Genomic DNA, 72,089 nt, shown 5'->3' with positions numbered 1-72,089 from the left:
CATCCACCAACACTTCTTGGATAATTGTGTTGTTGATGTCCATCGACATAACTAAAACATCTTGATGGCAACCTTTGCGGGAAAATCTTCATTAGTGAACACAATGGACTCTATTTGATTTTTTATTTTTATTTTTATCTTGGTTTGAGTTACCCACAGACCTCACGTACACACATTTTTATCCACTTTCTCTATGGGGTACTACCAACAAAAATTTACATGGATCAATAGTTTTTTGTTCTTGTCAATCGAGCCATGGGCTTGTTCGTCATTCCCTTTCCTTCGCTACGGAGATTGGGTAAATGTTCTTCTTCACTCCTCCTCCAAACATTTCTCTCTGTTACTTAGTCTCAATCTATAAAATCTTTTAGCCCTCTTGACTGCACAAGGAGCTCAATTTCACTTTTCAATGCTTGAAACTCATCATATTGTGTCGATAACGCTGATGATATTGGTAGTAATTTGACTTGCCAAAATCTAAGGGTTGTCCAACTAGTGAGAGAAGTAACATTACCATACTACACTCTTCATCATATCATAGGTTTAGACCTCACTTGGTTGTGTTGTTAAAAGTGTTAACGTTATTTGCAAATATTTCTAACAGTTATCTAAGTTGTTGGAATGCTTCTATGACTAAACTATCTTTGGGTTATTTCAATGAGTGGAAGTGAGTTGTTGGAATGCTTCTATGACTAAACTATCTTTGGGTTATTTCAATGAGTGGAAGTGACAGACGTGTCAACTCCAAGCTCTTACATGTTAGAGGTAGTGCTTAAGTTAAGTTATAAACAAGTCATGGAATATAGTTAGCATTATGCTAACATTAAGAGATCTCTACTTAAGGCATGCTTTTAAGGATCTTAGAGATCATACAGTGTACTCTTTTGTACAATTTGGATGATTTTCTCTTTTAAGTTGTGCACATATATTTTATTTTGAGAAACATCCCTTTAGGTACCAAGGATAAACGTTGGGTTTGTTCATAAAGGACTTAAGTTGGGGAATTAAAAATACATGTGATGCATAGAAGATATTACTCTTTCAAATAGATGACATATCACTATGATTCATGTGTTTTGTTCTTTGATGAGAGTTGTGCTCGTACTTGTACCAAGTTGGAGACTGTAAGACTTTCCCATATAATATATTATATATTATGGGCCATAATTATGTGGTACAAGTAGACTAGGCCGATTAAATAGCTTGGTTGGATTGCACATGCATCTAGGTTTAGTTTGTATTCCACTATTATGCCTATATAAAGTCTATATTGATGGGATACATGACATTCAATATATAGCACCTAAAGTTATGGTACTCATATATGGGTCTTAATTATGTGGTGGAAGTGTACTAGACCAATTAAGTAGCTTTATTGTACTGGACATCTAGGTTTAGTCTTTAATACAACTCTTATAACATAAATTAAATTGTATAATACAACTCTTATAACATAATGCATAAAAAAAAAATTAAAAAATTAGACATAAATTAAGAATATAACTTAGAATGAGATTTATTATGTTTTTAGATTTTAAATGAAAACTCTATTTACGGCACTAGTAATGTGTTCGGCAAAGCATTTTTGTAAGTATACGTCTACATAACATTGAAACGCTGGTATACAGAGGCAGTGACATGGGAATTCCCAATGATTGATTTCAAGAAAGCTCAGTCATTAGCAGTACTAAAACATGTTTCAAAAAAACCTTGGAGATCTTGAAGACTCTTAACTTTAAAAAAAAATGTTCAATTTCTTGTCAGTAATGTCGGTGGTCCGTCCTTTTTTTTTCCTCTTTCTTAGAACTTCATACCTCGATGAAAAGCATATAAAGGAAATATGGGCACATGACATGTCTGCAAGCGAGATGGACTTTTTCCAAACTCCGTTTGTATATTCTTTCCAGGACTTTATTTCACACAAATTCACTTTTAATTTTTAATTTTAATTTAGTTTATTTATAATATTTTTTATAAAAAATTATTTTAATTTTAAATATGTAAAATATCATTGGCCGAGGAAAACGGTACCGTTATTCCAAACGCGCATTTTGAACTTGGGTCCACATTGCAAGGTGGACCAGAGTCCATGGCATAACAATTGCTTGGTCTTCGTTTGGACTTGGACTTTCAATTAAATTTCACCATCTTTGCAGATCTCCAATAAAGAGTTGTCTTAGGTGATTGGACATGGATCTTGTTATGAACACAATTGACACTCGTAGTTGATCCATAGATCTAATGTGTATAGTTATCATTCTTTAAAAGGATTCGACCATAGATCAACAAAATCATACGGCACTGCTGGAAATTATGGAATTTACAACCACTTGAAAGTGATCTTAAATCAAATTGAAAACAAAAAGTGGTCGGAAATAGCAATAAAGATTTTTCCAGATGTCAAAAGTGGTCGGAATAAAATTTTTTACTTAATTTAAGATCACTTTCAGTTGATCGGGAATTTTCAGTAATGCGGTCAGCACCATTAAAAGTAGAAAAAATATTGTATTTTCCATGCTCGCTATCTCGAAGAACCGCGAAATCCGTGAACTCGAGGAACCGGAGAGAGATACAGTGCAATACAATTGAGAATATAATGATGAAACTCAGAGTAAAAAAATAATGTCAAAATCACCCAAAATAATATCCAATGATAATAAGATCAAAAACCCTACCAGCCTTTTTCTACCCCAACCTTATAACAATATTTTTTGTTTTTTCAATTTTTCCTTTTTGAGGACACGCTGTTTAGTTTTTCTTTTTTAATTTGTTCCTCTCTTTTGGCACTTTTATTTATTGGGCTCTTCGGTCTTTTTTAAACATCCAAACACAAGTTAGGTATTGGTAATTAGCAGCAATTATACTATGGACCGCTGTCCAAAAACGGAGCTGTTTCTTTAAGTAAAGAAACGGTGCATTATTACAGTTAATTGTGCGCATGTTTAGTGTATTAATTATCAATTGAAATTATAGTATATCTAAATTGACACTGCCTCACGTATTATTTTTATATTATCAAATGAAACTGCAATTGAATTTAATTGAAATGAAACTGTAGTTGTGTTGAAATGAAATTGCAGTGTATATAAAATGAAACTGAATAATATTTCACATATTTGACTATATATTGTGCAATGAAACTGTAGTTATATCTAATATCGAAATGATAATGTAGTTGTGTTTTAATGAAACTATAATGTATATAAAATAAAATTAAATAACATTTTCACATATTTGAGTGTAAAAATATCGAATGAAACTGTAGTTATATCGAAATGAAACTGTAGTTGTGTTGAAATGAAACTGCAGTGTATACAAAATGAAACTGAATAACAGAGTTACTTTTTGCGGAACGGTGCAAAATTGCGCGAAATATGTGTCGTTTCTTTTCATTAAACAAACGACGTCGTTTAGAAGTTCGGTACATAATGGATTATGAACCGCGTGTGGACGATATAATTTGCCGGTAATTAGGCTTACTCAGACTTCAGCCCCCAATACTTAAGCAAAACGAAAAACCCAAATGTTTTCCAATAAAACTGCCGCAACTTCCAGAGGGTATTATCTATTTATCTCAATCTAAGAAGAATTACTCAATGAGTAATATGCCAAAAAAAGTACTAGAAGTTTAGTTTCAAAATCAATTGGTCCAAACTTCAAATTCCAAACGCAAATTTGTGATAAACCATAGATGTAAGAGAGTAAAAACACCTATATGATACGTATTAATACTCAACCATATAGCTAGGGGTGGAATCAATTGTTATGCCGTGGAACCGTGTCCATCTTGCAAGATGAACACAGTTCTATGTTCATAATTACTAAATTCTATGTTCATAATTATAAAATTCTATCTTCATAATTTTTGAATTTCATATTTACAATTATTAAATTCTATATTCACAATTACAGAACTGTATGTTCATAATTACTGAACTCTATGTTCATAATTGTAAGTGTACAAATTGGTACACGTTAAAACCCTACTAAGTTGACTAATTTATTTGACAAAATAATTAATTTATTTTTAGTATGACACTTGGACCAACTTTGTAAAGGCATTATTCTCTTCAGTCAAAGAAAACAACTCAATTCGTGGGTTTCATAGTGAGGATCTGATTTATTAAAGCATGGATTAATAAGTAGTGGACGGGATTTGTTCAAAAGGATCGGTTGATTGCAGGCGTGGGTTTAGCTCCAGATTGGGAAAGGTGGTTAAAGAAATATAAGTATAAAAGGAAAGCTCTCTCTCTCACTCAAGTTACACGGATTACAATATTTTATTATTTAAAGAACAAAGTGCTCACATATTAAAACTTCATACACAATTGTCATATTCTGAATTGTAGTCTCGCTGGAACAGTTGAACTGCATCAGGTTCAGCAACAGCAACAGCATCTGAAGTTATAGATGGCATGCACGCACCAATTCTGAGTGTGATGTTGGGAAGGTTGTAATTGGTTGTAGTGGTTGATAGCCTTGTGTACAAACCCCTTGTAAAACCTTAGTGAACATCTAGTGGATTGGGCAGACATAGGAGAAGTGCTCCGAACTGCGTGATCAATTCTTGTGTACTTGATTTTATTTCTTGTCTTTATTTTGGCTATTTATTTATGCTAAATGGCTTAATTAATCGGTACGGTAATTCCTAATCTAAAATAAAGTATGTAGAAGTTTAAGTAATATCTTACATTCAAGATTCACGCCACAATTTTAATTGGTTGATATTACACCGTGTATCTTGAATGCAAGTTATTTCTTAACGTTCTACTTGGTTTTAGATTAGAAATTATCATACCAATTAATTAAGTCATTTAGTGAAAATAAATAACGAAATAAATGAAACAAATAAAATCAAGTATACTAGAATTAATCACGCAGTTCGGAACATTTCTCTTACGTTTGCGGGGCAACTCACGTTTGCCTAATCCACTAGGGTGTTGGAAGAATGAAGTAAAACACTTTTATACGAAGTGATATGGATGCATATATGTATAGTGGCAAGTGACAGCTGGAGTAGATTGGGAGTGGGCAGTGGGCATGGTTAAAAAAGTGATAGTAGAGAGCTAAGGTCCCAGTGCAGGCACCAGCCAGAAAAGAAGAAATTGTGAAAGTTTTGGGATGATGTGTTATTTTATAACTGTATTGTGTTATGAAAAAAATGGAATAGTATGGAAAATAATTTTCTTCAATTCTCGTCTGCATACAGCTGTGAAGGCTACAGGTACTCCCAACTTTACTCCCAAAAAAATACTCCCTGACGTGTCATTACTGTTTATTAAAAAAAAAAAAAAAAATTTATGTGACTCAAATTACTCCATTTCTTCTACTCCCTCTCAGTCCTATTTTTTCTCTCTCTTCTTTATATCTTCGCCTCTCAGCTTGTTTCTTCTCTGTCTCTTCCTCTCCCTCTCCTCCATTTTTTTTTCTCATTTCTTCTCTGTATGTTCCCCTCTCTCTCTCTCTTTCTCTCCGTCATTTTTCTCTTGTTTCAATTACAGGTCATGATACATACTTGTATTGTCCCTTGCAATGCACGGCTACGTATTATAACTATTGTTTTAATATTATAGTAAATAAATCATTAGACAATTAAATTGTAGTTGTTTAGGACAAAAGACATTTTTTTTGAAGGGGACAAAAGATATTTAAGTACCTTAACTAATTACATGATTTCACTAAATATTGGAATGAACTTAATTTTGTATAGAATATGACTTATAAAATAGAATGTTATACATTATTGAACATTTCATGGTACACTACGTTAGTAGTTGAAGTACTAACATTGTTAAGGTCATTACATATTAATATTTTTAACCCATTTGGATTGCTCACTCTGGAAGCAGCAACATACAATTGGCCATAAACAAATACTGGTTTCTTTAAAAGTAACCCAACATGTGTAAGTGTTTGACATTGACTCTTGTTAATTGTCATTGCATATGACAACATTAAAGGGAATTGTCTTCTTTGGAATTTGAACGGCTACCTCGGATTTGATGGTGTCATAGTCATCCTAGGGACCAATACTTTAGTTCCTGTATTGCTACCAAACATGATTTGTCCTTCAATCACGTGGTCTGCCAATCTGGTAATTATCAGTCTAGTTCCATTGCATAACCCAAGGGAATGGTCTATGTTTCTCAATAACATTACCGGAGACCCAATTTTTAAGGTTAATGAATGGTTGGGGACACCTGACGCCCTTATACCATTTAAGAACTCCGGTGTGTGCACATCATCGAGCAGGCTGCTCTTTGACTCTGATCTACATACCGAGTCACAACTGTAGTATGTTCTGCTAACCCCTGTATGCAAATCACTCATGTATTCATTGATGGAATTAACCACGTCAAGCGCTGGGGCTTGAATTGCTCGACCTTCAAGAAGGCTAGAATTTGCATTCCCACTCATGAACATAGGGAACGTACTTTCAACTATAGTGGTGATCGGGTCTCCATCGGACGGCAGTAACCTATCATGTGGTATCACTATCTTAGCGTTACCATCACTATGACCGTCGACAATTCCATCACCTATACTTGCGATCCAATTTGCAAATTCCTCAAGTTGTTTGATGTCTACACCAGGATCAACTCTTTTTAAACGAAGGTTTTTTGTTAATCGTAACACTTTACAACTGTCCCACAAGTACGATAAATTGATGGTTGCAGATATGATATCTTGTCTTGTACCTTTTGGGATAACTGGCAATATTTGACGAAAGTCGCCTCCAAGCACAACTGTTTTCCCACCAAATGTCTGAATAGCACTATTGGGATTTTCAAATCTAAGAAGATCTCTCATAGTCCTGTCTAATGCTTCAAAACAGTGTTTGTGCATCATAGGTGCTTCGTCCCATATTATCAATTTGCTTCGAATGATCAACTCAGCTAAATGGTTGCCTTGTTTGATGTTACATGTTGAGTCTTCATTTACTACAATAGGTATTGCAAATCTTGAATGAGTCGTCCTACCTCCCGGTAGCAATAACAACGCTATGTCACTCGATGCCACATTGATAACTATATCGCATTTCGCTCGCAATGCAGCAGATAACGTCTACCACAAAAAAGTTTTACCAGTACCACCATACCCATAAACAAAGAACAACCCACCTTTGTTGTTCATCGCGTCCTGAATAATAGTCTCAAAAATTTCCCTTTGTTCATCCGTTAGAGTTTTTGACATTTCTTCGCTCTCAAGCTTAAGTGTCGTGCGATCATAGTTCAATTCTTCAAAAAACAAAATTTTTTTCACAAATCTTGAGCCATCCAGGTTAGGTGTTGGCATCAATGGAAAGTCTATAAGAGACTTGTTATGTACCATTAGCAATTTTTCCAGCTCCATTAGCCCAAAATTTTCCTTATCATCTTCTGTTAGAACCAAATCTGTGCATAGTGAATATGAAAAATATTGTACCTATACACGACATGTGTACATACATATACACAGATTTTAAATAAATAAATAAATATATATATATATATATATATATATATATATATATATATATATATATATATATATATATATATATATATATATAATCATTTTAATACCTGGATTCGTGAGTCGTTTCCTTTGTTGGAATTCAGCGTCTTCAGACAGGTAACACCAAACTTCAGTCCATACATATTCTGGTCTGGATATGAAATTTGACATCAACAATACAATAAATAACTTTCTCATTGCATGATCAGTGACTTGCTTCCTCAAATGCATCAATATACTCCCTATCATCATCTAATAACCCCTGTGCGTAGCATGCATCCCTGAAGGATATGTATTCCACTCCATTAAAGGTCATAATATCTTTAAAACTTGTCGATCCACGCACAATATTTAGAAGACACCTGAGATAGTATATTTCACCACTACCAGGTGGGACAAAGAATATGCGGCCAATAGAAAAAAACCTTTTTTTCTTGGATGCCACTCACGGACATCTTTTTACCAAACAAACTTATTGGGCATTTCAATGTATGTTAGCTTACGTGCATCTTCATATTTCTTGTTTGCTTCAAACCATCCATTAAACATACTCAGGACCACCGTTTCTCGACCCAGTACATTGTCAATGTTGTCATCATCAGCGAATATAACAGACTGACAATTTGGGAGGTGGAAGCTTAATCTCTCAAAGCCAGGAGTTCTGTACTGAACATCAAAACTAAGCAACCTCCAGGCAGGTTCGCAAGCGGAAACATACCTGCAATCGTAGTACATGTTTATCTCATCCACGATCTCTTCACCGTTTTCATCCGTAGTACTCTTGTAGAATTCAGCTGTGACGCGGTCGTTCCCCTTATTAACGTACTTGAATAGGTACTTTATTGATCTAGATTGGTTGCAACATTCCACGTTGATGTGGGCTTTGTATCTCAGAAGTAGGTACCTATTATGAGGTACCACAAACCTGTTGTCTAAATCTATACCGTTATTCTTAACGGTTTTTCCATCATCCCGCCGTCTATATACGGGGTATCCCTCGTGGTCAAACTGCGATTCATCCGCGAATTTTTTGGAGAAGTGTTTAGAACACGTTCCATTAACCATGTATGGGGAATTCTTTCTTGCCAATCCACATGGTCCGTGAACCATGAATTCCTCAACTGCACTGTAATAATCCATATCTAATGCTCTATCTGGGATCTCAGCCTTTATAATGGAATCTATGTATGTCGGACTGGACATAGCACATTTATTCTTTAGGAAGATCAGGATATGTGCATGTGGTAACCCACGCTTTTAAAATTCAATTGTGTAAATAACTGCAATGACATATCAATTATAATTATTTTTTGTCTTGATATTAATATTAAAAAATGTACGGGATAAATTATAATTTTACAATATTGGATCATTACCTGATTTCACTGGGCCAAATAGCTCACCATGTTTGACTTCCTTGATTAAACAATCCAACTTCATCTTGAATACACAACAAACAATGTCAAGTCGATCTTCAGCATGTAAGTTTCTCATTGTAATGTATCGTTGTATTCCAGCCATTTCGGGTTACATGTGAATGTAACGAATAGGTTTGGACAACCAATATGTTGACAGATGGTCATTGCATCCTGATAATTCTGAATCATGTACCTCGCACCACCAGTAAAGCTTGAGGGCAATAGTACTCTTTTTCCTTGAGTGCTGGCTTCGGTCTCTCCTCTAGTCAAGGCATCTGTCAAACCTCTTAATGCTTCGCACCTCAATGATTTTTTGTGAGTCCTTATGTATATCAACCTCGAAGATTCTACCATTGTGTATGCATCCCTAATAAATTGTTGAAATAATCGCCTAGCATACAAAATAGTAGATAATTCGTTCAATCTCTCATGGATACGGAATGCGAAAAACTCCCTTTGAGATATACGCTTCCTAGAATTCGTGCTAGTAGACGTTCTTGTTGCAAACTATATATCCTCTCTAAACCCATATTCACCATACGGAAATAAAATCGGGTATTGCAATGGTATGTACGATGGATTTAATTCATTTATTCGTTGCAAACCACCATATTTACACTCAACCAAAATATCTCTATGACCCATAGATGGATCCAGATCACCAACAATTAGTGCTGCGACCTCTGACGATGTTGGCAAGTTATAAGTCCTTGCATCTGTATTTCTTTTACCAATCAATCTCATCTTGATCTCGACCCTTGGATTTCTATCAATTTCTGACATAGCCATACGAAATGATTTCACCAATACATTATTTTCATCTAAAACGTCTCTAATGTCCTCCACCACTTCAACATGCAACTCTTGTCGAGATGTGTTTTCCTTGTATTAAAAAATTTATAACCCAAATTAAACAAAATACTTGTAAACGAATCTATACAATTGAACACTAAATTGATCTACACCATACCTGATAGAAGCAATGCGATTCTGAATTTCATTTTGTGTATTGTGAATGTATAATTGTGCAAACTTCGGTTAACTACCATCGGGTGGTAACAAGCTACCAATACAATGAAAATTCTGTCCATGTATCTTGAAAATGATGGGAGGAGCTGAACTATTGTTCACCCTTTTGTCTATTTTCCTACCCATTGATGTAAAGCAAAACATGCTATTATATGATCGTATGTTTTGTAAGAAACGATTTCGTTTCTCACTTGGTGTAAAAAATATATCATATAATTTGTTTGGAGGAATTGACATCTTAGGTAGTTTGATTTTCCCAATTCCCACAACATCCTGAATACTTAGTGGCATATGTCGTTTTAGTCTTGTTGGTTCTTTCATGGTACCAATAAAAACAGTTGCAGTGCTCACATGTATCATTTGGATCTCCAAAATCTATGTATTGAACTGAAGCTTAAAATAATTTGTTACAATTTTGGCTACAATAATTTCATTAGAAATTATATTAAAAAAATGTAAACTAAAAAAGTTGTTGGATGAAAAACGCCAATGAGAAAAATTTTTGGTAAATTAAAAAAATTGTTTTCCCACTCATGAGAAATAGATGAAAACGTGTGGTTGAGTATTTTTGGACTATTTTTTAGCCATTCTTATTGCTGAGTGGTTGAGTATTTTTTTACTTTTTCCTATTAAATATCAATGTAACGTGTGGTTTTCATATAACCATTCCCAATGTTTTGACTTTTGAGTCATTGTTTTTCTATTAGAGTTGGCGTGAACCTTTGGTAATCATCTACACAGCATCATGTTTTACAATTTACAAACACATAGACCTTTGCTTATATATAGAAAAGGGTTACAAGGAAACAAAAAACTAGTGTTGAGGTTGTTCAACCATAAAGCCAACAATTGAAGCTTGATGTCTAGCCACTTTGTTCTTGGGTATCAAATCCATCTTGATCAACACACATCTGAGTTGTCTGAATCCAAAAAAACAAAAAAAAAAAAAACAAAAAAAAAAAAAACAAAAGCATGGAATGCTTATTTCATGATGCAGAGGTAAGTACATAAATTTTGTATTTCGCTTTCAACAATATACTGGGAGAGTCAAATCCAATGCGGGAGAAAATTTTATAGTCTGTGCATCGTATGGGCTAGGAGAAAGATTTAGTTGGTCTATCATTGGTATTTAAAATTGCTGCTAGAAAGGAACAATTTGACAATCTACTCAATGTCTTTCCTGTTCTAAAAATTTGAGAAAGACAATGCATTACTTGCAATTCACTATCCAGAATTGCCTGATTTCCAAAGCAGGGATCTAAGCTCAAAGATCCTCCAGCCAGAAGATGAACAGGACACTGATGAGGTAAGGTTATTAACTTAATATAATTCTAAACTGTAATCATTTGTGAGTTTCTTAACTGGAAAATAATCTCTAAGTTTGAACATTATTGCAGGGATTCTTCAATGAGGATGATGACGAGGCTGAAAGTCATGTTACTGCTTTGAAGCCAGTGAAGGAATTGAATGGTGATGGAAGTGATTCAGTCAAAAGGTGCCTCCTGGATGAATTATCATCCACACAAAACTCAAAAAAGAATAAACAAGTGACTGTGAATCTGGAAAAAGTAACATGTGACCTAGAGTAGTTTGGTTTTTGAAAAAATGTTTTGGTTCTGTTGGGATGTGAAAAAATGTTCAGAACTGTCTTCTGCCCTGTTTGACATCTGAATCATTATTTTGGATTGTGGTTTTTGGCCTAAGTGCCAATTATGTCTAAGTTTGAACTATTGGTTTCTATGGGACAGTTTTATATTATCTATCTTGCAGTTTTCTTGATTTTTTTTCTTCAGGTACAGTCTCAAGAAGGATGGTGAGGTAATGGAATAAACAAAGATTCAAGAAACATGCTGAAAAGACATAATGTGTACAAATTCTACATAGGATTACTATGTAGAGACAATGTGTAACTACTGCTAATTAATTGCTCTTGACAATCTAGATAAAGAAATTATTCAAATAGTATTATATTAAAGGAAAATTCTACAACATGCGAATGGTATACTCCCAAAGTAAACTCCCTGAGCTGGCTGTGTCACATCAACTCTTTTTTTTTTTTTTTTTTTTTGGTTTCTTCCTTGAGAAGTGCTATTTGGCAGCAAACAGAGCTATTTCATTGTTTATTTCTTTTCTCCCTTTCATTGTTTATTGATTTTCTCTATTTCATTATTTCATAAAATAGAGAGGGAAGAGCCATTAACATCAAATAGAGCTTGAGAGTCATTGCTGCATGGAGACCCAGACGAATCACAAGTAAGAATTGTGGAGGAAGAATAGAAAGAGACCCAGATTGGAAGAGGAGAAGTGATAAATGAATGACCTAAATGGCCAGATAAAAAGAGATAGACCTGAGGAAAAGAATGAAATAAGAGAAAAATGATTGAGAGAAAGAGAGAGAGGGAAACATACGGAGAAGAAATGAGAAAAAAAATGGAGGAGAGGGAAAGTGAAAGAGAGAGAGAGGGGAACATACGGAGGAGGAATGAGAAAAAAAAATGGAGGAGAGGGAGAGGAAGAGACGGAGAAGAAACAACGCTGAGAGGCGAAGAGATAAAGAAGAGAGAGAAAAAATAGGGCTGAGAGGGAGTAGAAGAAATGGAGCAATTTGAGCCACATAAATCATATTTTTTTTAATAAACAGTAATGACACGTCAGGGAGTATTTTTTTTGGGAGTAAAGTTGGGAGTAGTAAAGTTGGGAGTACATGTAGCCTTCACAGCTGTATGCAGACGAGAATTGAAGAAAATTATTTTCCATACTATTTCATTTTTTTCATAATACAATACAGTTATAAAATAACACATCATCCCAGAACTTTCACAATTTCTTCTTTTCTGGCTGGTGCCTGCACTGTCTCTACTATCACTTTTTTAACCATACCCACTGCCCACTCCCAATCAACTCCAGCTGTCACTTGTCACTAAACATATATGCATCCATATCACTTCGTATAAAAGTGTTTTACTTCATTCTTCCAACAACTTTTTTAGTTTAACTAGGTGGTTAAAGATATATAAGTATAAAATGAAAGCTCTCTCTCACTCAAGTTACACGGATTACAATACTTTATTAATTAAAGAAGAAAGTGCTCACATATTAAAACTTCATATACATTTATCATATTCTGAATTGTACTCTCGCTAGAACAGTCGAACTGCATCAGGTTCAGCAGCCGCAACAACATATGAAGTCATAGATGGCATGCACGCACCAATCCTGAGTGTGATGTTGGGAAGCTTGTAATTGGTTGTAGTGGCTGATAGCCTTGTGTACAAACTCCTTGTAAAACCTTGGTGAGCATCTAGTGGATTAGGCAGACGTAGGAGAAGTGCTCCGAACTGCGTGATCAATTCTTGTGTACTTGATTTTATTTCTTGTCTTTATTTCGAATGGGTGGACAGTATTGATCAAGTACACAACAATATAGAGGTAGGTTGAAGTGCTCCGACAATATTATCCACCCATCTAGTGAGTCGGGGTGTGGAGGCCCTTATGATTAGGGTTCAACTTTTGGAAGAATACTGTCCACCCATTCGAAATAAACCATAACCATAATAAATAAATAATTCCTCAATTATAGATTCAATTCCACACAACCTGTTGACCAACATTTCATACCACACGATTACTGACTTTGTTCCAAGTGCTCTACCAGTAAAAAAAAAAAAAAAAAAAAAAAAAATTGCTTTGATAGGAGACGGTCCAAGTCCAAGGATACTTCTAAACTAAATTCTAATTTATTTTGACAAATAAATTAGCCAATATATAGGATTTTAATGTGTATTAAATTTTACACTTACAATAATTATAAAACTCTATGTTCATAATTTTTGAACTTAATATTCACAATTATTGAACTCTATATTCACAATTACAGAACTCCGTGTTCATAATTATAAAAATCTATGTTCATAATTTTTAAACTCTATATTCACATTTATGAACAGTTTTAGAACTGTGTCTACCTTGCAAAGTGGACACAGTTCCACAACATAATTTGCCGGGTGGGAATAGGCCAGGCCCCTTGTAGGGGCCTATGTCCTGGCCTAATTAAGACCTAGTTAGGCCTAGCTTGTTTAGTAAAAAGGCTAGGCTTAGGCCAATTTCAAAGCCTATTAAACTAAACACGCTTGGATAATTCAAGCATAGCATTTTTCTCTTATGATGGCCAGGTTAGTGGTAGTCGTGGAAATCGTGACAAATCTCCTTCTTTTGAATCTCCACGACATTCTGTTCATAAGTTTCAAAGAGAATCTCCCTCTTTTGAACTTCTACAACATTCGGTTCATGGGTTTTCCAAGCGAATATCAATACCATTAATTTTTACAACAACGGTACGTCATACTACCAAGACTTAAATCCAAACCCCCAACTAGACATAATTGAACATCAACCTACCTCTTTTTGCTCTCAACCTTTTCATTCTTCTTTTGATTCTAACAATGCTACTTTCTCGCAGAACGATGAAACGGAAGGAGTTCAACCTTCCAAACAAAAATCTTATCTTTTCAGGATACACATAAGCTCAAAGCATCCGGAAGCATATAAGCTCAAAGCATCCTGACAAAGAGGTAAATATACAAACTCAACAATAAATTGACAGGTACGCCACTAAATCAAATACTTTATTTCGTTATTCAGATGAGCAAACTAGACACAAGTTTGCTAAAATGATTACAATTGATGGATTATCTTTTAGTTTTGAACAAAAGGTTGATTTTAAAGAATTTTGCCGGGGTGCATTAAATCCTCAAATGTGTGATTTACCTTATACGACTGCTACTCGCCATCTATATGTGCTGATATTTAGAGCGATTATCGGAGGAACATTTATATTTAGGTGTTACATGTTATTGGGTACTGCATAAAAGAATTCTTGCTTTTTGTTGTTTTGATGAACAACACACTGCAAGTAATATTTATAGTAAGTTGCAAAGTATTTTTTATGAATATAAAATCACTCACAAAATTTTTGTAGTTGGTTTTGATAATGCTTCCAATAATAATGTTGCAATCCCTGATCTTAGGGATTTATGTATTCCATATTTTGGAGGTAAGTTTTTTTATCAAAGATGTGTATGTCATGTTTTAAATTTATATGTTCAAGCTGATTTGACTTCACTTAGTAGTAGTATTAAACCCATTACAGATGTTGTAGTTTATTTGTGGAAACATCCTACTGCGCAAAAAGAATTTAGTAAGTTTTGTAAAAGAAATTACTGATTCCGAACTGCCAAAGCCGTTTCTCACGTTGGTTTTTGTATTTTTTTCCCCTTCCAAAATTTACAGCTAAATTACGCAGCCCCCCTACCTATAATTAAACTGTAATGCACCACAATTGATCTAGCAATCTGGGTTGTGTGGCGCTCACCTCACCTCCTTAGAGCACCGTAGTTCCTTGTTACCTACAAAAGGATGCTTATTGATCAGCTACACTCACAAAGTTGGCATAGTCCTACTCGAAAGATTCAGTAAGTCACCTAAGAACAGAAATTCAATACAAGAAAAGTTGGCAGAGGTTTATTTATTTTTACTTACACGAGGTGGAGGTTTGTTTGATTTCTTTTGCACTTCATCGTCATCATCTTCATCATCTAAATTCATAAGCATCCTTTGAATTGAAGGAGCATTATCTGACTTCTTTCCTCTCTTAGCTGAGGATGTACCTCTACCTTTTCCCCGTGGGGCAGCCCTTTTGCGGCCTTTGCCTTGAACACTTTCATCATCCTTCATCAAACAACACCATAATTACAAAACATTTATTTTTCTATTAGTTAGTAAATTAAAGCAGCAAAACCTCACAATTTCTATTAGTAATGAAAAACAGAGTATTGGGATAGAAGGAAATCAAACTACTTTGGCACCGGATGAAAGATGAATACAACCCATCATTGCTATGCAGGTAAGAAATATAAGTATTTTTCAAATTAAATTAGAGATCACAGAAATGAAGTTTTGTGCTTTTTAAGCAGAATTGTTTGTAATCATCTTATCATCATTTGTGCTTAGAAGATTAACCTGAATGCCAAGGGTAGAGAAGCATTAGTAAAGAAGAAAAAACATACCAAGCTATCATCGACATCATTTATTTCATTCTCAGCTTTTTCATCACTTGAATCAGAGTCCACGTTCTCTTCATCCTCTGCAATGCTTCGAACTGATGAAGATCTGCAGCACCTCGATTCACAAATTAATTAGAGACCATCAAGATCTACACAAAAGTAAAAAATAAAAAATGTGCATTAAACAAAGGTTATCTGGAAAATCATCTATTAGGCCCACTGCTCATACATTTGTGAATGACGAAATCCCATTGATGTATCAAGTGTTGTCTGCTTTAAATTGCTAGAAGCCCTGCCTCTGCCTCTGCCTCTCCCCCGGCCCCTTCCTCTTGAAGTTTTGCCCACTTCAGAAGCATCGTGAGAGGACCTAAAAGATTGTGATAACTCTTTCTTGCCCTTATTGGCAGTAGACTTTGAGGCAGATAAAGGAGTTGTGTCCTCATCATCACTGAAGGAAACTGCACTTTCAATGCCTCTAATACTTTTACTTCTGATCTGAAAATTGTGCTAAAATTACCTCTATACACAAAACTAAGATTATCCAAGTTGTATGCACCAGGTCAAAGATAAAGGAATACCTCTGAGGATTGCCCACTAAATGTGAATGGTTGGTCATCTTTATTCTGTACACCTCTTTCTTTGACACGTTCCTGCAATGACCAATCACCACTTTATTTCATGATTTCAAATGTCTCTTATGCAAAGCATAGATGTTTGTTCCACACAACCCTGTACAACAGGTACGTAACATGATATCATAGCTGTTACTATTCTAGATGGGATGAGATAATGCATCCAAAAACAATAGATATTGGTTTGTACAGTACTAAAGAGACTCAAAGAGAGGATGGTGCATATCACTCCTCTAGGTAGCTTGGAACTAGAGGGAATAACAAAAAAAATAGTGTTTTACCTCTAAGCACTCCCCAACTTTGAAAATTATATCCTCCTCTTCAAATTTCAGTGTATCTGAATCCCGAGTAATTTTATTCTGTCAACTCAGTCATTAGTTTGTTAGTGCAAGATGCAAATATTACTATGTAAAGGATATGTGAGAAAAGCTGATGCTAAAATATTTAATATGGAGTAGATGTATCCAGAGACTACCGTGATTTGCTTACCGAACATAATAGAATACTTACACGAGTTTCCTTGAGGTTGTATTGCACACAAGAATAGAAAGCCATCTTGTCATCCTTGTTGACAAAACTGTGCAATGCAACATCCAAATCATTGACAGGAAGTATCTCCATTTTCTGTAAACCAGTTAGGATTAGATGCGCCTCAGGCAATGCACAAAGATACTTTCCCCCTTTTTGGATAATAAATTAGCTTTACCTTATATTGAAGAGATGGAAGAATAAGAATTTAAAAAGTGAAGTCTATATGGGTGTTCTAAGAAAAAGAAAAATGATGTTTTAAACTTGATCTCATACCAAATTACTCTCAGCAACTAAAGCTTCTATATTCTGCTGATTCAACTCTTCTGGTCGAAGCCTTTCAGACTCTTCAATTTTGACTGTGCACAATTAAGACTGAATAATCAAGCTAAGCACTAAATCACTACAACAGGAAGAATAGACTTCTCAAAATGTCGACTTTCACAGTTTCACAAGAATTATAACTCCATAAAGAAGCAAAATATGTTGGGAGGGGAATAATATTAGCAGCAATAACAGGCCATTAAGCATCACCTAATCTAGAAATTCTAAAAGTAATATTAGGTTCATCAAGAAAACCAGTCCCTGCACGCTTTCACTTACAGAAAGAAAGTCAATTTGGCCTGTTATGGAAAAAAGTGTGGATTGCCAAAGTATGTGGAGGATGACCAAAAGACACTTAAAAGGTATGCTCTATTTTGGAAGAAGGCAATGCATTCACACACACCTTATAATATCATAAGCAAGTGTCTGCAAAAGAAATCAAATTCATCACATAAAACTGTGAACAGCAAGAGAAGAAATCCAATTACCTGCACTGCGGCCTCTATTTGAAGATTTAGAGAATATAAGAATATCCTGAGGATTTGCAACCTAAAAAAATTGGAAATGCACATTTTTGGTGTGGAGAGGTGCAGAAAGGAAATAAGAAAAGTTTCACCATTGAACAGAAATAAGTAGAAAGTACCTTCCCCACATATTTTTGTCCAAACCTTTGAGGATTTATTGTCATAAATCCAGAGTAATCTACCTGAAAACTCATCCAGAAAAGAGAGCATGCAACTTGACAGATACATAGAGAAAAGAAAACAAAATTGAAAAATGAAAGCCATGGTTGGGGGGGGGGGGGGGGGGGGGGGGGGTGAAATTAAAAAATACATGAAATTGCTACCTTTACTCGAACTAAGGGGAGCTTGTTCTCTGATCCACTTATAGCAATAGGTCGTTCTATCAACTTCCTGACCTGCAATAATTCAAAGGAGCTAGGATGCATCAGCAAGTAATCTTTGTAACAAAAAAGAATGATAGAAACAGAATATTCATATAATAGCATATAAAAGAAACAGAGACGATAATGAACTGAATAAATGTACATACAACATTGTCCAAATGTTCAAGAATTGAGTTTTGATCATTTGGATCAATATCTGGCTCATCCTTCAAAACTATCTGCAGCATGAAAACTGATTAGTTTAGCAAATGTTCCTTTATATACTGGTTCAATATAAAGATATAAAGTAACCTCAGTGTATTCAAAAGGCCGCACTGACTTAAGAGGTATCTTTGTCGGGCGATATTGATTTCCCTACATTATATGGAAAGCATCTGACCATCAGTCACAAAAGCACGATCATTTTAGTATTTAAAACTAAGCAGTATAGGAACATGAGTAAAATAGAACAAAATAAAAATTTTAACATACAAATTGATATAATACAACCTTAATCTCCAAAAGGAGCACATGTTTAGGTTTTGATTCACCATCAATCAGTGATGTTGCAACAGAAGAGCCAGGCTGAGTAATGTGGAAACCCATACCTGGAACTTCCTATTATAAAAATGAGTTTTAATCAGACACCACACTAAAAGGAAATTGTAATAGAAACACCTAAATAAGTAGCACCTGAGGATCAACCAGACATTCATGTTCATGGCCCCATACAATGAAATCCAGAAACCGAGGCAGGAAATGCTCATTTATTGCATTTTTAGGATTTGTCTTTACTCTGGAAACCAGAAAACAGGCATGTATTGTTGTTAAATGACACCACACAAAATTGTGCCTAGTCACCTACGTAAAGTGTCCTGCATTCATAACATAATACTATCAGGGTGAATTATTTATTATTTATAATAGCTACTATAACCTGTTCTGATGAAGAACCAGGATGTTGAACCAGTCTGACAATTGACACCCTTCTTGAGCCTCAGGTCGCATCCATTGAACGGCATGAGGTGTCTAAAACATCAAGAGGAATAATAGTTCACTGCTGTACAATAAAAATAGAATTCCCAAAAAAGAGAGCTCCAGACTCAGAGCAATACCTGAAACATCCTATTCAAGCGCTCATCTCTTATATTACCAAGTCCATAGAGGGCTACAGATGTTGAACCCTACAATTAACAGCTTGAAGCCAATCTAAAAATCTAAAATTTTTTATTAAGAAAGATATTATCAAAGAGGTTGATGCCAACCTTCCTGATGAGAATGGGGTAGAGAGATATCTGCCCAACACCAGAACCTCCAAGATCCATTTTTCCAAAATAATTCACAAGATTGCATGCTGAAAGAATATCAACAGCAGAAAGGTTGTCCTGTCACAATTATTGAAAAAGAAAAATCAGAAAGCAGTATGTAAGATTGTAAGAAAATTGGTATTGTCAGAATAACATAATAGAATTGATTCAACTCTTGATCCCTCAAATATAATGGCAATTCCAATTTAGTCCCCACCAAGTTTGAAAATTGACAAGTGTACAATATACACATTTCTCAAGTTTCTACTAGTTTGAGATCATTCCTGTCCAATTTCCAATAGTAGTATAAAAATTGTCTCCCACTTGAGAGTACCTGGGACCACTCTTGCTCATTTTTGAAGTCACAGGAGAAGGGGGTTACTATAATGGAATTGCCACTATATTCAAGGGACCTACATGGGTATTAATTCTAACTGAATGTAATAAATTAAAATATTAGTTCAAATTCGTACAGGTATGGAACAAATTTTCAGGTATAAAGCATCAATAGGAACTTAAGCAGTAACTTGATATCTGTAACATGAAAACAAAAATGTGCTCTTTTTTTATTAGGTATTTAAATATGCTTCAGGAAATGATAATAGATGACAAACCAAGCAAATTTGAGGGACCTAAAGTGGAATTAATTCACTGAATGCAATAAATATTCAAATATAGATGGAATTCATTCAGTCATTAAGCAGGATAATGAACACAAGAATGGAGTTAATTCTCAAGTTAGAGTTCATCCTTGTCAATGCAGATTGGAGAAGAATTCACACACACAAAGAAACTCCACTGTAATTAGGTTTTAAATGAAAAGTAGGGTGGTTGCTTAAAACTTTTGCTCACCCATGGACTGTTAGGATGTGGTTCAAATCCTGGAAACTATCAACTCTTAAAACAGAGGTAAGGTTTCAAAAACTTCTTTTAAGACGATGCATGATGTGGGAGTATTTCACAGAAGGTTCAACCTTAAATCCATACAGTCAAGCTGTGTCATTCAATGCTTTTGATGCTGAAAATGACTTTCTCAATTACGGATTACCATGGAAATAAGGTGTCCCATTGAAACGGATAAACTTCATGCTTGTCGAGCATCAACACAAGCATTGCTATCTTGTTGATAAAATCATGTACCAACTTGGGAAAGAGCATATGGATGATGTCAGATATGCAGACATGGTTGTCTCAGTCAAAGTTAATTTATAAGATGAAATGTTAGCTTTGCATATCTACATAAAAGTTACAAAGAAAAGTTGTGGACAAATAGTATTTTAAACTTTTTCTTTTGCTAGAAAGTCAAGCATATTACAACATGAACATAAAAGCGAAGAAAAATTCCAACCCATTTACAGAATATTCAGATTTCGAGCATACCAAACATTTTCATTCTCTACAAAGTTAATGTATTAGCTATTTTTCTTATGGGTGGCTTGTTTGGAGTAATCAGGTACACTTTGCTTTCTTTAGAACAAGCAGGACAAACAGGGATCATTAGAAGAGGCAAGAGCACTCTCCATATGTAATTTTGTAAAATAACACCATACTACTCAATAAACAGGCAAGCCCGTATGAATTATGCAGAACAATTTTAGGTTCCAGGGTATATAACAAAATACATAAAACAATTTTGCATAAGATCCATACCACGCCAGCAGGATCATCATGATTCCCATGAATACTGAAAACTGGCAATCCAACATTAAAGTGAGGATCTTCATAGTTTACATGACCAAATCTGAAAGGACAGACCACAGTTATGTTATAAAAAGAAGTGTTAAATAAACATTTTCTAATTGTTTAGCACAAAGAGACTACTAAGCAATGGCCCATACATGATATGAAGGGAAAAAAAACCACATGACACGAGAAACAAATTTGTAAATCCCAATTGAAAGGCATAACATGAAGTATGTAAGCACAATCCCATATGTCTAAAAATAATAATAATAATGATAATAATAATAATAATAATAATTGATTTCTCCAACAAATAAGTTATCTATCAAAACTGGGAATCTAAACAATAAAGAAATGAATTAAATGCAGTGAAGAGACTAGTAGTATAATTGTCCAGTACACATTTGCAAAGTTTATTGTCTGATCGCTGACAACTTGGAACTGCACTGGTTGATCATTGAGACAGTACCGACGCAGAATCTCGATGGCTTTAACTAATGTAGTCCTGGATGGTTTATTCTCATGAAAAAGATCACCTCCAAGAAGCAAAAAGTCCACCTGATAACCAATTGAAGTCAGTGTACAACACAGGGACTAGTATAAATTAGCTATTCAAAGTGGGAAAATTAAAAACATTACAGTTCTTAAACATTGAGCTAAGGATTGTTAAGAACACCCAGGGAAAATTCAACCCACCAAAAATATATTATTAATACACAGCATCAAACTGAAGAATTGAAACAACTTGCCTGATTTTTCTCAGCTATAGAACATATCTCCTCAAACGACTGAAATGAATCATGCCTACGTATTTCATCCTTCTCCAAATAACCCAAGTGACAATCCGTAGCCACAAGTATCTTAAGTGTATTTTTCTCGTCTTCCCTGCAGAAAATTTCCCTTTTATTATACAGAAACTACTCCTTAAAAATTAAATCTTCTCTATAGGCATAGTATAGAACATAACCAACGCAATCAATGTTAGGAAATATTTCTTCTATTTGTACCTGGAAGAATCACCCATTTGGACGAAAAGTGAACTAAGTCCTAGACATTTCAAAGTAAACCAAAAAAAAAAAAACACAAAATTAGACAGTTTAAGCAAAAACTGAAAGAAACCCTAGGCGGAGCTTGAAACAATGAAACTGTTACCTCGACTTTCTTAGGAAACGAGCGGGGATTAGAAGAGATGAAAGTAAAAATTAGTGATATGGAAATTGTTTCAAATAATGGAGATTAGGCCTTCGTGACTCGTGAGTTGAGTAGAGGGGAGCAGTGGAGTTTAGAATCCGTTGGGACTCTGAGCATCACTGCGGTGACGACTGACAATTGACGAGTGCCCAAGAAATGGAGGCGGGAATTTAAAAATGGAAATTGTAAATATCAGACTAAATAAATATATTTTTAAAATATAAAAACTACATTGTAACAGAGTTAGTAGCATTCAAAAAATATATATTTTTAAAAAAATGTTACATAGTCAAATAGGATCTCTAACACAATTAGACTACCAGTTTTAAAAAATTTCAATTAATTATTTAAACTCACTAAGACCATGCAATGAAATTCTTTTTATCCGTAATCAATCAACAAGTTACCTATAAAAATAATGATGATATGACAAATTTTTGCTTAATGAAACAAACAAATATGTATAACTTTGTCGTTTAATGAATAATATAGCATTGAACTTTGATCAATCATTAATAAAATAAGTACAATGAAAACTACATGATGAAATTCAAATTAAAGATCGCTCACACTCTTTATATTTTGCATTTTTCTAAATATAATTAAGTCTTTAACTCACCTAGCACTTATACGCCCGCAACTCCATTCTACACAATAAATCGGTAAAACTAAATAAATAATTTATACAAAGAATAACTAACATACTACTAAAATTAACGTGATCAATCTTATCTTACTCTATATAATAGCAAATTTTTTTTTGCTACATCAGTTTCCCGCCTAAAACATACATTGCTGAAATTATTATTGCGGTTCTAAGGAGTAGCACTGCCTAAAATTATGATTGCTGATTTAGGAAATTATGATTATGAGAGGCATATTGCGGATTCTAATTAAGGAGTAGCACTGCCTACAATTATGATTGCCTAAAATTATGATTGTTGATTTAGGAAATTATGATTATGAGAGTCATATTGCTACTAAAAAAATAGTATAAATATGGACTAATCCAGTAGTGTTCTTCACCAACGTAACTTTCTGAGAAATCAAACTCTGTAAAAAAAGACAAAATCTGTGAAAATGGTTTCTCAATACATTCTTGCATCTCAAGTTAGTCCTATGCACACCCGGAGAGCTATCCGGGTGCGCTTGGTGAGAACCTATGAAGTCCCTCAATTACGTGGGGGAGCAACAGCTATCAAGAGCAAGGAATTACTCTTCCATGATCAAGAGGTAAGTTTAATACGGTATTTTATATTAAAATATTCAACCTGTTTTTTAAGTTTAATACGGTATTTTATATTAAAATATTCAACCTTTTTTTAATTTTTACATTTTTTTTGGTGTTATATAGGGGACCTACATCCATGGAACTATTTCCAGGGAAGATGTTGCTAAGTATCGCACTGTGTTCATTGAGGGAAAAGTATATTCCATCAAGAACTTTTTAGTAGTGACCAACTACTACACCTACAAAACATCCACCCACAAATACCTTATAAAGTTTAATTACTCTACCACAGTTAAGGAACGTAAAAGCAACAACTTTCCCTATTTCATGTTTCGATTAAAGTCGTTTGAGTCATTGATGGATGCAACCGATCTAAATGACAAGGAATTATTTGGTATATCCCTCTTTTGTGTTATCAATTTTTTTGTTAATTTTAAATTTTTAATTTTTAATTATTAAATGTTTGGTTTCATACTTTAATTCAATATTTTTCTATGTTAAACTAGACATAATAGGCCGTGTTGTTGAGATTCATTCACCGGTGTATAAGCTAATTGCCGGTAAACAATCCCGTCTTATGGATTTTTTAATAGAGAACACAGAGTAAGTACTAACCTAAAATCATACCACTGCTATTGACTAATACAAATTCGTAATTCAATTATAATTACTCTATTAGAGTATTATTATTCTGTAATTAATGTTCAATCTCGACCTATTAGGGACAGGCAACTAAAGTGCACAATCTGGGACGATCATGTGGAAGCAATGATCCCATATTTTAATACAACTCAAGAACAACCCCTAATTGTCTTGATACAACTGTGTAGGTCTAAAATTGTCAATGGTAAGTTTGTTTACATAAACTGTTGTTATTTTATTTTAATTTAAATTCTAATACAAATCTATGTTCATTTAAGGCGAGGTGAGAATTACAAGCTCCTACGATGCAACTAAACTGTGGTTTAAACATAGTTGTCCAGAAATTACAGAATTTAAGGCCAAGTATGAAAAGCATGTATTATTTATGTACAAGTCAATACTATCAGTTATGCCCATATCTGTTGTAAAAAAAAAAAAAAAAAAAAAAAAAAAAAAAAAAAAACATGTTGTTCACTAATAGGTTACAAAAGGAACGCACTCCTGTTAGGAGTATAAGTACTACCTCTATTGTTTCAAACTGATCTACAAGACTTTATATCTGGCTATGTTGTCATGACTACAATTTCAGATTTGTATAAGCAGACAGATGTACATTTTTTTTTTAATTATTTACATATTTATTTATTTATATACTTCTAATCTTATTATTAATTATTAATTAAAAGTATGTGCACTATGCAAATATGGTAGCAGGGTGGAGATTTCTTTGTTCCTGGCATGATTTCTGGAATTGAAGGCCGTGGTGAATGGTACTACATTTCATGTAAAGACAGTGGATGTAATAGAAAGCTAACTACATCCAATGGACAACTATACTGTAGTACGTGCCATCGGACATGGCAAACTGGTGCAGTCAGATACAGGGTCGTAGTAAGGGTCACAGATGCAACAACTGACGCTCCCTTCCTGCTATGGGATAGGGAGTGTTCAGAACTTATTGGCATCACAGTAGATAGTTTGCTGTCAAATTACAAACATGTAAACAATATAAATATTTTTCTACATTTTTTCTATTGATACTTAGACCTAACATACTGCTAATTTTTCTACATTTTTTATGTGGGGAGAATGGAGAGTTTGTCTGTACGACCAAAAATGTCGTATATAAAGAAATTTTTAACAATTTGTAATGTATTTATCTATTTGTTATTGAATAATTTATAATTTATAATTTGCTTTACTTTTTTTAATTACTATTATACGACGATAATCTTGAATTACTAATAGGCCATATTTAATGACCGTGCATCGCACGGGTAAGTTACTAGTTAATATAAAAACGATAAAACATAACAGACTATCTTTTTTTTTTTTTTTTTTTTTTTAATATTCAAGTACATTTTGTATGGTCTTTTCGTTTACAAGATGAACACGTGATTTCATTATATTTTAGCTCTAAAACCACTTTCATTCTCATAAGTCATAAATTATAAACACTACTTAGTAGTCATAGGAAAGATTATACATTGCTAGATTATGATCATCCCCATCTTCAAGACCTATCATGCGTGTCAAACAAAAAACATTGCTAGCCATGTATTATCTATCTTAACATATTTAACTATTTGAACAAGTGTTGTAAAACTTTTATTGCGGTGTCATAATGTTTTTTAAATTATGATTTTTTTTGGAAGTTCTAAAGAATGAAGTATGGTAATATTGAACAATATTGTTTAACACAAATATCCATCTCTTATTTATATAAGTGCCTCTAAACAAATAAAGTCAGAGTCTTTCGATTTAACAAACCAAACAAACAAAGTTTCCCTCTCTAGGTTGCTTTGATTTCCCAAAACCCGAGCTTAAATCTCAAAATACACTTCAATTAGTGAAACATATATAATCAATGTTGGGAATAGCATTCAAAACGAGCGAAGATTCCTTCACTAGTTGTCCCACATTGCTTTCATAAGAATGCCTTTTTCACTATTTATTGACCAAACCTTTTACTTCTCTCAAAGTATGGTGGAAAGGAAGGAAAAGCAAAACCCACATGTGCATGCCATCGGCTGGTGCGTGGTATGATTAGTGTTTCAGAGATTGTTTACGGAGGCGTCTGCTCCTCTTGGGTACCTCTAGAAGATAGCCATCTTTGCTTGCATGGATCCTCGTTACTATGTTTCCATTCTCACACGGCTTTTCCGTAAACAAACGGCAATGCTAATCTCACGCGTTTGAATCCTTTATCACAAAAAAAATATTTTTTTTCATTTAATTGTGATAAAAAATTTATATTTATTAGTTATTTTGTTATTTCTCTAGCTAAGTTGGTCGAACTATTGATTTAATAATCATAATATTGTAAATATTAACTTTATAATTACAATGTTCGTTTGTTCAAAATTCAATTATAATTACCAATAAAAATGACTTCGCCTTCTTAATTTGAGCCAATAAGATAAAGTATAGACAACTTAGACTGATTTACCTCTTTAATAAAGAAAAATTACTCAGTACACACCCTCAAATAATAACTACAAGTGTCAAAAAAAATTACTATATTTATATTTTGAAAATTAAAAATTTATTATTATTATTAAATTACATTTTTCATCCTTAAATTCCAAAATAATTATAGAATTCGTCCTTATATGTTGATCATACTCACATTTTGTTGCACTTTTCGTCCATTTACTATCAAAACATTAAGGACAAAATTTGCAGCTTTAGTATATTCAAGACAAAAAATGAGCATGAAAAGTTAATAAAAGAACAAAAAGTACAACACCAATAATAACTTAAAGAATAAAAAATGAAAACAAAAAACATAATTTTCCCTAATAAATATTGAAATACAAGCTGCATATGGCTCCATCACTTCACATTAGTCAAACCTCGTACAGACAAGATGAAGTTTCGTTGAAGATTTGGATGATCACTCCATTCTACAAACCCTTTTACGCCTCCCCTATTCAAACAAAAAACCCTTCGATTCTCTGCGCTGCTTTTCTTAGTTTTCTGCTAGACGAAACCTTAAACCTGAAACAGTTGTTTTTTGGAAGCGTTTTACAATGGTCAACCCCGAGATAAGGCACAATTTCTGCTTTTGATCAACAATGAAATAAAATGCATCGACTGAAACTGTTCAATGCTATTCTTCACACATAATCATCTTTCTTCCATACGCCCGTTGAACAAGGTTGTTTGTAAGCAGTTAAATGCAGAATAATAACTTGGGTTCGTCTGCTGCTGCATATTCACAACTGGTCTCATCATCATCATCTATTTTCAAGAAACAAAGAAAAAATCCACACTCGTTCCAACCTAGAGAAGCTCAATTAGCGATTGATTGGAGTGGCATCCGCTCGACTATCCTATTTACTGCATCACGTGACATGACTAGCGTGTCATGTAGCAGAATACTGTAGACATTTAAGCCCTGCCAAAAAGTAAGGGAAAATTAGATGGAAGAAATTAGGGCCGAAGCTGAAGATATAAATATAGCATCAAGAGAATCAGAAATTGCAGCCACCATCTATATCAGCATTTAATAAAAAAATAAAAGAAGGATAGAGCTACGGAACCATTGTGTGCATGAACAGATTCATGAGAATCATCAAAAGATTTTTACTAATTCATTTTATGCATTAAAGAAAAATCAAACTCAAAAGCTAGATCCAATAGCTGCTAAAGAGGCCAAGTATCAAGTGTGTATAAACCCTAAAGAGGCCAAGTATCAAGTGTGTATAAACCATCAAAGAGACTGATGTAGTTCAGATACTTACAATAGAAGGCAAAACGTTGACATAATGTATATTTTGAGTGGCCAACTTGAGGTTTTCGTTGATGGGGCCACCATCAACAAGCAAAACTTTTTTGGCATTCTCCATTTTCTGGGCATAGCTTACAATATTTTTGGTCTTGTGTGTAGGTAGTTCCATATCCTCAAATATCATGAGCTGTAAATTGCACAACATTTGCTATTAAGTTGAAAAATGCCTTGCTGCAACATATAATGATTTAAACAGTGTATTCGTAAACTTGCGAGGCTTTAAACTTGCCTTTCCCTCTGCTGATCGAGCTGACAAAGCAATCTTCAAGCCCAGTCGACGAACCTTCTTGTTCAGCTTGATAGCATGACTTCGGGGCTTTGGGCCATGCATTACTGCACCGCCACGAAACTATTGCCCATCAACAAATGCTATTAGTATTCTTTTATAACAGCAACTCAATAAACAAAATTCAAAAAAACAAAAAAAAAAAAAACCTAAGATAGAGAATATTATATGTTCAATTCAATCAAACAAGAACCCAGAGGGGCCAAATGTAGGAAAGAATATAACCTGAGGGCCACGGAGTGTCCCATGCCTTGCTCGACCTGTACCCTTCTGCCGATAAGGCTTCCTCCCAGTACCACTGACTTCACTAATAGTTTTAGTTGAATGTGTTCCCTACATTTTCCAACCAAGATTTCATATATTACCAGAAATCATAATTCTATAGAAATTTTGGAAATAAATATCAAGTGCAAAACATAATGAAGCTTGCGTAACAACCAAAAAATGTTTACAAAAATAACAAAACATATCGTGAAAAAATCAGGGGAATGTTACATAAGGATCCAATTGTTTGAAATTATCTGCAGAAACATAAACCAGATTTCTCAACATGAAAAAATCCTTATTTCCAGGGAACAGGTTTCAAATTGAGATAATCATTTCCTTTCTTAGTATAAGTGGCGAACAAAATGAAAAAATGACAAAAAAATCTGGACAAATAGTTTTTAAACTAAGATAGCTTTTTGATTCATACTATACCTGCTGGCGTTTAGCAAGCTGCCATCTTACAACACGATGTATAATGTCCTTCCTAATTGGCACATTGAAAACATCACCAGCCAACACCATATAGCCCTTATCTTCATTATGAAAGTTTGTGACGGGAACAACCAGGTCCTGATAGAACCCTATGACATTATTGCAATAACCACAACACAATTGAACAAAGTTGTACAAGCTTATACAAAGAAACAAGAAAAGAAAAACCAAAACTCGGAACAAGTTAACAAAACAGAAGAGATCTCATAAGTGGTTTCTAACAAACAGTAGCGAGCAAATTTGAAACATAAAATGACTATAAAAGAGAACTCAAAACCAGTTACATCGTGTAGGCACAATTAACCGTGATTTTTACAGCAATTATTTTCGAAACAGGATGGAGTGATACTAGAGAAGTTAGTGTTCTCCAATTAATCTGAAATTTTCCCTTTTACAATTGAAATGAAAGTATAACTTAAATGATAAGAAAAAATTACCCTAACTACCACAGGGTGTGGATGAGAATGTGTGGGTTTTATCCAACCTAACAAGAAGTCTCAAGTTAAGTTCAAACCATGTCTCGACTTAACCTAAAAAAAACTCTATAATTGTCACCGAACATAAAAGCCTGAGTATTCTTTCCACTAAACTTTAAAGATTGGAAAAAGGGTCAAATTGGCCCCCTAACTTAAACCGATAGTGGGAGTGATACTAGAGAAGTTAGTGAATTTGAAAAGATGTTAACAAATTTCATGACTTTGTCCCAAGCTAGCATATCAGAAACAAGAGCAGAAAATGAAAATAGAGGAAATGAGTAATAATAAAATCATGACAATTATTTGGATTTGTCAATAAAGAAAGCACTAAATTTAACTATAAAAGTGTTGTTCACATACCTATTTCTTGATCAGGAGTTAAGACACGTTTCTTTGTCAATAAATCTGATGGAAATTCACTTTCACCTGAACAAGGAGTCAGGATTGAAGTTGAAATTCTTCGTAAGGCAAGGAAAATTGGTTCATTCTGCACAAAGGACCAAGGTATACAGATGCATCAAAGGCATGGTTGCCACAGTTAAATTATTTACCTTTATTCATAGTTTTAAAACATGCGATCATGCTATGTAATGCAACAAAGGAGAAATCATGAAAAACCATCAACTAGTCAACCCTAAGGAAAACATCAGCCTATTTTCAAAGCACTTAAATAAGAAAGGCAATCATTTACCTTAGCAACAGAAGAATGTTTGGCAGAGGTTACATTTGAAGCTGCATCCAAAAAAATTACTTAGGAATATTAAAAATATGTCTTAGCATAATAGACAAACAAAGATTAGGTGTATTACAAAGCGGGGAGGAAATCTTCTCAGTAAAAGCTCCAAATTTCAATTCTATAACTATGTCGGATAATAAGAAAATAAAAGCAAAATCAAACCTGTAGATCCAGAGAGGGAACGGAGCAAACCGACAGGGGAATCAAATGAACAAAACGAACGCAAAAGCCTCCTAGAAATTGATAATGCCATTCTCTGCGACAGATACTGATGTCATACAGAGATAGATACAAATTAGATCATTTTCTCCATTTTAGGGTTTCACTTTCAGCTAGAACAAAGGCCTGTGCCAGAACCAGAGTCAGCCGTGAACATGGAATACAATGAGAGGCGGTGGTGGGTGTGGAATATATAGTAGGTGTTTTTTGTAAATATATCAACGTAATAGGGTGAATTTATAATTTTAATTGTTATATGAATGAGGTTGTTAGTAGTTGCTGATAGAGATGAGCAAACAGTAAGCCAGTTACATAACAAAAAAAAAAACAGATTGAAAATTTTGACCGTACCGACACCGAACTGAGTAAATGTTATAACCACAGTCCGTTTCAATCGGTTACCCATAAACCGAACAATTATACTGGTTAAAAACTTAAACATACAATGATACTAACGCAGCAACAACACTGTTTGAAAATTTACACACTTGAGACTCCAGAATTAATTTTCTTTCTCAAACACAGTAACTCCATTGATTACTTCTCAAAAATTTACATAAAATATTAATCAACAATTAAAGAAAACTTAAAAATTTTAAACCCAATAACACAACTGAACAGACTAGGGAATTAATTTTCAAATACTAACAACAAAGTCCAGTGAGCGATTTTGTATGAAATATTAAAACTAATTAAAATCCAGAGATTAGCAGCAATGGGGCAATGGCGGCATATAATGTATATATAAAATCTATTTTCATTTTAATATGTAAAAAATAAAAACTTACGTTACAGTGACTCAATGAAGCAGAGGCGCAGAGGGCTGACTGGCTGAGGGGCGAGACTGAGGTGAGGTCCGGAGAGCCGCTGAGTGCCTGAGTCTCGTACGGTTGCCGCTGAGATGAAATGAGGTCTGACTGTCTCAGGATGTGAGGACTGAAGAGCGAGAGAGGGCAGAGGCCGGAGGGCGTGAGGGAGCGACCGCTTGGCCCAAGTTTTGCCGAGGGCGGAGGGGCCGGAGGACGTGAGGCAGGCGGTGAGAGACGAGGGAGGAGTGGAGAACCCAACCGTCGTCTGTGGGGCTGTGGAGTGGAAGCAGAAGCCTAGAGTTCGAGAAAAGGGAATAGGGATTACCGGATTAGGGTAAATGTTATTTTGTGTTTGAGCAAATACCAATTTTGGTTTCATGTAAAATGACACTTTTAGATTATATGTTTAATTTTTATCAATTTTCATCTATGACTATTATTATAGTACCAATTTTAATCCACGACTATTATTTTAGTGTCAAAAGTTATGACACCGGTCATCCATCCGTTTTATGCCGAAAATGAGATTATTATGGGTATTTTTGTCATTTTCAAATTAAGATCACAATTTGAGCATGAATATAGAAATTTAAATTTTCAGATCGATCACAATTCAGAGTTTTCCTTCTCAAATTAAGGTAGGATGAGCAAGAGAATTACGAATTGAAATCGATCTTACGACTTAAATCTCATTATTAATGCTCAAATTAGGATCTTAAGTTAAAAAGGACGAAAGTACCCTTAAATTTTTTAGATTTCGGCATGTCTTAAACGAATGAGTGACCGACGTGATGAATTTTGGCACTAAAACAATAGTCATGGATGAAAATTGATACTAAAACAACAGTCGTGAATGAAAATTGGTAGAAAATAAACATGTGGACCAAAATTGGTATTTGTTCTTTTGTGTTTTGTATTGGGCTATTATATATTTGTATTGCGTATTGAATATACATTGATAGATACTCCAAAATAGCCGGCCGGACGGGAGAGCATGACAAGGCAACCGGGTCAAGGCACGGCCTGATTCTTAGCAGGTGCAGGCTCCAAGGCCCCCACCCATTATATAAGGCGTCTAGTGACGGCAACCAGTCATCTTCCGACAACCAGTCAGCCATAGCGGCGGACGTTTACTCAGGCGGGGCTTAGCCCACACAGGTAGAGCGACCAGCCTCGGTGATCGATGTGTCTCTAATTGAGTACCCTACGAGATTCGAGTGGACGACCAGGCTACGCGGGCGGTGGGTCCTCAATCATGCGCTACTCAGGAACCCAACTGGACGACCAGACTTCGCGGGCGGAGCGTCCTCGCCTGAGTACGGCGACCCCTAAAGGCATCCCCACGGCGGTCAGGTCGTTCCCGACTGGGTGCATGTCCAGAAACGGGTGTCAGCGGATTCTGAGGAGGCAATCTTCGTTCATTTAAGTAGCTTCCTTAATTAGTTTAGATGGTTATGGTAGTAAGTAGGCAACTGCATCAGCCCTACGTCAGCGCCCTACCCCATCTCTAGACTTGACTTTACGTCAACCCTACTTACCTTGTAAAGAATCTCACGCTCATGTATAAATATCCATACGGGATCATCATGTAGAGGATCGGCATGTCGACGGCCAAACTCTAGAGAAATAAGATCACATTATTATCTCTTTTAATACTTTATCTCTCATTTTCACTATCTCGCACACTTATGAGATCAAGCACATCTTTCCAGTGATGTTGGCCTGCCGAGCGACGACCAAGGCTGTGAAAATCAACATTAGCGTCGTCCATGGGTATCGAAACTAAAGGTCCCGTTTCTAAGTCTTGCTGATGGCACGTACGAGGCGTAGCAATCGTAAACCGGTCAAAACGCCTCTGCCCCGCTGGCTAACGGGCACGTGGTGGCTGCCGCGAACCCGTTAGAGCCGCCCGCCGGCACCCGCGCATCCGTCGGCGACCTGAGGGAGTAGCTAAACCGTCGAGCTTCCGGAGAACAGTCGGCTGCACGTACTGCGCGTACTGTCGCGCTGGCTCATGAGCCGTCGGGGAAAAACCCGCCACCGCCTATCGCTCAGGACCAAGCCAACTTCGCGGAGTTGTTGGTGCAAAACTTTGATGCATATGCGCGTGGGCTGGGTCAGGCGCCCCCTGACGAGGTCCGGCAGCCCATGCGTTCAGTTCCCACGGGAAACCATCGGGGAGTTCTCGAACACTTAGAAATAAGTTATTTAGATACCAACATGATATACAAGATTTGAATTAGGAACATGCAGGACGACATTAGATTTGATTTTGAGGGAGGGAATGGAGATGTTAGCTAGAATAATGTAGTGATTTTCTTTAAAAAAAAAAGGTATTTAAAAAAAAGGAATAAGGGTCAAATAGGTCATCGAACCGCACACAATAATGTAATTAGGTCACTGAACTCAAAAAAGCTACAATTAATTTCCTAAACTAACAAATTTCAAACAATTTGTCCAATTTACAAGTTTTCCCCCTTTATAACAGGTCACCCAATTTAAAATATTTATTAAAATAATTTTTTTTTAAAAATTAATTAAAATAAACTAAAATTATAAATTAAAAAAACAAAAAAAACTTCGTCTCCGGCAGAGACGAAGAGTCTCCAGCCATGGAGACGTGACTCTTCGTCTCCGGCTGGAGACGACCTTCGTCTCCATGGCCGGAGATGAAGATAAGTTCTTCGTCTCCAGTAGGGGACGAGAGGTTTTCTTTTTTCTTTTTATTTATTTATTTATTTTATTATTATTTATAATTTTAGTTTATTTTAATTATTTTTAAAAAAATATATTTTTAAAATATATTTTAAATTGGTTGACCTGTTGGAAATGGGGAAAACTTGCAAATTGGATAAATTGTTTGAAATAGGTCAGTTTAGGGACTCAATTATAGCTTTTTTGAGTTCAGTGGCCTAATTGCACTATTGTGTGCATTTGGATGACTTATTTGACTCTTATTCCAAAAAAAAAAAAAGAAAAGAATGGAGTGTTGGAATAATGGAGAAAAAAAAAAAAAGACAAAGATCACATCAAGGCAAAGAGGAAGAAAGACAAAAAAGTAATGGTAAAGTTGTTATTTCTTTAGAAATTGAGAGCAATTAAAATGAAAAAATAAATAAAAAATTAGATCAAGAAATTTCATCCATTAGATTTGAAATCAATGATAAGCAAGGGGTGCCATTTTTGTGGGGCAAATGGCAACTCCTAAATATAAATATAGGGGATATATATATATATATATATATATATATATATATATATATATATATATATATATATATATATATATATATATATATATATATATATAGGGGAGGATTCAAGTAAGAACCCATCCTTAGATAGGAACCTAGGAACCCATCTAAGCCATCCAAAAATTGGAAATTAATGATCAAGATCAGTTTACAATTTAATTAGCAAATTAACCATAATTAATCACAAGGGATAATGGTGTCACTTTACTCATATCAACTTAAAAGAAAATATTTAATCGTAATATTTTCCTTGATTTTAGGTGGCCAACATAAAGAAGGATTGTTTATGAGTTTGAAATTAATTAGGATTGTTTATTAGTTTGGATTTAAACATGAAGCTTCAAATCTTACGATTCTTTTTATATTAATTATATAAATTGTAGAATTATTCCAACGTAACATTACATATATATTGGTGTGCACTTAGATTGTGTTGTGTGTGTCATGATGTGCAAAAATACTGAAAGAATGAATTCACGAAAATCATATTAATGTTAAAGACTATGTTGTGCATTTGGGTTAAACTGTGTGTGTCACAACGTAAATAATGAGTGTGTGGATAACTGTGTGTGTCACAACGTAAATAATGAGTGTGTGGATGAAAAAACGTAAAACAAATTGGTGTGCACTTGGGTTGATAGAATAGGATGGGCATTTTGGTTAAACTGTTTGCACTTGGATTACATTGTGTGTGCCATAATTTGCAGAATTAGTTTGTGTATGAAAAGATGTTAAATATTTTGTTGTACGTGCACTAGGATTGTGTTGTGTGTGCACTCAGATAGAACTATATGTGCACTTGGGTTAATGAGTTTGTGCCATGTTACTCAAAAAACTGATATACGAAATATTGTGTGCACTTAGGTCAACGAATATGTGCATGCACAAGTATACAAAATACCATGTGCACTTAGGTTAATGAATATGTGCATGCACCAAAATCAGATTGGTCTTAAAGACTACGTTGTGCGCTTGAGTTAAATTGTGTGTGCCATAACGTCAAGCATCACATCATGCATTGATATAGAGATTCAAATGGCATCACTGATTTAATACCTCCACAAAACCATGCTCATCCTCCAAGTACCTTCGCATCAATTTCACCACACTATGTCGCAAGAATATGTTGGAACTCATTTGTGATCGACGTAGATCAAGACATCGATGCCTATAATCTACCAAAGTAATTAATACATAAAGCTAGCAGCAGCATGAGTCACTTACAAGCTGTTTAAATATGAAGGAATAAAGAAAGATAAAAATAACCTAATATATAAAAGACAAAATAACCACAAAGTATTAGCCACAAAATGAAACAAAATGTTTGTGCCATATAGATGAAACAAAATTTGAGTTAATAAACATTTCAATGCTTTGAAGATCATGACGGCACGCTCATCAGGTCGGGAGTTCATCCCGGTATTTAATGAATATTTCACATGGATTAACGAAATACTGGATTCCAGAGTGTGAAGCGTCAATAAAGTCTGTTTGTGTATGAATAAACGTAAGACAACTTGATTTAACATGTTTATGTGTACACTTGAGTTACACTATGTGTGCCATAATGTGCATAATTAGTGTGTTATGAAAAGACGTAGTACGGATCAATATGCACCTTGGTTTATCTGTGTGTGCCAAAATGTACGGTGATACTAACAAAATGAAATATTAGAAATCAGAATGATGTGATGGACTATGGTGTGCACTTGGGTTACACCGTGTGTGTCATTCTGTATTAGAATTAGTATATGCACAAAAACGCATAAAAGAAGTTGGTGTGCACATGGGTCACACCATGTGTGCCATAATGTGTAGAATTAGTGTGTCCATGAACAGGCGCAAAGCAAGTTAACATGCACTTAGGCTGGGATGTGCACATGGGGTACACTGTGTGTGCCATAATGTGTAGGACTACTGGATAGTGAGCACTTGAGTTGAACTGTGTACACTTGAGTCGATAGATTACTATGTGCACTTGGGTTAACAAGTTTGTGCATGCCATGATGCTCAAGAAAATGTTATACAAAATACCATGTGCACTTGGGTAAATGAGCTTGTGCATGTCATGATGCTCCAAAAAACTGTTATACGAATTACCATGTGTACTTGGGTAAACGAGTTTGTGCCATGATGCTCAAGAAAACTGTTATACGAATTACCATGTGCACTTGGATAAATGAGCTTGTGCCATGATACTCAAAAAAACTATTATATAAATTGCCGTGTGCACTTGGGTTAACGAGCTTGTACCATCATACTCAAGAAAAGTGTTATACGAATTACCGTGTGCACTTGGGCTAACGAGTTTGTGCCATCATGCTACAGAAAATTGTTATACAAATTACCGTGTGCACTTGGGTTAACGAGTTTGAGCCATCATGCTCAAGAAACCTGTTATACGAAATACCGTGTGTACTTGAGTTAAGGAATGTGTGCTTGCACATTTGTATATACCCCCTAAATGTGTTCAATGTTGTGTGCGACATTATAGGGATGCGTCAGACAAAAAAAAAAAAACATCTAAGAATTAACTCTGAAACATCATAAACAAAAAACATAACGCTACCTAAATGAATTGAACAAAAGTATTGATCTACTTGTTCAAATTAGCTCAGGTATAAACATTGTTGAACCGCATGCATAACGATATTCAACTGCGCTACGGATGTGAGGTAGGAACTTGTTCATAAGTGTGTGCATATTTGTTGTGAATTTTGTGCACTTACGATAAATATAATTTGCACATCAAACTGTTAAGTGTTTTCACTTGGGATAAGAGCATTTTGTGCATATTAGAATAGCAGAATCTGCATTTAAGGACACGTGTACAAAAAAAAATAAAATATTTGTCTTTATCATACACAAACAGAAAATTAAAACAATCATCATCGTCATCAACCTATTTGAGATATTGATTTGGCATATCCCTACCAAAGTGAAACCTTCCTATGCACGCTGGTCATTGAAGGCATATTCAAGTCAAGGCCAGGAGAGTCCACGCGAATGCCAAGCCCGTCTCCATAGCCATCTCCATAGCCACTTCCAGGTTTTAACCTCGCTCAAGCAGGATCGTCTAATAAGAAAACAAATAACATAGACTCATTTTGTTAACTCCATTGCTTGAGCATTTTAGTGGATTGGTAGTGGTAGAAAGTTAACTTACTGGAAGTAGAAATGGATACACAGGTAACTTTGATACTAAACACTGTAATCATCTTAATTATGAAATCTCACGAATGGGAATTATATTGCATAAAGCAGTTGAAGCTTGTATTGCCTCCAAGTCTCAAACATATCACAAGTCTAAAAAGTAAATAAGAAAACGTCAAGCAAGAGTGGAATGCATACCACCATGTATGAATTATAAATTAATAAAACACTTTTGTTTTCTTGTAGTAAGCAAATGACTGGATTCAAATCATACCACTATAGCATCCCCCATCAATTTGACAACACTGATCCAATTTTCTGCACTTTCATCCTCAACATGTGCAAAATCAATTGCTCTTTAAGCTTCCTCGACAGCCTGGGCAAGCCTTCATCGTATCAGAAGGAAGGAAAAAAAAATTCTTACTTGTAGTCGCGCCTTCCATCGTCGCTCCAATATGTCGTTGATCACCGTGTATCACGCTAAAACCACCGCACAATCATACACAGAGAACAATCTCAGAAATTCAAAGGCACTTGAATCCTTCCATAATTCACACGAATTCTTCCATAACCTTATTAGAGCGACGGTGAATACAGCACGAGAGGAACAAGACGAAAGAGCAAAAGAGAGGGAAGAATTGACAGACTCCTTCGAGAATTCACACGATCAAATTGAGACGCACAAAATTAAAGGAAGTGACAGACTCCTTCGAGAAGATGGACTCAATAGCCGGCGCCTTTTTCGCACTCCCCCAGACGATCACACAACAAAATGGCCAAACTACCCCTAATACCAAAAATACGTCTCTTAATCTCCTAAATCAGCACCATCTTTGTATTTATTTAATTTCATTAAAATCTCAACTGTACATTTAATATAATTAAAGGTTATGATGGGTTCCTATGTTCTTATCTAAACACGGGTTCTTATATGATTGTAACTCTATATATATATATAGCGTAATCATTCTGCCAAGTGCCATGTATGATGTATGAATTAATGTTTCTTGATCCTAGGCCATACGAATGCTATAAACTCCAAAATCATTCCAAAACAATACAAGAAGTTTCCGGTTGCTACTGTCTCTTACAAGTAACATCATAAGAATTTTGGTTTGTTTAATTCTGATGGAATCTAGGTGAAGGATCTTGAGAATTTACATTTACAATCATCCCATGAAACAAGACTGCAACAAGAGATGGTAGAAAACATATTCTCTTAAAATTTTATTTCATATTGTTGATTACATTGGATGATCCGAAGAAAGATTGAATAAAATACAAGAATACCCAAAAACATTTATCTGTTTTTCTTAAATCTAAAGATCAGTCTCTTCTTCCTATCCATTTATGTTCCCATCCAACAGGGGTGTGTTGGTGTAAACTTTGAACCTATACTGACTGGTCTGGCTAAGGGTGTTCAATCGGTTAACCGAACCATTTTAATCGAAATTTTTAAAACTTTAACCGTTAACTGAATCGAACTTTGTATTACCGAATTAATCAAATCGAAGTTTTTTTCGGTTAACGGATTGACCGAACTTTTTTAAACTAAAGTTTTAAATCTTAAAAATAATACCTATAATCATAAATCCAATTAAAATAATACATATAATAATAAATCCATAAGAAAATATACAAAAACAATATCCATAAGAAACCGACGGTCGATTTTTCGGTCCGCTATAGTATTACTTTCGATCAGTTATGGCAATAAAAAATGACTGTCGGTTTTTCAGTCAGTTATGTAACCGACCAATCATTTGCTCACCCCTAATGTATGAAAAAAACACAAACCAGAAGCTAACAATACTTGATCTTTTCATCATCATTTCTATATAACAACAGCAAGAATATATTATTAATGCAAGAATTGTGTGTATATATTGAGAAGCTAAAATTCTAACCTCTGCAGAAGCTAAGCTACCAGACTAAATAAGCAAATAATGTATGAAAAAACACTGCTTTATCAATGTTTCAGTGTCTGGGCAGAATGACTCTATCTGGAAATGAAGCTGTGCCATTATTAGGTGCACCTTCTATGTGGAGGATTGCAGTGACCAAGTTGTATATCTCAACATTCTCAAAAGATGGCACTTTTCGGCCTCTGGCAAAGCTCGGGCCATGGCCGATGAAAATGGACCTCATCGAGAAGAATGCATTGTCATAGCCATGCGATCCGCCACACTCTTTCCTCTCGCTGTCCTTCTGCTCGACCTTAAACGCCTCATCAATCAGCCCGATGATCGGGGCAATTCGGGAACTGCCTGAATAATGCAGCCTGCCAGGTAGCTCCTCCTTGAGATACACTTTTAAGTACTTCCCATTCTTGATTTTCCCAGATTTCAACCCCTCATTCATCTTGGCAACAACATCCTTAGTGGAGTAGTTATATGGTGGTTGAATTGCAAGAAGTGGGGAATAGGAGAGAACCCAATCCTTTGAGATTTGAATCCATGGAGACAAATCATCCAAAAAGATTAGCTTTTTATCACAAGTGCCCACCATCCCATGATCACCAACCATCATAATGTTCACATCCTCGAAAACCCCTCGACCTTTAAGACCTCGAATCAACCTCCCAATCATCCTATCGATTCTAATCACAGCTTCTGTGATCTCAGGGTCATCAGGCCCAACCTTGTGGCCCTGGTGATCAGGGTCCTCAAAATACAATGTCATAAAAGAAGGAATCTCATCACTAGGCAAATCAAAGTAGTTCAACACAGTATCCACTCGATCCTCAAAGGCCACAGAGCTATTATATCGTTTACAGTAAAACTCCGGGCACGTCCAAGAACCTTTATTCACTTCAGAGCCAGGCCAGAAGTAAGTTGCAGCCTTCAAACCGTGATTCACCACAGTTTCCCAAAGCGGTTCGGCTAGCCACCACTTAGGATCATGGCTTTGCATAGTGAAATAGTCACCAGTGTTGGGATCAATAAAGAAATTGTTTATAATCCCATGATAAGCAGGGTAGACACCAGTGACAATAGAGTAATGGTTAGGGAAAGTGAGAGATGGGAAGACTGGAATTAAGCCCATCTCAGCTTCTGTCCCATTCTTGATTAAGCTGTGAATGTTTGGAGTGGTGGCTTTATATTGGAACCCAAACCTAAACCCATCAGAAGATACCAAAAGGACAACTGGGTGTTTGAGTTTTTTGAGTGATCTTGAAACCTCAGAAGAATCTGATGAGGAAGAAGATGAGGAGAAGTAGAGAAAGGCAAAAACAATGGCTGCAAAGAGAGCTATGGAAGTGATGAGAAAAAGAGAAGTGAGAATCAGGGTAGTTAAGGTGGGTTTTGAAGGATTGATTGAAGAAGAATCAGTATTGAAAGACAGCAAAGCTATGGTTGACTTTGGGGTTTCTTCTTCTTCTTCTTCTTCTTCCTCCTTAGTGGGGATTGGGGTAGATTTATTGTTTGGTGATAACAAGGAAAGTGAGTCAGAATTCATTTGTCAAAATCTGTATTTTTGCCCTAAACAAGATCAAAACAAACCAATATCCTCAATGGGCATTCAAATCAAAGATTTCTGCTGTGATCTGGGTTTTGTTTGCTCTAATGGCTCCCCAAGTGCACACATAAACTAATCAGGATACAAAATTGAACAGTTTGCTTCTGTTACCTGCAGAGCTTGATTGAGAGTCTCTGGTCAGCAAAGTTTGTAACTTTTCTTGGGAAAATTTTATGGGACTTGTGTAATATGAGTATTACTCAATTTGAATTTCATTGTCTCCCTCTCTCTCTCTATTGTTTTGGGTGTGGAGTGAGAGAAAAGGGAAGGAGTAATGGGTGCTTGGATTGGTTGAAAAGTTGGTGTTTGAGAATGAAGGCAGAGCAGAATGAATGGCAGATAGGTGCTGGAATTTTGTTGGTGAGGATGATGGAGTAAAACCCAAGATTTCCTTTCTTTCTTCCCTTCCAATTTTCCTCTTGTTTTTGTCTGATGAAGAAAACTATGTACTACCAAACTGGACCTTGTGGTCGAGCGGCATAGCTGTGGCATCTTAGATAAGAGATCTCAGGTTCGAACCCCAGTGTTGGGGCATTGACTATTTGTGCTTCAGTAAGTTGGTTCGTCCTCGTCTTTGTATTTCAGTAGGTTGAGAAAGTATGTATGAACAGATATTACATTGTAACGGAGCCAATAGTACTCAAAAAAAACTATGTGCAGTCCAATAGGAAGATATTTGGTTTCCTAATTAATAGATCATAACAAAACAGGTAATTATATTCTTGATTTGTTTCACACAGTTCAATAAATCCAATAAGCATTGATTCAAATATCATAAAATTTTATTTTGATGAGTATTCCTAATGAGTACATTCCAATTTATACATAAATCATTAAATAAAAAAAAAATTGATTTGTGTGTTTTATTGACAGACAAAAGAGAGTTTTGAAATTTTGCAGATATCAGTAAGAATTACAAAACTTGGGGCAACATATATAACCTTCCTAAATAAAAGATCTCAACATATTAGTCCTCCTTCTCCATTAAAGTTCTCCATTGTTCTTCTGAAGGAGTTAGTCGATCCACGTAATCTGGGGCGGTGGCGAAGTTTCTATCCTTTGATCTCGCCTCACTTGTCCTGTATGCAAAATTCCGGTTACAAACAAGAGAAAAGGGCACATCTGTAACTGGAAAGCTCAGTACAAGTATTTCAAGTATTTTTATGTTTCTTTAGCCATTTCAAAGATGAATAAGATGTCTTTTAGCGTTCTTAAGCAATGAATAATGTTACTAGGTTGTATGAATGTGGGAGAAGTAACGTGAGGCAAGTATACAGATTGTAGACATACCTGGTTTCTTTTTGTCTATTGAGCAGAACAAATATTCCAAAGCCTATGATCGCCGCAATTTTGAGTACCTGGATAGAACACCAACAAAGAAAATTTGTAGCATATAAGGATGATTTGGGGTTGAGATAAACATCTGTTATCTGTACCACCGAAAAAAACCTATGACATAATTTTTATTGAAACCTTTGAAGTAGCATGTGTGAGATTTTCAGACCACAACATAAGCATGAAGATCAAATTTTAATGAATACGAAATTCTTTGTGGGGGAGAATTTCGGGATAACTCGGGTTCAATTCCCACAAGTGACGATTCCCTTTGGGCCAGCTTCTGTGCTTCTCGGAGCGAACCGGGTGGACCTGGACCGTTAAACGGACAGAGAAAGACCCGGACCACATTGTGGTTTACACCAAAAGAAAAAATGAATACGAAGTAAACCTGTCCAAATGGTCCAGAAGAGCCATGTTTTTCTGAGCCTTCATATGGCTTGTGCAGTTTTTCGCTGCCTTTCATCGTGGGATCAGTTCCTTGCAGAGAATCTTGCTGAAATTATGTTCAGAAAATGGGACATTAACCAAAGCTATATAATTTATTGATTTGATTGCCATTGTAATAACATCCTGAATTATTTATACAGTTATAGTGTGAAATTGTGAATGATGGTCATCATAACCCTTGAAAATTAACTAAATCCGGATCGAATAGTTTAGTACCTTTCCTTGCAAGGAGATCCTCGTCTTACTTTGATGAACATTAACTTCTGTACTGCTATCTTCCAAGAAATTTAGTACCTCTTTACCTGCAGTTGTTATACACAGATGCCTCATGTTATCTGGGAATATCCATGCACCAGAGCTTTCAGAAGCTAACGATTTAAGTTTTTCATTCGAAGCTGCTCTTTGAAAATCAATTGCTCGTGAAATATCCGAGCCAAGTTCTCTTCCTTTTTTCTCTGCAACAGAATCTGTCTGTATACCAGAATGATCTTTATTTGTTCTCCCAGAGACCGTGCCACTTTCCCGAATGGATAAGCTATTCTTCATACTTGAATTTCCTTTAGAGCTGATGGTTGTTGCAGTTGACTCCCTATAGGAGTAAGATGGTTTAATGCCAACTGGGTTCAGAGCAGAGCGACTACTCTCCCCGCTTTTCTCTGTACTTGTTTGGGTTTCTTGCCAAGTCTTGGAAACAAGAGGGTCCTTTAGAGAACCACCCATTCCAACTATGTTCGGTTGAGATTTCGATGCTTGTGTTTTCACAAGTGGCCTTCTTTCCTGCTTCAGCGTTACGAAAAGAAAAGGTTACGCACTTAAAACGCCAAACCAATCATTCTCCTCAACTAAACTCATACCACAGATTTACCTGAGATAAGCTCGTTTCAAAGGCACTTATCATTTTTCTTACACTGCTAGATGTTTTCCCAGATACCTGTCCTTCAGGATTACTAGATTTGTTGTCGTCTTTCTTCTCATTTATCTCCAAGACTCCCAACTTAGATTGAGCATTCTGCTCAGAAATTGGTCCTACGAGGGCAGTGCTGGGCGTTGATTGAGTTTCAAGCTTCTCTGCAGGTGAGCTTCTGTCATGTTTATAACGAGGTTCTTCATCCTCGTGTCTCATGGGAGAAGATGAAGTTCCTTCAGTTCTATCTGTTGCATTCTAAAAGGTGGATTGACTATCAGAAAAGCTGAGGAAACACCATTTCACCATCAGATGATTCTAAATTGTTCGGCGTGCAACCAATTTTGCAATGATTTTCAAGGCTAAACTTCGAAACTATTAAACTATTGAGAAACACTCCCAGAATCTTGACAAAAAAAATTTCCAAAAAGACAGGATAATAAAGATTTCTATGTTTTTTCATTCAAAATACAGTCCAGGTGGGTATGGATGAACAAACCTGAAAGCCCCCTCTTAAAATCCCCGACAGCAGTGGCAGTTTCTGGTATACCACGAATTCTGTCTTGCTTCTTTCTCATAGCAGATTCTCTCTGCAAGACCGACGAAAATGCATTTATGAATAACATTGCTAAACCATTGATACAAGCTAAAAAGTTAGCCTATCTGAAGTCTGAAATCAGTGCTAGCTGTTCAAATCTATGCTAGAAAATATTAGTTTTTGTTAGAATCAAGCGCTTACCACTATGCCTAAAGCTATAGCTAGTAGGGAAGGCGCAACTTATGCTAGACTTGGCCTTTACTGGCCTCCGCCCACCTGACTCTGATACCAGTTGTTAGGATCAAGTGCTTACCAGTTACCACTACGCCAAAAGCTATAGCTAGTAGCGAAGACGCAACTTTATTTCCTTATAAACCACCATAACATTTTCGAGAAGCAACTAGCCTCCGCCCACCTGACTCTGATGCCAGTTGTTAGGATCAAGTGCTTACCCGTTACCAGTACGCCAAAAGCTATAGCTAGTAGCGAAGGCGCAACTTTATTTCCTTATAAACCGCCATAACATTTTCGAGAAGCAACTAGCCTCCGCCCACCTGACTCTGATGCCAGTTGTTAGGATCAAGTGCTTACCAGTTACCAGTACGCCAAAAGCTATAGCTAATAGCGAAGGCGCAACTTTATTTCCTTATAAACCGCCATAACATTTTCGAGAAGCAACTAGCCTCCTCCCACCTGACTCTGATGCCAGTTGTTAGGATCAAGTGCTTACCAGTTACCAGTACGCCAAAAGCTATAGCTAGTAGCGAAGGCGCAACTTTATTTCCTTATAAACCGCCATAACATTTTCGAGAAGCAACTAGCCTCCGCCCACCTGACTCTGATGCCAGTTGTTAGGATCAAGTGCTTACCCGTTACCAGTACGCCAAAAGCTATAGCTAGTAGCGAAGGCGCAACTTTATTTCCTTATAAACCGCCATAACATTTTCGAGAAGCAACTAGCCTCCGCCTACCTGACTCTGATGCCAGTTGTTAGGATCAAGTGCTTACCAGTTACCAGTACGCCAAAAGCTATAGCTAGTAGCGAAGGCGCAACTTTATTTCCTTATAAACCGCCATAACATTTTCGAGAAGCAACTAGCCTCCTCCCACCTGACTCTGATGCCAGTTGTTAGGATCAAGTGCTTACCAGTTACCACTACGCCAAAAGCTATAGCTAGTAGCGAAGGCGCAACTTTATTTCCTTATAAACCGCCATAACATTTTCGAGAAGCAACTAGCCTCCTCCCACCTGACTCTGATGCCAGTTGTTAGGATCAAGTGCTTACCAGTTACCACTACGCCAAAAGCTATAGCTAGTAGCGAAGGCGCAACTTTATTTCCTTATAAACCGCCATAACATTTTCGAGAAGCAACTAGCCTCCGCCCACCTGACTCTGATGCCAGTTGTTAGGATCAAGCGCTTACCCGTTACCAGTACGCCAAAAGCTATAGCTAGTAGCGAAGGCGCAACTTTATTTCCTTATAAACCGCCATAACATTTTCGAGAAGCAACTAGCCTCCGCCCACCTGACTTTGATGCCGGTTGTTAGGATCACGCTTACCAGTTACCACTACGCCAAAAGCTATAGCTAGTAGCGAAGGCGCAAATTTATTTCCTTATAAACCGCCATAACATTTTCGAGAAGCAACTAATAATTCCCTAGCCACCGGATGCTAGAGTTGGCCTTTACCGGCCTCCGCCCAACAGTTTTGTTGATTTTTCATATTGCTTTTTCACAGTGAGAAATGAATGAAAATAAGGGGAAATAGAAGAAAATCAATACCACATTTCGAATGCGGTTGCGTTCATCTTCACTGAGGATGAACTGCAACTTCATGTGGACATAACCCCATCCTTCAAGATGAAATATGTCATCCCAGGAGCCCTTTTCAACTATTAATGTGGTCTTAACACCTGCCATGGTGAATACAATAAGTTGGTTTCCATTGTAACACAGAGAGCTGCAATGACAAAAATTTAAAATTGAAGCACAGAGAGGTGATAGACCTACCTGTATGAGAAATTTCATTCCCCTCATCATCCTGAAGCATAACAACCAAATCGTCTCGAAAGGTTGTCAAGGGGCTACAAAAGTGCCATCACAAAAACCCAGATTCAGTACAACATATATTCACCCTGACTAGCAAATGAAAGCCAAAAACTATGCAAGAATTTGAAATCATTACAATGTGAAATCTCCTTTATCCCAAGTTTGGTATACTGTCTTCCCCATGGAAACTGCACCACAAACAATAGTTCCTTTGTCAAATCCCAGAAAATGTCAGTCATTATATGAGGAGTGGATAAGTGACTGAGATTGATTTTAGGGTTTCCAAGGAGGATTGATGGAAGAATCACCTTTAAGAGATACTGAGGAGGGTGGTGATGAAGATGAAAGCTCCTTGAATTCCAAAACTAGATTGAGCAAAGGGCAAAACAAATAGTTCACATAAAGAGGAATTCTGGCTGTAAATACTAATATCTGTTGGAAATAAGCTCTGGGTACCTGAAACTTGGATTGTTCCTGGCATTGGAGAGGACACTGAGCAATGGACATTTAGCAGAAGAATTGGGAATTGCTGTGACTTCAGCAGTTGTGAATGAATTTTGAGGTAAGTGAATAATCCTATCAGAGCAGCAAATCAGAAGCAGGGGATAGAATGGAAATTTGGTTGGATGGAAGAATAGGTATGTGGATGAGTTGAGAGAGATGGGTGGGTCCACTATCCATGCCATTTATTAGGCAGACACCTCTAAATCTCTCCTTTTGTCTCACCTGAATCAGTTGTTCTGACTTCTAAAACAGAGTTGCTCAAGATCAATAATAAATAAGGACTAAATGAAGTTGGGGACTTGCTTCATCTATTCATGAAATGTTCTTGGATTTTGAAATGTAATAATCTACTCTTACACAGATTAAAAAAAATGGTTAAAAATTGTAAGATGAGTGATCGTTCAAGACTCCAAGTGGTAGGTAGCAAAGAGACATCACTCAATAGGCAAATTTTACTATGGATCATATTCTATAATTTATTTAAATTACACTTCAGTTTAATTTGACAATATTACTATGTGTGTTTGGTTGATGGGTTTTGCTGTGGGTGTGAAAGTGATTGTTGTTGTTCAGTTGATAGGTTTTTAAAACACTACTATGAGTTTCGAATACCCCATCAATTGAAAAACTCATACCCAAATAAAATAAGGGTTTCATTCTCTTATTCATTCTCAAGCACTACTATTAGTACAATAGTTATGTTGTGCAATCGTGTGTACCATGCATGGTGCACACGGTTGAAAAACGATGTCGTTTTGACTAAAAACGTGTGTCCCATTTAAAAAAAAAAATCAGTTTCGATTCCCCTCAATAGCATTATTGTGGTTATATAGTTATGAATTTATGGATATTTAGTTCATTCATTGTGGATGTTTAATCCATTTATTGTGGATATTTAGTTCATTCATTCTGGATTTTGTGTTATTCATTCACTGTGGATATATAGTTATGAATTTGTGGATATATAGTTATGAATTTGTGGATATATAATTCAAATTATGCACAAAAAATGTTATTACCGGGAATCGAACCTGAATTTTTTTTTTTAAAGTGGGATGCGCGTTTTTAGTCAAAACGACGTCGTTTTTGCAACCGTGTGCACCATACATGGTGCACACGGTTGCACAGTATAATTTTCGCTATTAGTAACCATTCTCATTCCACCCTACTACCAAACATGTTAAATACTTTCACCAAAACCCATTATCATTACCAAGTATTTGATACCCATTCCGATTCTGATTCCTATGTGCAAACCAAACACACCCTATGTTTTTTAAGTTTTATTTTCCACACTCACTAGTTTCATTATAGCAATACCAAAATATCATTTTAATTCTACTATGTTTCATTTCACAATATACATTATTGTATGAGTTTTATTTTGTTGTTTCATTTTCCACACACTAGTTTAATTATAATAATACTAAAGTATTATTTTAATTACAATGCACGTCCATTTGACAATATATGTTATTGTATGGTTCTGACTTTTAGTTTCATTTTAACAACATTAAAGTATCATTTTAATTATATTACAGTTTCATTTGACAATACGTTGTTGAATGATCTCTATTTTTTAGTTTCATTTTTCACACACATTAGCAACACTGAAGTATCAATTTAATTAAATAGAGTCAATACCATCTGAGGTCCTCTGAGTATAGTTATTTTGCCACGTTTAGTCCTAAACTTTCAAAGTGACCATATATGGTCCTTCGACTTTCAAATTTAACCATTCGTGGTCCAAGTTAACCACCTATGGTCCTTCAACTATTAAATTTTAACCAACCATGGTCCTTTCAAGAAGACCATGACTGGTTAAATTTCGAAACTTGAAGGACCATGGGTGGTTAACTTGGACCACGAATGGTTAAATTTGAAAGTCGAAGGACCACATATGGTTAATTTGAAAGTTTAGAACTAAACGTGACAAAACCACTTTACTCGGAGGACCTCAGATGGTATTAACTCTAATTAAATACTACAATTTTATTTGACAAGCATAATTCACATAACACTATGGACCATGGTCCCCTGTATAACAACCACACTCAATAGGGGTGTGCATTGAGCCATTGATGGGATCGACTTGGGGTTGAAAGCAACTCTCTCACCGTGCCCCTGCCCAAGTTCAAGACTAAGGCAAATTATTTTGTGGACTATGGTCCACATAGTTGTGTGAATCATAAATGTAATATATATTTTTAATATATTAAAAATATATTATTTGTGTAATAAATGTACATTGTCTGATAATATAAAAAAAATCATGTATTTTTAAATAATGTACTTTATATATACAAATAATATACTTTTAGTATATTAAAAATGTACTTTTTATTTATTCACACAAATATGTGGACCATGGTTCACGGAATAATGATTGTAAGACTAACCCAGTCTTGTGAAGGTGAGGCACGGGCACAAGAAATAGTCACATCTAAGGCCATTTGTAGCTTTGAAAGTCCACCTAATATATACCGTTAAGTATGCACTCAGCCTGGGAGCGTGAAGGGTGGTCGGGCCCAATTGTAGAAGAACACTTAACAATTCAAGAGGAAGCGCCTCTCTTGTCAGCGATGACAGCGTGACTGCATGAGCACCCGAGAGACCAGGGCGCCCAGTGGGCGAGTCCCCAGTTAGGGCTTCTGGCTGGCTCAAGTGGGCGACCAGACTCGTTAGTCGGTGTGTCCCTATTTGGGTGCCTTATCCGCCCTAGCCAGGTAACATAGCCAGGCAGTCGGTGTGTCCTCGACCAAGTGCGTGCTCCAGAAACGATTAATGGCAAATTCTGCGGAGATCTCTTTCCTTGTCCAGCAAGTAATTTCCTTTCCTCGGTTTAGGTAGTTACCACATTAATTATGGTAGATTCCAAAGATTGTTTAGTTACTCCCTTCTTACCTTATGGAGGATCTATTTTCTTGTATAAATATCCCTCCGGAGTCACCTTGTAAAAGGTGGGATTCTTGAATATCGTCCCGTTACTCTACTTCTTTTTTGACATACTTTACTTTGTTTACCTAATATTTTACGGTAGTGTTAGCTTACCGATTGACTGCCCTAAGCCGTAAAACCAACACCACCAAATGCAAATCCTGTGTGGCATTTCTTTTTCTGTGTTTTTTTTTTTTTTTTTTGATAATGTGTTGCAATTCTGACACATGCAACAAATGCAATTCGTGTGTCAAAATTGCAACACACAACAATTCACTTTTTGACTTTTTAATTATTATTATTATTTTATTAATACAAATTAAATTTTTAATAACATAATATGAAAGTGAGACAATTTTTGAAAGAGAAGAGAGAATTATATGGATAGGAGTGAATAATAAATCATTGTAAATTTAGTAATATGACATTTTGAAAGTGAGCGAAGATTGTAAGGGTGTGGATAGCCTAAGGCTCTACCACATAGTCATACACCAAATTGACAAAAATTATGTTCCGTTATCCAATATATATTGCATCAATAGTTATTGCATGGACCGTGGTCTACACAGCTGTGTGGACCACGGTCAAAAAACGACTTCATTTTATTTAATTTTATTTTTTGGCGTGCTCAGCTGCAACATACATTTTTATAACTCATAATGTACATTATTTTAAAACATAATATATATTATTCTAAAGCATAATGTACATTATTTTAAAACATAATGCACATTATATTACCCCAGATGTTTCATTATTCTAAAACATATTGTACATTATTCTAAAACATAATGTACATTATTCTAAAGTATATTGTATATTATTTTAAAACATAATGTAAATTCTTTTTACTCATAATATTCACGACATTATTTTGGACCGTGGTCATTACGTGGATCGTTTGCCATATTGCATTGCATTATATCATAGATTCATAGAATGTGAAATATAAACTTTAACCAGGAAGCATATAAATGATAACCAACATAGTTACTCCGCTGAATAGACAATTCTAACTTTGGGTTTCTGATATTCTCTTCCATCAACAAAAATTAGGAAGATTTACATTCAACTAATTTGAGAATACAAGGATAATCGCACAAACAGGAATCAACACTCTGTAAAACCAGGAAAAGTAGCTAGTGAAAATTTTTGGCTCTTCTCCTACTTTCTGCTTCCTCTCTTTCCTGTAGTATTTCTCTCAAACAAAAAATGCAATTGAAGAAATGCAGTTCAGTACATCTGTCAATCTTGAACAGCATTAATCTTTCTCTTCTCTCCCAATATCCCTATTTTGTTTCTCTTTGCCAGCTGCTATTCTTCGTTTTGTTTTCCTTTTGTGTTCCTTGAACAGAGCCCTTAACCAAAGAGCAAGAACCAGCTGACCCAAAACTCCGTTTTCCAGATTAAAATTCTGCTTGCTATTATTGTAACTAGCTCCCCATTCTATAGCATAATACAAGGATTTCAAAACTAATGATTAAAAATACAAAGATTCCTAAAACTTGACTTCCCCAACACAGCAACTTCCTAAATCACAGCTCCCCTTGCTGTGCCTTGGTTCTGCGAGAATAACCCTGCCCCGGAAATGCATTAGACCCTGGTACCTTCTCAGGCTCAGTGGGAAAGAAGATAACTTCATCATAATCCAGAGTAGTTGTCTCAGCCGGAGCACTTGTCTCAGGGGGGACAGTCATGTCTTTACTTGTAGCTATTATTTCTTTTCCTCGTGAGTCTTTCTTCACTGGTCTGCTAAATATGTATGCTGCATAAAATTTTTAAAAAAGTCAAGTAAAGTTGAATCAATGGCATAAAAACTTTTGGAACTCAAGGGATCGCATTTACTTATATAAGCATAACTTATTTGTTTACGCTTAAAGTTAGACATTATTCACAATATCACAATTAAAACTTCAGCTCTACACCAAGTTTTAGATTTTGATTGAACTCAATAGATTATTGGTTCGGATATTTTTAGTTATGTCATATCATAATATAAGTTTGGTGCGGATATCGGATATTGAAGTTTCACACATATTAATCTTCAAAGTAAAAATTATATATATACATATCACTCAAATGAATATATCCAAAAATATTTTAAATATTAACTCAAAAAAATATTAATATTATCTAAACTAAATTTTAGGTGAACTTTTTTTTTTTTGAAAGTTACTGGCTCTATTACATTGTAGTATCCCTTTCTCAACCTACTGAAACACAAAGAACCAATAACGCCTCCACTGAGGCTCGAACTTATAATCTTCCAAATGGAAGTCCAACCCGGATACCATTGGACCACATAGTCCTGGTAAATTTTAGGTGAACTTAATTGGTTATTGGTTCAGATATTTATATATGGATATAAAATGTAAAAGTCTTATATATATTAGACTTAAAAGTATAAATTATATTTATTCAATTTAAACCAAACATATCCAAAAATATTTTAAATATAAGGTTTAAAAACTACTCAAAATTAAACTTGTGTTAATTTTATAACGCTTTTCTAAACAAATAAATTTGAAAAAATGAGTATTAATAAACAAGTTTTCTAAACAGAAAATAGAGAATAGAAAACAAAAAATGATAACTGAAAAATTATAAAACAAAAAATAGAGAACAGTTTTCTAAAGTAAACGGGGTTATTATGTTCAACTTCATATTTTTCCACTGGAAATTTTTTGCAACTATTAAAGTTTAACGAAATTGCTTATGGTTTCAAGTGATCAATAGACTTTAAAATGTAGAATATGGCTCTTTCAGGGTTATCTAGGTAGCAAAAGTATAGGGGTTGTGGCCTGGACGGCTGGACTTTTCATTCCTAATAACAAATTAAAACACGATCCTGCCAGTAAAGCATTTTGAAAATTTTCAAGAGAGACAAAAAAGATTCAAACTAGATACTCCATAGCTTTAAGGGAATTTCTGTAATACATTCCATTAAAGAGAAAGATATTTAAAAACTGCAATATAAGCAGATATTAAATGAACAACAGTGACAACAGTTCTTGTATCTGTTCCACTCCTGTGCAGTGATGACTTGTACAATAGGCATAGTCAGTTCTGTGCAAGAAAGGCAAAAACACCATTGTTTTGAAGCAATTGGTGCTTGGTAGTTAGGCTGTTATAACTATTGGAGGTGCTAAGAGTTAACAGAAATGAAACTTAGGAAAAGAATGAACGCAACCCTGTTATTAGCTAGATTCAAAGATCAACTGTAGCTGATTCTTCTAGTAGTATAGTTATTATTATTACTCTATAAAAGGGAATTGTAAGTTCGTAACGGACTCAAAAAGCATTGAACTAGAAACTGAAAACCAATAAAACTCTCTGCTCCCAGGAATAATTCTGCGCTCTCCGCTTCCTCCATTTCTTTCTTTTCATCTGCAGTTCTCATGCATATCTGTAACAGTTCTAACTAAAGATCCAACAACACTATCCAATAAAAATCTGTGGTCACCTACAATTTATAGACTCAAAAAGCCTCTAATTACTGGTGAAACTTGTAAATAATGGATACACTGTACTGACAACACAAATCCTCAAAAGAGTGATATCATCAAGACCATTTTCATAGTCACCACGACCAAGTAGGAAAACCAAACTATTGACTCCACGACTCTGACCAGAAAAGAGACCATTCCTCTCTGACATTAAAACAAACAGTTGATGCACAAACACTAAAGATCCTGATTTACTCTATTACAACTACAAACTCGCACGAAAGCCATTTCAGTATCATCTTAATAAACGTAATCACAGGCGCAGAGAGATAGAAATATAGATGCATTAGATAGAAACCAAAACCAATAACAGAACACTGAATTTTGCAGGTATCTATCCAAAATGCAGCACAATGATAGATAATATAAAGCCCCAATCCACGGATTTAGCAACACTCAGCCTATTTGTGATACGAGTGTTCCATGATTCGAGGAAAAGAAAAAAGATTGGTGCTGCACAAGATAGGGGGAGTCAAGGTACCTCCAAGAGCGAGATTGAAGATGAGAACAGAGCGCCAAATGAACTTAGAACGACGCATCTCGGTGTAAAGAGGAGGAACCTCCATCTTCTGCGATTCTCCTGCCATGTTGGACTGAAACACACTCACAGCGAACTCTTTGCTTGGGAAAACTTGCTAATTGTCCGGTAACGCCCAATCGATGACCCTTACTTCAGCTCGCACCAAAACTAAGGCTCAGTTTAGAAACCGGAAAATGACTTTGGAAAATAATTTCCAAGATTTTTTGATGTTTGGATGAAATAGAAAAATTCAGTCAAAAAAAATGAAACTATTTTAGTGGAAAATGATTTCCACTAAAATTTAGGGGAAGTTATTTCTGTCAAAATGTTTAAACATACAATTCTACTTGATGGATTTAATTAATTCGGGGTGGACTTGAATCAATAAATCCGGATAAGAACGTAATATAATAAATAATAAACGAAATATAGAACGATGTCGTAAAGGTCGTTGGTGACCGTATATTATATTAATTGCCGTAGGATTTGGCTATTACAGAGATCCGGTAAGACAAAGTGTGTAATAATTGTATATCGTAGAATGAATGCCCCTTGTTAGGACAAGGAGGGGGTTTTTATACAAGCTAAACCCCCCAACCGCCTCACCCTAAATCGGGGGTGCTTAGATCTCAACTTTGACCGGGCCCGGGTGGACCGGATCGGGTCGGGTCCCGAGCTCGGGTGGTGCCGAGCTCAGGTAGGACCGAGCTCCCCGACCCGAGCCCCATGGAGGTCGGCTCGGGTCGGGGTACCCTCCGTGGTGCCCCGGGTCTGCGTTGCTCTTGGGCACCTCCGTGGTGCGCCGGGTCCGTGTTGCTCTTGGGCACCTCCGTGGTGCCCCGGGTCCGTGTTGCTCTCGGGCTCCACCAAGGTGCTCCTTGTCCGTGTTGCTACCCCGGGTCGGGTCGTGAGTATAATATATCCATCATGAGTCCCCCACTCTCTTCGTTGCGAGTAGGAGTCAACGAATGAGAGTATCCGTGCGCCGACCTGAGCCCCCCAGGTGGGAAAATTCCGAGCTCCAAATTTTAGCGAGGTGCCTTATGCCAAGGCGTCTTGGACCGAGGTGTCCTGAGCCGATGTGCCTTGGGTCGAGGTGAGACGTCTTGGGCCGCTCCACCTCGGCCGCCTTGGGTCGAGGTGGACCTCGGCATCGCGCCGAGGTGGACCTCGGCAACGAGCCGTGGTGCGACTATGGTGCACCCCGGTGTTGTGCCGAGGTGCGTTAGGCCTTAATTTTATTTTATCTTTTTTTTTTTTTTTTTTTTTTTTTTTTTTTTTTTTTTTTTAGGCCATGTATTAGCCTCTTTAACGTTGTCCTATGAGACTACGCCACCCGGCTCTCCCGTCGAGGTTGGTACGTGAGGTTAGACCTCGTGCTCCCTTAGGGTACGTCAGCCGCTCGAGCTAAGTCCTTCCGGACTGCGCCACCGGGCTCTTCCGTCGGGGTTGGTACGCGAGGTCGGACCTCGTGCCCCCTTAGGGTGCGCTTAACCGCTCGGGCCAGGTCCTATCGGACCAAGCCACTGGGCTCCTCCGTCGGGGTTGGTACGCGAGGTTAGACCTCGTGCCCCCTTAGGGTGCGCGTTAGCCTCTCAGGCCGAGTCCTGTCGGACCAAGCCACCGGGCTCTTCCGTCGGGGTTGGTACGCGAGGTCGGACCTCGTGCCCTCTTAGGGTGCGCTCAATCGCTTGGGCCAGGTCCTGTCGGACCAAGCCACTGGGCTCCTCCGTCGGGGTTGGTACGCGAGGTTAGACCTCGTGCCCCCTTAGGGTGCGCGTTAGCTTCTCAGGCCGAGTCCTGTCGGACCAAGCCACCGGGCTCTTCCGTCGGGGTTGGTACGCGAGGTCGGACCTTGTGCCCCTTAGGGTGCGTCCTCCGTCGGGGTTGGTACGTGAGGTCGGACCTCGTGCCCCCTAAGGGTCCGCGGGGAGAGAACGGGTGAGCACTCGTTCTCCTTCACTTGACGTGGTTTTTTGGTTTTTTTTTTTTTTTTTTTTTTTTTTTTTTTCTTTTTTCCAAAGATAGATAAACGCAGACCCACTTTGCAACAAGGGTCCTTCTCATAACATATTTCGTAACCTTCAATTTTATTCCGATTATTGCCGCCTACACAGACATTATTTGGGGGAGGGAAATGGTCAAGGTCCGCCTTTCACGTGGCGACCTGCTTCCTCCCGAAATGCCTCTTCGGCGATGGTGTGGACCTGGAGGTCCTTCTGACCAATTTGGCGGCACGCCTTGAAGTAGCCGCTGCGGCTCACCTTTTAGTCCCCCTCGGGCGACCCCGACTCCGGCCGGTGTCGAGAACTTGAGACATAGGTACTCCATGGAAATTACGCACCTGAGGTCCTCTAGGGCGGGTCGGCCGAGTATTATATTGTGGGCGCAGCTGATTTTGACGACTACGAACTCGACCTCCCACCTCCTGGTGTGAGGTGGGGTGCCTATCTCCACCTCCAAATTGATCGACCCCTCCGTCTCAATTGAGTCCCCCGTGAACCCGGACAGGGGAGTCCGTATTTGCTCCAGCAGTCCTCTTGAGAGTCCCAACTGGGTGAACGTGTCGTGGTACATGACGTTCACCGAGCTACCCGTGTCTACGAGCACCCGGTGCACCACCACGTTGTTGATGTCCAGCTTGACCACCAGGGCGTCTCGGGGGGAGGGGCCCATCTGGCAGGTCAGCGTCGGTGAACGTGATGGGCTCCTTCTTTGGTTTCTTCTCATGGGGGGTACGTGTGACCTCCCCCACGTACAAGCTCTTCGCCCACTTCTTCCGCTCGGCTGGCGAGTCCCCTCCCTCGGGCCCCCCAAAGATGACATAGATGGCACGTTTCTTCGGGGGCTGGGAGTCCTCCGTTGTTTTCTCCTCCTCCTCGGAGCTGTGGTCGTAGTGGTCCCTCTTACGGGGGGCCGAGGTGGATGGCGCCTGGTCACCACCCTTTCTCCATACGTTGCCTTGCTTCTGGCCTTGCGCCTAGGTAACCCATTTGGATGAGCTCCTCGATCTGTCTCTTTATATTAGGAGGATGCATTCGTCTGTGTCGTGCCCCTTCTGCCGGTGGAACCTGCAATACTTGTTGGAGTCCCCCCTCGCCTATATCTTCATGCACTCCTCCTTCGGGAATACCACGATTCCCTGGTCCTCCGCGTGTGCCAAGATGGTACCCACAGGTTGTGTCAGCGGGGTGAGATAGCGTGTGGGGTTCAGCCTGGGCCCCTCAGCGCACTCACGTCGGTGTGGCCGCGGTGACTTGCGCTCCTCCTGGGGTGCCTTGTCTTTTCGACCTCTTCCTTCCTCCTGTTCCTTCTTCATCTTCTCGGCAGCCTCGGCGTCAGCGTACCTTGCTGCCTTGTCCATCAGGTCGGTATAGGTCCTTGGGGGGTACCTGATGAGGTCCCGGTGGAATGCGCCCGACCTCAAGTTGTTTCGGAAAATCAGCATGGCCGACTTCGCATCAAAGTTGGCGACCCCCATGGCCTCTTTCTTCCACTTGCTGAGGTACTCGGCTAGCGATTCCGATCTCCCCTGCTTCAAATCACATAGGTCGGCAATTTACTTCTTCCGCTGTATGCTGGTGGCGAAATGGGATAGGAACTGCCGGGTGAGGTCCGCAAAGGTGGAGATGGACCCCGCCGGGAGGGATCCGAACCAGTCATGCGCCTGCCCGTCCAGGGTGGCGAAGAACCCCCTGCATAGGATGGCGTCCGTCGCCTCGGTGATCATCATGGCGGCCCTGTACCTGGTGAGGTGTGCCTGCGGGTCCGTGGTATAGATTATTGAAAAGAAGAGAAAACATATGATAAACACTTGCCCATAATTGCGCACTTGAAAGCACAAAAATATGCACTTGAAGGCAAAAAATGTGTGCTTGACGGAAAGAAATTCTGCACTCGAAGACATAAATATGTTCAATCGAAGCAATTTATGGTAACAAAAAGGAAAGTTATTCGACTTAAATGTTATTGAAGCAATTGCACATACAAATCGTTTGTAAATCTCAAAAATTTCATTAGAAAATTAGTTATAGATTATTGAAAATAATGCAAAATATATAATAAACATTGGCACATAAATATAAGTAGAATGCACAAAAATGTGCACTTGAACGCACAGAAATGTGCACTTGTAGGCCAAATTTTTGCACTCAAAGTTATAAAAATTTGCACACAAAGAGAAAACTAAGTACTAAGACAGAACAAATGCATTCGAGTAAGGAAAATATGCACTCGAAGAAGGAAAATATGCACTCAAAGAAGGAAAATGTGCACTTGAAGAAGAAAAAAATATGCATTCGAAAAAAAAAGAACATCTAAACTTAACTACTCAAAATTACAATAATATCACCGCGCGTTTTTAAATTATTCTTCGTTTTGAACTGTTGATTTGGACTAGATCTATGGTTGAGATTTAACCTTATTTTTTTTTTTTTTACCTAAAGTCATCTTTCTCATATAATCTGTAGTATGTATGTATATATATATATATATATATATATATATATATATATATATATATATATATATTATTTATATTTATGGTTATGTTTATGTTTTTATTTTATTTTATTTTTTTTATTTATATTTATAATTTTAGATAGATTTAGATTAGAGTGTTCTCTTCTTGCCAATGAACTTGTGGTCTAGTTGGACGAAGTGGCTCTCCCAAATGGGAAGTCATGTGTTCGATCCATAGTGGGGGCAGTATTGACTCTTTGTGCTTGAGTAGGTTCCAAAACCTTTCCGCTAAGCATCTAGCAGGTTATTTATAGAGGAATGGAGGGGACACATGCCCTCCCAACATGTGCACTACGTGTCCTTCATGCACTCGGAGGCCTACGGTAAAGCGACCCTTTTAATGGTCTATAACGTGGGCTCGAGGCGACCAACCGAATTAGGGCCGAGTATAGAAGGCCTAAAGCAGAAGCCCGTTTAGCCAATCGGTTGTTTAACGCCCATGTCGGGTCGGTCATGTGCTTTTCTCAGGTCGGATCGGATCGAAGACGGACATTCACAACCTGTAGAGTTGAGTCCGAGCAGGTGTACCGTAGGTACGGGTCAGTATGCCGGGGTATATTCCCTATTAGTGACATTGTCACATTTAGTCCTATTCTTTTAATTTTGTGATATTACATCCATGACTTTGAGCAACTTTCACTTTTAGTTCTCAACTATTGTGACATTGCCACATTTAGTCGTATTCTTTTAATTTTTCCATATTAAATCCATGACTTTCATTTGATTGCCACCATTAATCTTCTATTAATTTACCGTTAGAATTGACAAATAACAAAGGAAAAAATCATTACACATATCGTAACTCATATTTCAAACACATTAGAAATATTGTTGATAAGTGCCAAAGACACTCATATTTAAGGCTCTTTAAGAGGTTGTTTTATACTCAATTGCTATCCGTTGTGCTTGATTTAGGGTGACTTATACTTATATATGCTAATGTGCTGCAAAACTCCACCATACTTGTATCTCTATGATTTTGGAAGGATTTAAGCTTAAAAGAAAGACATATGAGCATGGACCGAAGTATCACAAGTCAAGAGTAAATTAGAGCCGTGCTGAGACTAATCCACGCACGTGGGAGGACTTGTGGAAGAGAAACAGAATGTCCCCCGAGTCTAATCCACGTGCGCGGGGTTGTGCGAGATTTTGTGTAAGTGACCAATCCACGCACGTGGATGGGAGTCAGCGCGGATTTAAAGTGCAATTGGAGGGAAAGCTATTTAAGGGTTTAGATTAGACTTAAAGTGGGAGTTCCGATCATTTTTACACTTTTTACATTTCAAATTCCCAACTTAGGAGCTCTAGGTTTTCTCTAGTCTCTCATCATTGCTTGAAGATTCTTGGAGAAGAAGCTTGACAACCTTGGATCAATTGTAGAAGTGATCAACAACATTTGCAATTTATTTTGGTATTCCTTTATTGCTTTCCTATTTTAATTGTTGTTTTGATCTCGAATGCAATGTTTCTTTGCTTAGCCATAATGAGTGGCTAGAATCTTGTTAGGATTTGAATTGTGAATCTTGAGTATGATGCTTGTGTGATATATCATTCTCCATTAGGTTAGATATTGCAATTCTATGTGAATCTTGTTGTAATTGAGTGTCTTGTAGGCATCTTGTGGAGTCCGGCCAACTCCTAGGGTAAAGAAGTGATCTAGACAAGAGATTGCTAGATCACTTAAAGCTTCAACTCAATTGCAATTTCTAGTTTTAAGTTCTGAAAGGCCTAAGCTAGGAATGAGGCGAAGACCCAGTGTTTGACAAAATGTTTCTTAGGTCTTTAGTCACCTAAAAAGGTATTATAAGCCAAGAAGAATGCTACTAAACCGGGACGTGAACGGACCTAATAAAACCTCACTTGATTCTAATTAATTTCAATATCCTAACCTAAGTCCTAAGACACTAGAGGCATCATACAAGAGATGAGCAATTCAATCCTATTTTCTCTTAGGGTGCGTTTGGAAATCCGGAAAATGACTTCTGGAAAATGTTTTTTGAGTTTTCAGTGTTTGACAAGAGGGGGGAAAATGAGGTCAATGGAAAATGAAGCATTAGTCAAAGGAAAATAGGTATGTTTTGAGAGAAAATGACTTCCCTTTTTTTTTTTTTTTTGGTGGTGGGGGGGGGGGGGGGGGGGGGGGGAGTCATTTTTCAAGGGATGCACATGCAAAAACTTTCGGACCTAATTTTTTGCGGGCTTTTGCGAGTCGGCCCACCAAACCCGCAAGTTAGGGTTCATGCAACAATCGTTATATCCTACACCACGGCGCACATAGCACTGTGCGCCGCGCGCCTCCCAAAACGACGTCGTTTTGGGGTAGTGTTGGGAGCCGCGGTAGGAAGTTGCTGAGATTATGTGTATTTGTTCACAACGTTATGTGTATTTGTTCACAACGTTATGTGTATTGGTTCATACAGTTATGTGTATTTTTTATACAATTATGTACATTCTTTTTATACAATTATGTACATCCGAATCAGAAAATTTGTGTGTATTATGTTAAGAGTTGATGTGTATTATGTTAAAAGTTTATGTTTATTATGTATTATGTTAGATTATGTGTATTATCTTTTAAAAAGAGTATGTATATTTTGTTATATAATTATGTACATCATGTATAACATTATGTGTATTCTAGTATAACATTATGTACATTCTTGAACAGTGGGTTTTTTTTTAAAGAAAAAACTATTGCCATTCACTGGGGCGGGAAATTTCAAAAAAAAATAATAATTAAAACGACGTCGTTTTGCATCTGGGCGCATAGTGCAACGCGCGCCGTGGTGTAGGATATAAATTGCCTTCATGCAACCAAAGTCCGCCCCATGCGATTGGCGGGTCCCGCGGGCCGATCCGCGAGTTTTTTTTTTCTTCAATTCAAAGTTAAAAAAAAAGTACAAATCATATTAATTTTTTTGTATTTAAAAATTAAAAAAAAATTACATTTTTTAATATATATATATATATATATATATATATATATATATATATATATATATATATATATATAAAGAGTGTTATTCATAAAATGATTTTATCAAAAGTATCAAACAATTAAAATTTTGAAGTATTCATTTCTTTTCATTTTCCTACTCATTTTCCGAAAAATGAACCAAACACACAAAAACAGTTTTCCGTTGTGTAGCCAAACACTAGAAAGGAAAATGTTTTCTGAAAAATGAGTCATTTTCCAGAAAATATTTTCCAGAAGTCATTTTCCTGCTCTCCAAAAGGATCCTTAATTGCATTTCAATAATTGTTTTTGCCTAGTTTTCTACCACGCATACCTTTTTGCACCCAATAATTGCATGAACATGTATTGGACTAGCATGATCCTAATTTCTTGGCTCAATATCCATTTAATACTTTCAATTTGTCATCCCTTGAGAATGATATAAACTCGAGATTTAATCCCGCAAATCTTTGACCACGTGAAACACGGGTGTTGTCAATCGTAAATATCAAAGAATGCAATATCGTAACTCATAGAAATATGAGTTAATTACAATATATGTAACGATTTTTCCTTTGTTATATGTCAATTTAAGGATATCACTATGTTTCAATATCGTAACTTAGATTTCGAACATATTTCTATGAGTTACGATATTACATCCTTTAATATTTACGATATTTCTAATGTGTTCGAAATATGAGTTATGATATTGAAACACAGTGATATCCTTAAATTGACAAATAACATAGAAAAAAAATCCTTACATATATCGTAACTCGTATTTCTATGAGTTACAAAATTACGTCCTTTTTATATTTACTATATTTCTAATGTGTTCGAAGTATGAGTTACGATATGTGTAAGGATTTTTCTTTTGTTCTTTGTCAATTCTGACGGTAAATTAACGAAATTTGTAACGAAAGACTAATGGTGGCAATCAAATGAAAGTCGTGGATGTAATATGGCAAAATTAAAATAATAGGAATAAATGTGACAATGTCACAATAGTCCATGGCCGGATTTTGGACTGTGCAAGCTGGGCTACAGCACTGGGACCCAAATTTTAGAGGCCCAATATTTAATTTTTACCTAGTTAGTTTAAAAATACAAACTAAAAGTTTTCAATTAAATTTAAAAGGTTCTATGAAAAAATGGTATGAATGTATGTTTATTGTATTTTAATTTTAATTTGGAGGTCAGAGGTTCGAAACGTGTGTGATGTTCTGCCTTTGGACATCTCCCTTTTCTTTTTTGTTAATCATTTTGCATTGCGAGTAATTTATTCCATAATATATCTTTTGACTTTTTCTTTGCGCACAGTAACATTTTACCACATTATTATTATTAAAAAAAATTACGATATTGATTTTAAAGATTATGATTTTGGTAGGGCCTCGTTTATTTACCAAAACAAGACTACAAAAATCTAAAAACTGACATGCAATATAACAAAATTAAAAGACTAGAACTAAATGTGATAATGGCACAATAGTCAAAGACTAAAAGTGAAATTTGCTTTATGTTTTATTGAACAAAACCAATCACACTGCACTTGTTGCTACTAGCAAATGGATATATGGGTCCCGTTAATACATTTCATTTCCTTTTATGAAAAGAACTTATCATTTTTAATTTTTAAATATCACTCTCAATTTCGAGAACTTTTTTTTTGGATGTATTCAGGATTTCTATTGTCGAACATAGTGACTAATCTCTTCGTTGAATTGTAGATACTTCTTTTGAGTGGTACAGCTGGTTTGAAGATTTAAGACTGTTCTATACCCAAAGTCAAGGATCAAACCTTTGACCTTTGGTTAAGGATGAAAGAACATGTGCTCTAATGTATTGTAACTTTTCATTATGGAACATGTGATGTAACTCCATTCGGTTATTAACGGCAAATTATATTATTGACCAAGGTTCATCTTACATTGTGGGTCTTAGTTCAAAATAACATTTAAAATATGTGTCTGTTGTTAACATATTATATCTGCAGTTAATAGATTATATGTCTGTAAATAAATTAAAAGTACATAATATGTTAATTATATATAAATAATATGTTAACTGCAAATACATAATATGTTAATTGTATTGTTTTTATTACAATTAGCATATTATGTCTGCAGACATATAATATATTAATTGTAAACATATAATTTGACTATCATTTTTCGCAAATTATATTGTGGACTCGTGCCCACAATGCATTGTGGACACGAATCCAAAACGACGTTGTTTTTAGGGAAAACGCGACATTCCAGACTTTCCAGTTAAAAAAAAATTTGATTTTGTCTCGCCGTTAATGACATTATTCGTTTGTGGAGTTATGAATGTACAGTTATGAAATTATGAACACAGAGCTCTGACATTATGAACTTACAATTATGAACATATAGTGATAAAATTATGAACATAGAGCATTAAAATTGGAGTTAATACCCAAAATCGTCCTCGACTATAGTGGTTTTTCTCAATTTCGTCCTAAACGATTTTGGTGACCTAATATCATCCCAGACTTTTGTGTTTCGCTCAATTTAGTCCTCCATTTGTTATTCCGTCAAATTGGTGTTAAATAAAGGGACAATTCAGTAATGTCAATATTGATCTCTCTTTACTTTCAACTTGTGAAGTGCGAAATTCCTCTTTCTTGTACGAATTACACCCAGAATTACTCTCGGACCTGCAAATCAAATTTTATATTCGCAGTTTTAGGAGTAATTTTGGAAGTAATTCGTAAAAAAAAAAAAAAAAAGATTTCGCAGTTCACATGTCTATGAGTAAAGAGATGCCAATATTAAAATTACTGAATTGTCTATTTATTTAACACCAAATGGACAGAATAACAAATGAAGGACTAAATTGAGTAAAAACACAAAAGTCTGGGACTAAATTGAGCGAAACACAAAAGTCTGGGACGATATTAGGTCACCAAAGTCGTTTAGGACGAAATTGAGAAAAACCACTATAGTCGAGGACGATTTTGGGTATTAACTCATTAAAATTGTGAACATAGAGTTTCGAAAATTATGAATTTACAGTTATTGAATTATGAATGTACAATTACGGAATTATGAATGTACAGTTATGGAAGTATGAATGTACAGTTATGCAATTATGAATGTATAGTTATGGAATTATGAACACAGAGTTCTGACATCATGAAATTACAATTATGAACATATAGTAATAAAATTATGAATATATACTCCTATAACAAAGCGGTCTGAAATTTTTTTTAAAAAAATGGTAGAAGATAACGGTGCTACTAACGATACCGTTACCGTGTTCACAATGCATGCTAGACACGGATCGATAGCATAACGATTGATCATTTTTGGCAAATTATTGTGATAATGCAATATGGATCATTATTGACATTGGTCCATGTTATAACAATTGGTTATTAATGAGGATGGCCATATGGGTCTGATTGAATGAGCCCACAAGCATACAAGTTTGGATATGTACGAAATGCAGGTCCATTTTATTGCGTGGCAAATAAGTGGCATTCTCATCCTTAACATATACTTTTTTCAACATTATATTTGCCATCATATGCACACATCCATTATCTATGAACTTTGATCATAAGCTAACCACCATGATTGATTTTTTGTTTTCTTTCAACACTAATGATTTTTTATAATGTAATATCTATTTTATTTTCATTTTGTGATCACTCATTTGAAATGGTAACAAATGTGTCATTACATTACATAGTAGTTGGCTCACTATGATTTATTTAATTTGGTTACTAAATAGTTTATATTTCATTCACTAGACATGCCATTTCTATACTATAAGTTAATTTTCAAGGATTTGAACTTTAATCTACTTCTAGAACGCATTAATTATTAGAAATTTTACCATTATATTATATTTATAAAATTGTTACCATAATTTTCTCTTTTTAGTATTAGACTTTGTTATAGCTTTTTTGGTATTGTACAATTTTTTTTAGTTCAAATATAAAATTTAAGAATCTACCATACTAAAAATGTACGGAGTAGCGTATATGCTTAGTATAAATGAACAGAAATGAGTAATAACATTTTTGTAAATAAAATAATAATAATAATTTACAAAAAATATTATCTTTTTGTTTATTTATAATAATAGGTGTGATGGTACCTTTTCACCATTATAAAATTTCTCATAAAATTTAACCCAATTTGAGTTTTTATCAAAGCATTATATATTATTATTGAACGATGTGTTCCATCTCACCTATCGAGTAGATAATTGTCTCACACAAAGTGCACATTCAGATATGAATTGTGGTTTTTTTGTTAAATACAAGATAGTCAACTAACGGGGCATTTGATTTGAGGGAATTACAATTCCATTCCCACCTATTTCCCATATAATTTCGAAGACAAGCAAATTCCTTCGTTTGGTTGGAGGGAATTGCAATTCTGCAGAATTGAAATTCCATCATTTTCATTAGGGGTGGGCGTTTCGGGTTTCGGTTCGATTTTTTTTCGATTTCAGTTTCGGTTTTTCGGTTTTAAAAAAGTTAAACCATTCGGTTTAACATTAAGGTTCGGTTCGATTTCGGTTCGGTTTGAAACGGTTCGGTTTCGGTTCGGTGTTCGGTTCGGTTTAAGATCCCCAAATTTCAACATTTCTTAACTTTTTAAACATACTACCAAACAATACATATTCACATAATCCAAATTCAAACTCTAAACATTATATAACACAATAGCAATCCAAAGTTCAAACACAATACTAAGTACTAATTACCAAACATCAGTTAACGTTTTTGCACAACCGACTCTTCAGTTGGTTCAGTTGGAATATTTTTATTGATAAGATGAATAATCATCTATCTGTATAGTTGATATTAAAAGAACTAGTGTCAATTACTATATAGTTAATTTTTGGACACAATCTATCATTGCTAGTGCACTCGAAATATATTCCAGTACTAGAAAATAATTATAGTGCACTGGAAATCAAAATTAGAATGGCGGTAAAGCACATTAAATTTATAGAAAAACATGAAACTAAGGAAAATACTGAATATTGTAAATATAACTCAAGTTAGATATAATTGTGAGGTAAAGAACAATTGCGACAAACAACAAAAGTGCAATGTAGAAAACAAGATATAAAGAAATCAAATAAAAAATGTAAGGTTCGGTACCAGTAAGAATGAGAACTGAACGGCGGAGAGGCATCAAGGAATTTGGATTTACTTCTTCTTCTTTATTATTATTATTATTATTATTATTATTATTATTATTATTATTATTATTATTATTATTAATAAATTTATTATTATTATTATTATTATTATTTATTAAAAATTATATAGCATTCGATTCGGTTCGGTTTTTGTCAAACCGTTCGGTTTCGGTACTAAACCGTTCGGGTTACAAAATTTTGAACCGTTCGGTTTTCTATTACTAGTTCGGTTCGCTTTGGTTCGCTTCGGATCGGTTTGGTTCGGTTCGGTTCGGATAAACCGAATCGAAGTGCCCACCCCTAATTTTCATGGAATTAGAATCCCATGCCCCCCCCCCCCCCCCCCCTCTGGTATTTCAATTCCATAGATTTTAGAAAAAAAAAAAAAACAACTTTGAGACAAAATATTACCATGACTCTCTCTTTTTTTAACCTAAAATTGATGTTTGACCTCTCTCTTTCGATTATAGTGTGTCTTCTTCTTCTACTCTCTACACAGAACGTCAATCAGTAGGCCAACCTTAATCAAATATGTTTTCTCAAAACTCCATTATCTCTTTTATTGCTTTTATTATGCAATTCTATAGTTTATTTACGACGTGTTACATAAATTTTTAAAAGCAAAATTTGAATTTGGTCATTTAGGATCGGATTTATAATAATATTTTTCCGCAGGACCTCTCCTACAGTATCGTCACCGCAGTAGAGTTTAACCACCGAGTTCGGGATGGATTGGTGTGGTTCCTCTATGCCTAGGACACCAGAAGATCGAATCATGAACGAAAAAAGGCATGAGAGAAAAGCATATTGGCTAGTGATTGTGAGGCCCCAATTCTTGACTGGAGGGGACACCAAAGGCCTCTGCCCTTCCATCCCTTGGATAGATGCCATTCCATCCCTTGGTAGAGAGGGAGAGCAGAGGTTTTGGTTTTTAATAATAATAATAATAATAATAATAATAATAATAATAATAATAATAATAATAATAATAATAATTGTTGTTGTTGTTGTTGTTGTTGTTCTTGTTGTTGTTATTATGGGCATTTTGGACTTTATATTACTTATTTCCTTTCAATTCCCATATATACCAAACATTAGAATTGAAATTGTAATTCAATTCCTGCAAACAAAACACTGGAATTTAAATTATCAATTTTTTTAATACCAATTTATTCTACATTATTTATCTCCCATGAAATTGTAATTCTTTTCTCACATAATTCTCTCCCTCCAACCAAACGCCCCGTAAGTCTAACTTTGGTACCAAATTAAAATATGTAGTCTACCTTAATTAAAAATCTAAATTAATGAATAGTTGAATTATACATTTATATTTATATATATATATATATATATATATATATATATATATATATATATATATATATTCTCAACAGTATAAATATTGTTGTTATTGTTTACCTAATATAAATCATAATTAATTTAAAAGTATTCATTTTATAAAAATCCGATTTAATGTGCTAAAAAAATGAGTAAAGTCGTTGATGTATAACTTATACGGCTAATAACTATATGATTATTATAAAGAAATTCCTAAAAGTGTCACGTTGCATGAAAGTAAGTAAAGATGGTCTTCCCCTAATCTTTAAATGGATTAGGGTGGGCCCCTTGGCCGTGGCATTCTTCATTTTGGTCTGCAATTTCCAAAAGCCAACAACTCCATAATCCTGACTGCAACATTATTGAAGTTCAACAACTAATTTAACCTTAAATTTTTAGTTTCGTTTAATATGACGTGTTATGATTTATCAAAATTTTTAATGTGTACAAGATTTAAGTTCAAACAGCATCATCGCGATCATCATCAAATGTATAAGATATAGATTATGTTTAAATGCAAGTATTTTTTTATTTGAGATTGATTGTCCTTTCTTCTTGTCATGCATAGTGTGCAACAATTTATGGGTTTGCTTTTGCTTTTGAAGAATAATTGCATGATAAAGTCTAAAAGGCATTGCAAAAATTGGTCCATGAAGCAACCATTTGTATGATTCACGAGCGTTTACAAGAACAAAGTAAAAGACAGAAACCTCGGTAAGCAATCATACTATTGTTTTTCCTTAATTGTTAAGTGTCATTACATTGGTTTGATTTACGACAAACCTCATACCCACTACTTGAATGTGTGCTCTTGGTGAAACCCATCTTGTGACGTTAGCTGATAACGGTCCACAAAGTAATAAATCAACCTAAGTTGCTTGTTGACATTGAAATTTTGATAAAGATAATATTAAAATATTTGAATATATTTTGGATAATATTAATATTATCTAATTTGTTTAATTTCATTTCTAATAGCTGACCAGTTCAAACTAAAAAAGTCAATAAAAAGCTCATATAAGAGTCAAACTTAAAACCTTGTGACCGGGGAATCTTCATTCTCCAACCTACTTTCCATCTAACGCACTAATACGCTTTGTCAGTAATCCAGGGCTATTACTGGCGTAGCATGGTGTAGAACTACGTTAGTAAGGTCTTGAGTTGTGAGGTCTACCAAAATTTTGCTAAGAGAGAGGTCTGACCGGCTACCTTCTATACTCCCATCCCCATTCCCTTGCCTTTTGCACAATAGGGAGTCGACATATTAGGCCCGCTACCCCTGGTACCTGGCAGAATTAGGTTTCACTAAGTGGATCGAAATCGAGCTTTTAGCTAGCATAACCGAGTTCTTGTGTTGCCGGTTCCTGTTGAAAAAACTGATCTACCACTTCGGCCTTCCAGAGCACTTAATAACCGACAATGGTAGACAGTTCGACAACCGCGTTTGTAGAATTTTGTAAAGAGTACGGCGTACGACATACTAGGGTGTCGATCGCCTACCCTTAGGCAAACGGGCAGGTGGAGAACGCCAATCGAACCATCCTAGATGGACTCAAGAAGAAGATCAAAGAGCAAGGAGGTGATTGGGTCGATCAGTTGGAATACATCCTCTAGGCCTACCGGACCACGCCACGAAGAGCCACTGGGAGACTCCGTTCAGCTTAACTTATGGATTCGAAGCCAAAGTACCAGTTGAGGTCCTCAGTCTGATCAGATGGACCATGTTGTACGAAGGGCAGAGTGTTGGTCCCGATAGGGTGTTGAAAGTCTAGAGGGGGGGGGGGGGGGTGAATAGACTTTCAAGCTTTTTCAAATTAAATAACTCTTTGGTAACTTCAACTCTAAGTAACAAGTAAATAGAGCAAGTTTGTACTGCACAGCGGAATAATAGTAAAGAGTTATGCCCAACTAGTAAATTAAGTGTGCAGGTATAAGTAAGTTAGGTACAAATGATATGTAAAGTGACAGAGATATCTTGAATATATAAAGGAGATGGTTCACTCAATATATAATAACAATATTCAAGATTGTAAATAAATATCGTATCACGTCGAACGTGTGACGACTGTTACATGCAACACGTCAAACTTGCTTAGAATAAATCACTATTTAAGCTTGAGAAGTTTGAGTCACATGCATACGTGAGAACACACTAAACCCGGATGATTAAGATTAACTGTGAATAGTAAACGGGTTAGTCGGATGAGATAGATAGATATAGCAAATAAAGTAAGTGCGGTATGTAAATGAGAGAGGCAATTTATAGTGGTTCGGAAGTGGCGTAATCTTCCTAGTCCACTTTTCTCCTTTCACGTCTAGGAGAAATTCACTATTTTCCACACACAGTTACAATAGTGAACAAGTGCTACACAGGCACTTCCTCCGGATGTCTTGCACACAGCTACACCCTACTCCGAGTGTCTCGCACACAGCTACACTCAACTCCGAGTATTTCGCACACAGCTATACTCAACGCCAACTAAGTGTTTTGCACACAGCTACACTTAGCAACTACGAGTGTTTTGCACACAGCTACACTCACTAGAGTATTTTGCACACAGCTATACTCTTTCTACAGTTTACAAATACAAGAATTTGTATTTCTCTCTCCAACTAGATTTTGAGACTTATTCAGACTAAGTCTCTTTGAATATTTGAGCACTAGCACTTTTGAATTTTGCACTTGTATTCTATCTCGTTTTTCTCTGTTCTTCTCACGCTCTTTGTCTTCAAATCTTCATGGCTTTTTATACTCAATCAAATATATCCGTTGGAGTGGGATAATTTGATATTTGAATTTTGAATCTTCATAGCCTGATATTGTTGACAGTAGATCTTCAATTTTGATTTGATTTGTCAACTTGCCTGACAAAGTAATTATTTCTAGCGAAACTTTGATTTTCTAGTTGTTTCTAAAAATATTACTTTAATTGTCAATTTGAATATCCAACGAATCTTTGAAATAAATTCATCTGATAGAATTTATTTCTAGGATAAGTTTTTATATTCATGCCTTCATAAATATTTTTCCGTTCTGATCAAATGTCTTTCAGGCAATTTTGGAGTCTTGTGGCATGTGGGTGGACTTGGAGTAAATTCCTTCGAATTTATCCAATTTCTGATCATCTTGCTCTTTTGCCACATTGTGCTCCTTTGACTTGAACATCGTGCTCCTTGACTTTGAGCATTTTGCTTCTTTCGATACATTGTGCTCTTCTGACAGCATTGTGCTTCTTAGGTGGCATTGTGCTTCTTCGCATTGTGCTACTTAGCAGCATTGTGCTTCTTAGCAGAATTGGTCACATTGTGCTCCTTTGGTGAGCATCGTGCTCCTTCGGACACATTGTGCTCTTTTGATAAGCATCGTGCTCCTTCGGACACATTGTGCTCTTTTGAACACATCGTGCTCCTTAAGCACACATTGTGCTCTTTTGAGCACACATCGAGCTCCTTCAAAAATCTGCCTTAAAAATATAAGTCTTTGGGGGGGAATCGATTTCGGGTGTGATCGTTTAGAGTAAGGACCTCTACCATTTCGCCGTTAAGCTCATCCAGTTATTCTTTGCAACGCCATTGCTTTATGCTTCTTTCACGGATGAATACTCGTAGGACCAAAATTAATTTCTCAAATTAATTTTGTTCTTCCTATGGTAGATTCCTTCTGATTTCAATATTTTGATTTATGATGCTTGTACTAAAGACTTAAAAACAAAGGGGATCTAAAGATACATTTGGCTCATCAAAACTTACAAAAATATTCCTATCAATTTTCCCCCTTTTTGATGACGCCAAAACCTATACTCAGTCATTTGGCTTGTCTTTTAAAACAATTATTTTTCAAAAGATTTTATTTTCATTGACATAGCCAAGATGAGTTTAACAAATGATTTTGACTC

The 72,089-nt window shown here is 36.1% G+C and overlaps 4 protein-coding genes and 1 pseudogene across 7 annotated transcripts; all 5 read right to left on the bottom strand.

Moving 5' to 3' along the window:
- Positions 1–15,137: 15,137 nt before the first annotated feature.
- Positions 15,138–22,705, bottom strand: LOC109171141 (double-strand break repair protein MRE11). Of its 2 annotated transcripts, XM_019320271.1 has the most exons (23): positions 22,519–22,705; positions 22,374–22,413; positions 22,116–22,251; positions 21,767–21,924; positions 21,334–21,424; positions 19,642–19,761; positions 19,492–19,560; positions 19,314–19,405; positions 19,070–19,172; positions 18,887–18,994; positions 18,689–18,751; positions 18,544–18,615; positions 18,338–18,409; positions 18,134–18,196; positions 17,979–18,039; positions 17,443–17,525; positions 17,149–17,262; positions 16,920–16,997; positions 16,585–16,656; positions 16,236–16,501; positions 16,010–16,112; positions 15,483–15,671; positions 15,138–15,349 (listed from the first exon to the last, which is right to left on the bottom strand). In XM_019320271.1, the coding sequence occupies exons 2-23, from the start codon at positions 22,388–22,390 to the stop codon at positions 15,317–15,319; spliced, it is 2,163 nt and encodes a 720-aa protein (XP_019175816.1). In that variant the 5' UTR covers positions 22,391–22,413; positions 22,519–22,705; the 3' UTR covers positions 15,138–15,316. The 2 variants fall into 2 exon arrangements, with proteins under 2 accessions (XP_019175816.1, XP_019175817.1); XM_019320272.1 differs by lacking the exon at positions 18,887–18,994.
- A 4,531-nt stretch (positions 22,706–27,236) lies between these two features.
- Positions 27,237–31,809, bottom strand: LOC109171142 (annotated as a pseudogene).
- Positions 31,810–39,731: 7,922 nt separating this feature from the next.
- On the bottom strand, positions 39,732–41,906 carry LOC109171069 (ectonucleotide pyrophosphatase/phosphodiesterase family member 1-like). The gene is made up of 2 exons (XM_019320200.1): positions 41,546–41,906; positions 39,732–41,397 (listed from the first exon to the last, which is right to left on the bottom strand). Exon 2 carries the CDS (start codon positions 41,372–41,374, stop codon positions 39,893–39,895), a length of 1,482 nt encoding a protein of 493 aa, XP_019175745.1. The 5' UTR covers positions 41,375–41,397; positions 41,546–41,906; the 3' UTR covers positions 39,732–39,892.
- A 288-nt stretch (positions 41,907–42,194) lies between these two features.
- Positions 42,195–47,422, bottom strand: LOC109171147. 3 transcript variants are annotated; one of them, XM_019320278.1, is made up of 11 exons: positions 47,169–47,411; positions 47,021–47,077; positions 46,849–46,900; positions 46,674–46,747; positions 46,446–46,576; positions 44,623–44,713; positions 44,085–44,371; positions 43,436–43,999; positions 43,161–43,265; positions 42,725–42,792; positions 42,195–42,513 (listed from the first exon to the last, which is right to left on the bottom strand). In XM_019320278.1, the coding sequence occupies exons 1-11, from the start codon at positions 47,191–47,193 to the stop codon at positions 42,402–42,404; spliced, it is 1,566 nt and encodes a 521-aa protein (XP_019175823.1). In that variant the 5' UTR covers positions 47,194–47,411; the 3' UTR covers positions 42,195–42,401. The 3 variants fall into 3 exon arrangements, with proteins under 3 accessions (XP_019175823.1, XP_019175824.1, XP_019175825.1); XM_019320279.1 differs by having other exon boundaries at positions 43,436–43,996; positions 47,169–47,409; XM_019320280.1 differs by lacking the exons at positions 42,195–42,513; positions 42,725–42,792 and adding an exon at positions 42,799–42,965 and having other exon boundaries at positions 43,143–43,265; positions 47,169–47,422.
- Positions 47,423–51,158: 3,736 nt separating this feature from the next.
- LOC109171148 lies at positions 51,159–54,340 on the bottom strand. The gene is made up of 2 exons (XM_019320282.1): positions 54,141–54,340; positions 51,159–51,918 (listed from the first exon to the last, which is right to left on the bottom strand). The coding sequence occupies exons 1-2, from the start codon at positions 54,244–54,246 to the stop codon at positions 51,689–51,691; spliced, it is 336 nt and encodes a 111-aa protein (XP_019175827.1). The 5' UTR covers positions 54,247–54,340; the 3' UTR covers positions 51,159–51,688.
- Positions 54,341–72,089: the final 17,749 nt, after the last annotated feature.

Source organism: Ipomoea nil, unplaced genomic scaffold (assembly GCF_001879475.1).
Source record: "Ipomoea nil cultivar Tokyo-kokei standard unplaced genomic scaffold, Asagao_1.1 scaffold3394, whole genome shotgun sequence".
In the NCBI taxonomy this organism is placed as follows: Eukaryota; Viridiplantae; Streptophyta; class Magnoliopsida; order Solanales; family Convolvulaceae; genus Ipomoea; species Ipomoea nil.
The sequence above is the reverse complement of the archived record's forward strand: the minus strand, read 5'-3'. Positions and strand labels throughout refer to the sequence as shown.

Excerpts from the sequence above, each read along its gene's own strand:
- LOC109171141 (XM_019320271.1), bottom strand. Across the intron at positions 19,406-19,491 it reads GCTTGAATAGGATGTTTCAG|ACACCTCATGCCGTTCAATG; the intron begins GTATTGCTCTGA and ends TTGATGTTTTAG. Across the intron at positions 16,502-16,584 it reads TTAGTGGGCAATCCTCAGAG|ATCAGAAGTAAAAGTATTAG; the intron begins GTATTCCTTTAT and ends CACAATTTTCAG.
- LOC109171069 (XM_019320200.1), bottom strand. The coding sequence starts at position 41,374 with ATGAATTCTGACTCACTTTCCTTGTTATCACCAAACAATAAATCTACC.
- LOC109171147 (XM_019320278.1), bottom strand. The coding sequence starts at position 47,193 with ATGCCAGGAACAATCCAAGTTTCAG. Across the intron at positions 47,078-47,168 it reads AGGAACAATCCAAGTTTCAG|TTTTGGAATTCAAGGAGCTT; the intron begins GTACCCAGAGCT and ends TGCTCAATCTAG. Across the intron at positions 43,266-43,435 it reads GGATCTCCTTGCAAGGAAAG|CAAGATTCTCTGCAAGGAAC; the intron begins GTACTAAACTAT and ends ACATAATTTCAG.
- LOC109171148 (XM_019320282.1), bottom strand. The coding sequence starts at position 54,246 with ATGGCAGGAGAATCGCAGAAGATGGAGGTTCCTCCTCTTTACACCGAG. Across the intron at positions 51,919-54,140 it reads CTTCAATCTCGCTCTTGGAG|CATACATATTTAGCAGACCA; the intron begins GTACCTTGACTC and ends AATTTTATGCAG.